General features: G+C 43.7%; 2 protein-coding genes and 1 pseudogene across 2 annotated transcripts; all 3 read right to left on the bottom strand.

Annotated features, from left to right (window-relative positions):
- Positions 1 to 3,025: 3,025 nt before the first annotated feature.
- LOC114428079 (interferon-inducible GTPase 5-like) lies at positions 3,026 to 5,854 on the bottom strand. The gene is made up of 3 exons (XM_028396407.1): positions 5,516 to 5,854; positions 4,702 to 5,260; positions 3,026 to 3,962 (listed from the first exon to the last, which is right to left on the bottom strand). Exons 1-3 carry the CDS (start codon positions 5,588 to 5,590, stop codon positions 3,337 to 3,339), a joined length of 1,260 nt encoding a protein of 419 aa, XP_028252208.1. The 5' UTR covers positions 5,591 to 5,854; the 3' UTR covers positions 3,026 to 3,336.
- A 14,067-nt stretch (positions 5,855 to 19,921) lies between these two features.
- LOC114427848 (interferon-inducible GTPase 5-like) lies at positions 19,922 to 23,906 on the bottom strand (annotated as a pseudogene).
- Positions 23,907 to 24,916: 1,010 nt separating this feature from the next.
- Positions 24,917 to 27,153, bottom strand: LOC114428081 (interferon-inducible GTPase 5-like). The gene is made up of 3 exons (XM_028396409.1): positions 27,104 to 27,153; positions 26,351 to 26,918; positions 24,917 to 26,013 (listed from the first exon to the last, which is right to left on the bottom strand). Exons 2-3 carry the CDS (start codon positions 26,910 to 26,912, stop codon positions 25,367 to 25,369), a joined length of 1,209 nt encoding a protein of 402 aa, XP_028252210.1. The 5' UTR covers positions 26,913 to 26,918; positions 27,104 to 27,153; the 3' UTR covers positions 24,917 to 25,366.
- Positions 27,154 to 54,423: the final 27,270 nt, after the last annotated feature.

The raw sequence follows: 54,423 nt of genomic DNA, 5'->3' as shown, positions 1-54,423 counted from the left end.
TTCCATGTCTTCTGCAAAATGCTACTCCTCCTACAAATTACAAGATGGAGAAACCATTCGAAGCTTAAAATACTTCCAACATCTTGGTCTTCAAAACTTGCATACAGAATTTGGAAATTCAGCTCCGTCTTCAAATGGCCGGGGACTTTTGAGGTCTCCTCTTCTGTTACCATGGTGACAGACTGATGCTACTTTCAGCTCCATCTTCAAATGGCAGGGGATTTTTGAGGTCTCCTCTGCTGTTACCATGGTGACAGCAGAGTTTGTTTTTTGGTAAAAACAAACTTGCTGTGGCAACCAAACTAATAATTCTTTATACATTTGACCAGGTTGGTTTACAGTCTGCAATCTCATTCTGTTTTTTTCTCCTACTCATCATTTCATTGAGCTCTAATTAACACAACAAGGGTTCAGTGTCCTCCAATGACATCACTCAGAGGGCATTTTCACACTCTCTAACTCTCAATAACTTTCAAGGCAAAAACAAAGCCGGCCCGTCCACAGTTTAGGGATATGCGTGAGCTGGTGTGTCTAGTTATATAATTATTATCTTAAACTTAAACTTGATGTATAGTTTAGAAGTCATCAGTGAATTATATAATGTTACAGCAATCAGATTTAGATCTTTAACTAGACTGTTGAATAAAGTAACCCAACTCCACCAGTGACTTAGTGACTAATTTTAGTGTCTGTTTAAAAACTGAAATGCATCAAAGTGGTGTATAATGTTGTGGAACTTTTTCTGTGTCTTTCAGAGCTCTCTTCACACGTTCGTCTGAAGCTGACAAGAAAGTCTTCAGTATTCCTGACCTCTCCTCAGACATGATGGAGCTCATCCTTGAGTTTGCATACACCGGCTCTGTTAACGTGACAGAGTCCAATGCACGGAGGCTTTTCATGGAAGCTGATTGCCTTAATATAGTGAAGCTGGTGCAAATATGCTGCAACTTTTTTGAAAAGACGCTCTGCCCACACAACTGCACCGGCATCTGGCAGTTCACAAAAAACTACCACGTCCCTGAACTGCACCTCAAGGCTTTCCACTATGTCCTCAGTCACTTTTCGGCGAAGAGTTCCTGCAGCTCTCTGCCCAAGATGTCATTGACATCATCAGCAGTGACGACCTCAATGTGAGACAGGAGGCAGCTGTGTTTGAGGCCATCATTCGGTGGATCACACATGAACCTCAGGAACGAGAAGGATACGCAGATCTTCTCTTGTCAGAGGTACTGTATATCATACATTATAATTTTCATATTATAGGTTAATCTATTTCAAGACAGTGACTGAAGCCAACCTCAGCCCAATTGAGGGTTATCAGTTATTAGATGTGCTCCATGTCATGATGATGGCCAGTACAACCATCCTTTACCCTTTTATAGGCCAGAAGGTGCAACATCATCTATTCTGATGAGTGATAAATAGAAAGCAACACAGACTACCTGAGTGACGCATTGTGCTCATGTGAATGCTGGTCTTCTGGGTGACTCTGAAAATTGAGAATTTATGCAAATCATCATCCTTTCCAAAACCTTACCAAGCATTTTTGGTGTGACAACCTACCTATGAAAGAGCAACAATGAAAATATGAGAAAATGAAACAAAAGTTACTAAACCTCCTGTTAAAGCTGGACGCTGGCACAAGCATTTATAATGATTTATTATTATTAGTACAAGTACATAAGCTAACAAGTTTGATTGCTGCAGCTGAAGCATTGCTTTGAATGCATACAATTAACAAATGCATGTACAGTCAGGGTTGTGTTTCAGTGTGGACACAGATGCAGAGAGCAGTGCAGGTAAAGCAAAACAGTCTTTTATTTTACTACACTTGCAGGGCAAAAACCAAAAATACCAACAAACTAAGGATCACACGAAGCGTGGAAAAAAGTTCTTAGCATAGATTCACAATAATACAAAACCAAAGCAAGGCTTAGTCACCAGGAGATCTCTGAAGTCAAGGCTGGCAAGGCACAAGCACAATCCCAAAGTGACTAGCACCGAGTGCAGGGAGGACAGACTAAATACCAAAGGGTACAAAGGGATCAGGGAGGACAATTGGACACAGGTGGGACACATGATGGAGGAGCAGGTAATCACCGGGAGGAGGAGGGAGAACACAAGGAGGGGGAAGTCAAGACACCTGAAACGAGGGGAGAGTCAGTGAACAACAAAACAGGAAATGCCAAAATACAGGAAACAGGAAATAACACAAGCAAAACCAAAACACAAAACAAAAAACCTGAAACCCTGACATGTACACTATGAAAAGTGTGCCTAAAAGAATGTCTGATAATTTAATTAGACTTTTTTTCTCCAGTCTCATCAAATGTTAATTATTTGTTTTCTCTGTTTCTTTCAGTTGCAGGCAAAGCCATGTAAGACTTTGGTCTTTTGCATTTTGCATCACCAGTTTGCTACAGTGCTGATACTGTTATGCACTTTTTCTTCGTGCTGAGGTTTTTTGTTGTTTTTGTGGACAATTAAACATTTCGATTAACTGATTAATCAATAAATTAGTCCATAGATTAATTGATATAGAAATAATTGTTAGTGACCTTAGTTCTGTTTTCTGACTTCTGCTCCGTCTTTCCAGTTAATCAGCTAGTATATGAGACCGTTTAAACTCTTAAATCTGAGCTTTAACCCATATTGTAGTGCAGGTTGTTTACTATGGAAAGCTGTATGTTCGCTGTATTCATGTATTTACTAATTTAGACATTTATTTCCAAATAGTTTTTATTTCTCACTGTTTTGTATTTATTTTCATTCCTAATATGCCAATGAGGGGCTGTCTTTAGACCAGAGCAGCTGTTGCGCCCCTCTCATTGTAGAAGTCCGACAATAGCATTAGCTAACCTGCTGTGCTGGTTTTGCCAACTACCAGGCTAATAAGGATAAGGGGTCGCAAATGTTTTGCTACAGGATGTAGTGATGAAGTTTACAGTTCCACTTCCAAGCTCTGTGGTGGTGAATGCTTCATTGGCTAGCAGAGCTGTAAGTAGTTGTTGTAATGCTCCCGTGCTTTTTTCATTTACAATTGATTGTTTATTGTTTTTTTCTTAACAATGCAAGGTACAGGAAGAGCAAGAAGAAAAGTATCATCATCAATATGGTGCATGTGAAAGCCAAATGAAGACATAGAAAAAGCATCACAACAATACTCAGTATGTTCCACATTTTACACATGAATCATAGCATGTAAATGTATGTGAAAAACAAGGTGACATTCTTCTGGTGTTTCTGCACTGTTAAGAATAAAGGAGCTGAAATCCTCTAATAGATCATCTATGAAAACCCTGTTGGTTAAAATGTGAACCTGAAAAATATGATGCTTCACTCTGAGGTGACTCTTTTAAAGACTCTCTCTGCATCTTCAGCAAGCTCATTGAGGAAAAACTGCAGAGCTCTGTAGGTTGTGAAGGAAGAGAGGCCCATTGCTATTGGGATTCCAACTAATGGAATGAATCGTGTTCCTTCCTCTATTGCCAGCAATGCAGCTGTGCCTGCTAATGAGGCCAACACCTTCAGGACAAGATCTTCGGTTATTTGTTTTGCTGACAGATGAGAATGAACAACTTTAACCAGATCATCATATGGCACACCTGACCTGACAGCGAGTTTTTTCATTGTTGAGACATCAAGACCAAACCCAAAGACATACTGTGTGATAGTAGCAACCAGTATGCCTACATCAACAGCAAGTGAAAGACCAGGAACAGGAACAGTTGCTCCAGCTGCAGATCCAAGGGCATAGTATTTAATTTGGGACATAAAAGCCTTTTTCTTTTTCTCAATGACCCTCAGATTGACAATGGGCATGGCAAACAGCAGAGCTTTCCTCTTGTGTTCAGGAAGTTCTCTCTCTAATGTCTCCTGTAGCAGAGAGAAGTCAAACTCATGGAGTTGAAAGCTGGACACCAGGAAGACCTGTGGAGACTCAAAACCTTCTTTCTGAAGACCTGTGAAAAAAGTGTAGTATGTTAACAAGGTTGCCACATGAAGAAACAGATGTAAATACAAATGATGAGGTTGAGAGATGTCCTCAGTGTTTCCGTTACTTCAGATTAACTGCCTGTGACATCGCACACTGCCACATTGGCAGCACTTTAAGAATAGCTCAGCAGCTGTGCTCTTATCTAAACTCCTGTGCAACTCACATCTCCCTTCAAGGACAACTGATGAACTGGCCTGTAAACAGCTTGGCAGTCTCAGTCATATAATCGCAATCACTCTTCATGAACTGACGCACATACATTCCCCTTCATACCTCCACCCTCCCTTCACATCTGCCTTCGTATCTTTGTTTTCCTCCCTCACCCTCTGTATTCATGAAAAAATTCCAGCACGTTACCACATGTACTGTGTTCAAGTGTCATGTCATTATGTGATTGTGTTAAATGTATGTATTGCAACTACAAACCATTTTTTGTGTGGCACGCCTTGCATGTCATTGTATGACATTGCATAGCAGCAGCCATAAAAGCAATTTCCCTCCAAGGATTAATAAAGTATTTCTGATTCTGATTCCCAAACTTTAAAGACCTGGCTGCATATTACCTAATGAGGAGTTGCAGGATTGTCTCATGCATAGAAGTGAAGAGCACTAAACAATGAAAACGATCATTTCATAATAATTAATTTGCTGCTTGTTTGTATCTAATGTTTGAACTGATTTTTAATGTATTGGTGCACTCTTACCTTGAATGCAGTTCTCTCTGATTTTTATCAGAGTCTTCTCTCTGTCAAACTCTCTCTGACTCCTTTCTTCATTTTGTAAATCACTGTCGATCTTTGAGCGGACAAAGTAGAACCTCTTCCCCATCTTCTGAATCTCCTGAGCAAGTTTGACGTCATTTTCTCTGAAGCGAGTGGCTGAGACAATGATGAAGAAGTCAAACTTCTCCAGTCCAACATGCTCCAGATACTTGTCAGCTGGAAACTTGGTGGTGCCGATACCAGGGAGATCCCATAAGGTCACATTAGGATAGTTTGGATGGGGGTATTCTGTAACTTCTCTGGTGGTTTCTACACAACCAGTGGGTGCAGCTCCCTCATCTCTGTTGTCTAGGCCCCTGAAGGCATTAACAAAACTGGATTTACCAGAGCCAGACTCTCCAGTGACAGCAATGTTGACAGGTGTGTTGTTCTGCTTGTCCAAAAGCTTCTTAATCATTTCAACAGCCAGGATTTGATCACTGTTCTGGAGTGCTTCTTTAATTTCAGGATCAAGGTCAGCATCCATGATGAATCTTGATATCTGCAGTAAAAGAGAGGTAAAAATAATAATTACCTTCCATGACATAGTGAAAAGTCTATGTCAGTTAATGTCTTGCAGATATTGTTTTCTTAAATTTGTTGATCAGTGATAATGGAAAAAGAACTTGTGTGAACTAGTGAATAATGAGTGGTATACTAAAATATAAAATGAATGATTAAAAAAATATAAAACCAAAATGAAAAAAACTTACAGCTGCCTCACAACATTAAAGGTTTGCATTTTTAAAATACTTGCCTTGATCTCAGCCTTTGAGCCCTTCCACACCGGTGGATTTGTCTGGTTTGAAACAGTAGTTTCACTTTGTGACATATAATGTGGGATACAGGGGCGGTGTCTTTTTTGTGGGTGGAGAGGAAGGAAATTAGTTATTTATTGTTTTGGGTGAGATAAAGACAGACTAATGATGGAAAATATGTTGCTAACAGGCAGTAAAAATGTGACCATTCAGCAGGGGTGTCCAACCTTTTTTGGGGAGGGTCACATTTGATAATGTGAAAGTCTCCGAGGGCCAACAGTCGCCAATGACATTATTTTATTATTTTAAAAATGTGTATGCTGTTATGTAATATATTTCATTTCACACAACAAACAAAATAACATCGTAGCATTCAGATCAACAGATCAGAACATGTTATCTGAATTTACAGCATAAATTTAAAACATTCAGAGACTGTGTGGTTGTGATAACAGAGCAACAGGCAAGTTATCGACTCTACTGTGCAGGTGAGATCTGATCATATGTGGCAGGTCTGGTTTAGGAGCAGCAGACATCAATAAAATGTCTGGTAGACTAGGTGGGAGTCATTTAGTGCTGATCTCAAAGGGTCTGGTAATTTAATGTTTACACAGGTTTGCAGTGCATGCCAACGAGACGTAAAAACGTGATGACATGCCTTACGACAGATGCGTACTGAATGACCGCATCTACACTCACTGTACATCTGACAGTATAACAACAGATATTGTTAACAAGCAAAGAAGGACTGCTCATTGCTGCACCAATAAAACATCACAGTTTATAACAGACAGTCTGCTCCCATGACACTAACTAATTAATTGTTTACAAATGTTCGCATTTCTGGAGAATTGCTTTTATCCAGCTGCAGGTACAAAGGCACTAACAGGCTCCCCGGCCAGGACGCAGCCTCCCGTGCAGCAGGGAGCGATGAGCGTCCCTCTTCCTCTCCATCGTGTTGCTTTGACTCCTCTTATGGCAGGGAGCTCCGCTCCACTCCCCTGCCTTCCTGGAGCTCCCCAGTGCTTCAGCACATTCCCCAGGGAGGGATGCTCATTGCCGCATGGGGAGGTTGCTCCCTGGCCGGGCAGCCCGCTCCCAGACCATGAATTATAATAGGGCTACTACTACTACAACTAAAAAAACAATATTTCGTGCGCATGTTATACATCATTTGTGGCCACAATTTATTTATTTTTCAACCATGTCACAGAGGGGCTCCGTAGTTTTGGAGAACTGCACTTGTACAGATGCAGAAGCATGTTTAGTCTCGGGGTGAATTGTGTCGAAGTGCTGAACTGGTGTTTTGCACCATCAGAGCCCTCTGCGTAGCTGTAACCAACAACCAAGCCCTACAGCACTGTGACGCTCTGTGACGATGCAGACAGAGAGAGAGTGATAATGTTCTGCTCAGAGAATCATGCAAATGTTACACAATGAGTTAGAATGAAAATAAGAATTGTTGATTTTGTATGATTTACTGTGTTTGGCTGGCGGGCCAAAAATAACACATTTTAAGATAGAAGCTGTCTAATCCTACCGTGGGCTGCAGTTGGCCCGCGGGCCGTAGTCTGGACACCCCTGCCATAGAGGGAAGGATTTAGTGAAGTTTTAATAATTGAAAACACTCAGGTAAGTCCAAAAACAGAGAATAATCCTAAGCAAAAATGTTGTGACGCAAAAACGGCGTGGCTGGCTGGAGGCTGGTTGGAGTGGTTTGCTACAGCATCTAGGGAAAAAGAACAAAAACACAGAGTCATTAGTTGAATCACAAAAAGTATTCACAGCAAATACGTCACAAAAGTGGTTTCTAGGTGGAGTGAAAGTTACCAGACAGACACACACTTATATTGAGAAAGAGCACAGATGGAGCGGAGGTGTGCCAGCCTCCAACCAACTGGAAACCATGCCCAGCCTTCCTGAAAAGAAAAGAACTGCCCATAGGGGGCAGAGCAAACCCAAAAAACAACCAACATACAGCCCAAAGTACATCATAACAACTAACCTGGTATATGCAAATTATCGATTCATTCATTAATCGTTTATTAAATGACCTTATCGTTAGATTAACAATTAATTGATAAGCTGTGATTTTCCTGAGAGCCTAAATTTCCCTCAGGGATGCCTGCCTTCCTGTATTAATCCATCCATCCATCTTCAACCGCTTATCCGGGGCCGGGTCGCAGGGGCAGCAGTCTAAGCAGGGACACCCAGACTTCCCTCTCACCGGACACACACAGATGCCTGGAACACCTCCCCAAAGAGGCATCCAGGAGGCATCCGAAACAGATGCCCGAGCCACCTCAGCTGACTCCTGATGTGGAGGAGCAGCGGTAATCCTACCATTTAGTGTAAATGTTGCACACTGTCCTCAAATTGTTCTACCATAGTCAGCATCCATCCATCCATCCTCTTCCCTGAATCCGCTTCCTCCTGCAGTGCAGGGTCATGGGGGGCTGGAACCTATCCCAGCCTATCAACCTATCTACAGGTCACCAGTCCATAATAGGGCAAACATGAACAAACAAACTTAATTCACACTTACGGGCAATTTAAATTAAACTAACAAGTCTTTGGTATGTAGGAGGAGGCCAGAGCAAACCAGAGAAAACCCACACAGGCACAGGGAGAATGTGCAAACTCCACAAAGTAAGGCTGCAGCTGGAATTGAACCAGGAACCTTTTTGCGACATGGCTAACCGCTGCACCACAGTGCTGATACTCAGCATTCATATTTCTGCAAATTTGCAAAAACCTCCACACTTCCTGTTCATTTATCCACCATGTCTGTTAGTAACAGGGAACTTCATAGTTTCATATTAAGTCACAGCAGAATCTTACTAGTAAACTTTTGAAGCATCACAACTGAAGTGATGAAGTGAAATGATGATCTATTCCACAAGTCCGGGGAATGCAACACAGCCCAGAATAGTGGAAGGAAGGAAAAGTCTGAATATTTGCTTTGACTCCTCACTATGTCAACAACATTATGTTATGAAGAGCATGCCCTTATTGCTTATTTCACTTTTCCACATTAACATATTAAAAACTGCTCTGAATTGCTAAAGAAGCTGAAATTTGTTGGCAGGAGACAGAAGAGAGGACATTGTCTCCATTGGCTTTACTGCTTTACTTGCCAATGCAAACATCCTTTCCAATTCTATGTTGACTTTCTATTTTAATTGATGGCTTGGACAGACAAAACTGTACACTGATGATTGATTGTTTTTTTCTGCACTAAAAGTGATGATTTCCCATTATCAGTGACCTTACTTAGTTTTTTAATAAATCGACTGATAGGTAAGAATAATTTGATTTAAGAAAATGTGAATGTTCCTGTTGCATGATTCAAAGCTATCTATTCCATTAATGGATGGATTCACAAGTTAAAACAGCCAGCAGGTGGCAGTGGAGACTCTCCAAGGCAACAAAAAAGGTTTCTGACGAGAGCATATACAGTAGTTGAATTTCACTTCATGTTTGTAAATCATTCCACATTGTTTTCTGGCTATATTTTATTAAAAAAATTGAACTGTCTAAAAAATATGTTTGTGATCTGAGGATCAAACAAATGAATTCATACGTTTTATTTGACCCCACCCAAACTTCACAGGATGAGCATCAGGACCAACAACCTATGCTGGAAATGTTAGTTTAGTTCAGTTCAGTTCAGTTTTATTTATATAGCGCATATTACAATCAGACATTGTCTCAAAGCGCTTCACAGGAACCCCCCTAAGAGCACTGTGGCAAGGAAAAACTCCCTTTAAGAGGAAGAAACCTTGAGCAGGACCCGTCAACTTAAGGGGGAACCAGTCCTGCTGCTAGTCAGAGAGGATGAGGGAGAGAGAGAGAGAGAGAGGCAAACATGATACAAACATGATACAGTACAGAGCAAACATGACAGCAAGATGAAACAGTGATTATATTATAATGGATATCTATATATATCGTCGATTTACTGTGTTTGGCTGGCGGGCCAAAAATAACACATTTTAAGATAGAAGCTGTCTAATCCTACCGTGGGCTGCAGTTGGCCCGCGGGCCGTAGTCTGGACACCCCTGCCATAGAGGGAAGGATTTAGTGAAGTTTTAATAATTGAAAACACTCAGGTAAGTCCAAAAACAGAGAATAATCCTAAGCAAAAATGTTGTGGCGCAAAAACGGCGTGGCTGGCTGGAGGCTGGTTGGAGTGGTTTGCTACAGCATCTAGGGAAAAAGAACAAAAACACAGAGTCATTAGTTGAATCACAAAAAGTATTCACAGCAAATACGTCACAAAAGTGGTTTCTAGGTGGAGTGAAAGTTACCAGACAGACACACACTTATATTGAGAAAGAGCACAGATGGAGCGGAGGTGTGCCAGCCTCCAACCAACTGGAAACCATGCCCAGCCTTCCTGAAAAGAAAAGAACTGCCCATAGGGGGCAGAGCAAACCCAAAAAACAACCAACATACAGCCCAAAGTACATCATAACAACTAACCTGGTATATGTAAATTATCGATTCATTCATTAATCGTTTATTAAATGACCTTATCGTTAGATTAACAATTCATTGATAAGCTGTGATTTTCCTGAGAGCCTAAATTTCCCTCAGGGATGCCTGCCTTCCTGTATTAATCCATCCATCCATCTTCAACCGCTTATCCGGGGCCGGGTCGCAGGGGCAGCAGTCTAAGCAGGGACACCCAGACTTCCCTCTCACCGGACACACACAGATGCCTGGAACACCTCCCCAAAGAGGCATCCAGGAGGCATCCGAAACAGATGCCCGAGCCACCTCAGCTGACTCCTGATGTGGAGGAGCAGCGGTAATCCTACCATTTAGTGTAAATGTTGCACACTGTCCTCAAATTGTTCTACCATAGTCAGCATCCATCCATCCATCCTCTTCCCTGAATCCGCTTCCTCCTGCAGTGCAGGGTCATGGGGGGCTGGAACCTATCCCAGCCTATCAACCTATCTACAGGTCACCAGTCTATAATAGGGCAAACATGAACAAACAAACTTAATTCACACTTACGGGCAATTTAAATTAAACTAACAAGTCTTTGGTATGTAGGAGGAGGCCAGAGCAAACCAGAGAAAACCCACACAGGCACAGGAAGAATGTGCAAACTCCACAAAGTAAGGCTGCAGCTGGAATTGAACCAGGAACCTTTTTGCGACATGGCTAACCGCTGCACCACAGTGCTGATACTCAGCATTCATATTTCTGCAAATTTGCAAAAACCTCCACACTTCCTGTTGATTTATCCACCATGTCTGTTAGTAACAGGGAACTTCATAGTTTCATATTAAGTCACAGCAGAATCTTACTAGTAAACTTTTGAAGCATCACAACTGAAGTGATGAAGTGAAATGATGATCTATTCCACAAGTCCGGGGAATGCAACACAGCCCAGAATAGTGGAAGGAAGGAAAAGTCTGAATATTTGCTTTGACTCCTCACTATGTCAACAACATTATGTTATGAAGAGCATGCCCTTATCGCTTATTTCACTTTTCCACATTAACATATTAAAAACTGCTCTGAATTGCTAAAGAAGCTGAAATTTGTTGGCAGGAGACAGAAGAGAGGACATTGTCTCCATTGGCTTTACTGCTTTACTTGCCAATGCAAACATCCTTTCCAATTCTATGTTGACTTTCCATTTTAATTGATGGCTTGGACAGACAAAACTGTACACTGATGATTGATTGTTTTTTTCTGCACTTAAAGTGATGATTTCCCATTATCAGTGACCTTACTTAGTTTTTTAATAAATGGACTGATAGGTAAGAATAATTTGATTTAAGAAAATGTGAATGTTCCTGTTGCATGATTCAAAGCTATCTATTCCATTAATGGATGGATTCACAAGTTAAAACAGCCAGCAGGTGGCAGTGGAGACTCTCCAAGGCAACAAAAAAGGTTCCTGACGAGAGCATATAGTTGAATTTCACTTCATGTTTGTAAATCATTCCACATTGTTTTCTGGTTATATTTTATTAAAAAAAATGAACTGTCTAAAAAATATGTTTGTGATCTGAGGATCAAACAAATGAATTCATACGTTTTATTTGACCCCACCCAAACTTCACAGGATGAGTAAAAGGCAGACTTCTGTGCGCTCACATAGCTGTCTGGAATTAGCGACATATCGACCAATCAGAAAATAGAATTCCTTGTTGCCAGGTGAGGTCTGAGGTTCAGGCAGAGGCTCAGCTGCAAGCACACGTTCCGTGAACATGCGTGTCATCTATGCTTGGAATGCAAAGTGTGGACAAGCTGGAGGTGGAAGAGAACCATCAGGAGAGGGACAGAACAGCTGCCATTATATTTGTAATGGGACGTCAGGACGCAAGGCTAACTAGTTGTATATTTTTTCATAGATAACTCGCACCTGTACCCCTAGTATAAGTCGCATACCCAGCCAAAGGATGAAAAAAAAGTGCGACTTATAGTCTGGATAATACGGTAAACAAATTCTGGGATTTTGAAACATTACTATTGCACAATGGGTGTGGTGAGTCGTAGCCCCCTGTACAATATGCCCCCTAGGTAGCTATGAGGGGCCGTACAAGACATAATGCAGTCTGACACTCTCACACACACATATTCTCCCTCTCACATACATATATTCTCCCTCTCACATACATATATTCTTATTTTACATTCATATATGTGTGTGAGAGTAAGAATATATGTGAGTGAGAGAGAAAGAATAGTGGAAACGGATGTAGGTAAGAATATATGTGTGTGAGAGAAGAATATATGTGCTGGGAATGGATGGAATCACTGCATTATAAGTGGTAGAAAGACGATGTCTGAGGCCACCACCTCTGTTAAGGGAAGGTTTTTCCAGCTTAATGTGGCGACACGCTGGCGAGATGACCAGCTTACTAACACGTGACAAATACGCCACCTCGGGAGAGTGCCCGAGGACTCCAGTACTCCAGTGAGGAAATCACAATTTTTAAAGAGAAACGTACTCAGGTTCAGTACCCAGGCAGGCAAGGCACAAGGTTCCAAATCCAAGAATACAATTTTATTACAAATGGACAATAAAAATCAGTGGTTTAAAAGGCTAAAAGTTTCTCCATTTAAAAGGATAAGAGCAGGTGGGGGCTTTCTGGCTGTGGGTAGGAGAAGGACCAAAGCATCAACCGCAAGCTCTACTTCCGACTGTATCCTGGGGAAGCCACTCCACGCCTGTATGGACTCCCCAAGATACACAAGTCCCCCTCAGACCCATCATCAGCAGCACAAACTCAGTCACATACAATGTGGCTAAGCACTTGGCTGAACTCCTGACACCACTGGTGTCACCTCCCTGTTCACCTGAATCTCTACATCAGAAGCCACAGAGGAGATGCCTCACACAAGACAACACACTCAAGGAAAGAACTTGGTCAGAAAACACATTACATAACTGAGGTAGAAAGTGAGTGTGATACAACATGAGTTGAAGGAGACAAACAGAGGTCTGTCAATATTGGAGTGTGCTGTGTAATATCAAAACAATGTGAGAGTCAATAAGGGAGAGGCAAGTTCAGTTTTATTCAAGGTTTCTATGAGAATGAGTAGAGGTCCAAAACCAGAAAGGCAAAAAGTGAATAAGTAATAATGCTGGAGGATGTTGCAGGCAGCAGAATGTTCTCGATGGTGTCTCCAGACTCACGTCTAACACATGCTCAGTGTGAACCTGCTCTCATCCGTGAAGAACACAGGGCGCCAACGGTGAATATGCCAGTCTTGGTGTTCTCTGGCAAATGCCAATCACCCTGCATGGTGTTGGGCTTAATCTGAATAGATTCTTATATTATTTTTTAAAGATCGATTTATATGTTAATATGATTAATTAATCATATTAATACATTTTCCCCAGTGAACTTTTTTTCTGTCTCAGAGTGTCCTGTAGTTTGTCTCTGAGCTCTGACACAGCTGCTGTCACATCCTCAAAGTACCTCAGAGGACGGATGTTGATGCTGGATGAGTGTGTTGACGCACTGAGTGCTGACAGTGAGCCGTAGTTGTGTAGAAAGTGGATGTGGTGAGGTGACTTGTCGCCACCTTGTGGACTCTTATCTGTTGTTGGTTTCTTTGTGTGTGTTTTAGGTGCACTGATGAGGCTGCTGTGGTTGCTGGGCAGAATGCTCTCTCTCACTCTCACTCTCACCGAGTATTAGAAGCAAGTTTAAGTCCAACCAGGTTAAACCTACCCTCATCTGTTACCTCCTGCACTTACAGCTGTCATGTTTTATTCAAAAATATTTTGAGCCATTTGTCCAGTTTGAACAAGTGAGTTGCTGAATAACTGAGAGAAATCACTGTGTGGAATCACATCAGTAATTGTTGCAGTTTCAGTCATGAAAACAGAATAAAAAGAGCAGGAAAGTTGAAGAAAAGACTTGAATTTGACATTGAATATATTAGCAATAGATTGATGTGACTGCTTCATACACATGATATATGCCTCTATCCTCACTCTTGTCCTGGCTGCAGTGTGACACCCTGATATGTTGACAGCAGCATTCTGCAGTTCATCCAGAAGAAAGGTGATGGAGGTATTCTCTAAGGGCAGCAGGTTGAGGTCAGCTTTGAAGCCATGATGCAGCATCCTGCAGCACCTCCACTGTTAGAGCTGAGTCAGATGTTGTAATTGTACCTACTGAATGTGAAAGTGTAGAACTTCACCTAGTGTTAGAATATGTTATAGGGTGCATTGATTGTTTGATTAAAAAATCAAATATGGTTATAAAAATAATTTTTTGACATCTATGATCAAAAAATGTCCATATGACATTTTTTGTATCTGTTGTAGTTTCTCACAGTCACCACTGGAGGCCAGTAAACTCACCACATTGTTACAGTCAACAATATCCAAACAGTTGAACATTTTGCTCACATCCACATGAATTCAAAGTTTATTTTTAATATTAAGATAAATGTTGCATATTGATTAAAATAATAACTAGAAAAATAATTTCCTGAAGAAAATGCAAGTTTGATTGCAGGAGCTGAAGCATTGCTTTAAAAGCTTATTTGAACGATTGCTTTGAATTCTTAAAATATGAAAAAACACATCAGAATGCATATGAATAGAAGCTGAATGGCAGAACAAGAGTTGAATTACTCTGAACAAAAGCTGAAATTATTATACAAGCTGAATCATTCCTAAAATCCTCATTTTACTCCTCTCAGGGCAGATCCCATGTATTTTAATGGGGGTTGCACCCTCCAAACAATCACTTTGTGTGTCCAAACACAAGTTTATGTAGTTTATATGTGTGTAGTTTATAAACTGAAAGCTGACCTGTCTGAAGTGAAGATTCAGACAGTGCTGCTGTGTAGTTGTCAGTTGCTTATTTGGGTCTTTAAGGAAATGATGTGTATATTTTAACTAATACTATGCCTCTTTGTCCCTTGAAATAATGCTGCAAATTAATTTTTATGGCATATTAACTCAACAGTATGAAGCCGATCCACACAGGACACACAGAAACTAAATATGACATGCTTTGTGGCATATATCTATATTAGAGCTGCTCAAAGGAGGAGCTAACCACCAGCAAACTGTTAAGATAGATCTAGCCTGTTATTATCTGAGTGGAGGTTATGGCAGCGCCAGTGAAGAGGAACATGTGTGGCAAACAAAGAACAGGAAGCTAGAAAGTGACCAAACTATAGTAAATATTGGACAATGTTACACTTGTTGTGATAGCTGAAAGAAGAAAACGGATGCAAGACTGATGGCAGTGTGGCTTTGTTGCTGTTGGATATGTACGTGATAAAGTGTTGGTGTTTTGTCATTGACTTTAATGTAGTGAAGTTCTCCACTTTAAGTTCACATGTTACGCCATTCCCTGGCAGTAATTGCAATAATGGCATTGTGCTTCCTTTTTTTTCCAAAAGGGGGAATGCCCTCACATTCTCTCAGTGTTGACCTCCAACTACTTGTGCATATAAAGACCATAGATATGGTGTACCCCTCCATGGACCGCCACCTTACTGTGGTGGAGGGGTTTGAGTGCCCAGATGATCCTAGGAGCTATGTTGTCGGGGGCTTAATGCCCCCAGCAGGGTCTCCCAAGGCAAACAGGTCCTGGGTGATGGGCCAGACTAAGAGCGGTCCAAAAACCCCCTTATGAGGCAAGCAAAATCAAGGACCGTGACGTCGCCCGGTATGGCGCAGCCGGGGCCCCACCCTGGAGCCAGGCCCGGGGTTGGGGCTCGAATGCGAGCGCCTGGTGGCCGGGCCTTTCCCCACCAGGCCCGGCCGGGCTTAGCCCGAAGGAGCGACGTGGGGCCGACCTCCCATGGGCCCACCACCGGTGGGAGGAACCGTAAGGGGCCGGTGCAGAGTGGATTGGGTGGCAGTCGAAGGCGGGGGCCTCGGCGACCTGATCACCGGACACAGAAACTGGCTCTGGGGACATGGAATGTCACCTCGCTGGGGGGGAAGGAGCCTGAGCTTGTGCGGGAGGCCGAGCGGTACCGACTAGATATAGTCGGGCTCGCCTCCACGCACAGCTTGGGTTCTGGAACTCAACTCCTTGAGAGGGGTTGGACTCTCTTCTATTCTGGAGTTGCCCATGGTGAGAGGCGGCGGGCTGGTGTGGGCTTGCTTATAGCCCCACAGCTTAGCTGCCATGTGTTGGAGTTTTCCCCAGTATGTGAGAGGGTCGCCTCCCTGCGCCTCCGGGTTGGGGAGAGGTCTCTCACTGTGGTTTCGGCGTATGCGCCGAACAGCAGTGTAGAGTACTTGACCTTCTTACAGTCTCTGGGAGGGGTGCTGGATGGCACCCCAACCGGGGACTCTGTCATCTTGCTGGGAGACTTCAACGCCCACGTGGGCAGTGACAGTAACACCTGGAGAGGCGTGATTGGGAGGAACGGCCTCCCCGATCTGAACCCGAGTGGTGTTTTGTTATTGGACTTCTGTGCTGGGCATTGTTTGTCCATAACGAACACCATGTTCGAGCACAAGGTTGTCCATCGGTGCACCTGGCACCAGGACACCCTAGGCCGGAGGTCGATGATCGATTTTGTAATCGTGTCAGCCGACCTTCGACCTTGTGTTTTGGACACTCGGGTGAAGAGAGGGGCTGAGCTGTCAACTGATCACTACCTGGTGGTGAGTTGGATCCGTTGGCGGGGGAAGAGGCTGGACGGGTCCGGCAGGCCCAAACGTACTGTGCGGGTCTGCTGGGAGCGTTTGGCCGAACCCTCCGCTAGGGAGATCTTCAACTCCCACCTCCGGGAGAGCTTCACCCAGATTCCGAGGGAGGCTGGAGACATTGAGTCGGAGTGGACTATGTTTTCCACCTCCATTGTCGATGCAGCAGTCCGAAGCTGCGGCCGCAAGGCCTCTGGTGCCTGTCGTGGCGGCAATCCCCGGACCCGGTGGTGGACACCGGAGGTCAGGGATGCCGTCAAGCTGAAGAAGGAGTCCTATCGGGCCTGGTTGGCTTGTGGGACTCCTGAAGCAGCTGATAGGTATCGGCAGGCCAAGCGTGCTGCAGCAAGGGCAGTTGTAGAGGCAAAAACTCGGGCCTGGGAGGAGTTCGGGGAGGCCATGGAGGAGGACTATCGGTCAGCCTCAAAGAGATTCTGGCAAACCGTCCGGCGCCTCAGGAGGGGGAAGCAGTACTCTGCCAACACTGTATTCAGTGGAGGTGGGGAGCTGTTGACCTCGACTGAGGGGGTGGTTGGACGGTGGAAAGAGTACTTTGAGGGCCTCCTCAATCCCACCAACACGCCTTCCATTATGGAAGCGGAGGCTGATGACTCAGTGGTGGACTCGTTCATCACCTGTGCTGAAGTTGCCGAGGTAGTCAAAAAGCTCCCCGGCGGCAAGGCACCGGGGGTGGATGAGATTCGCCCTGGGTACCTTAAGTCTCTGGATGTTGTGGGGCTGTCTTGGTTGACACGCCTCTGCAACATCGCGTGGCAATCGGGGGCAGTGCCGCTGGACTGGCAGACCGGGGTGGTGGTCCCTCTTTTTAAAAAGGGGGACCGGAGGGTGTGCTCCAACTACAGGGGGATCACACTCCTCAGCCTCCCTGGGAAAGTCTACGCCAGGGTACTGGAGAGGAGAATTAGGCCTATAGTCGAACCTCGGATTAAGGAGGAGCAATGTGGTTTTCGTCCTGGCCGCGGAACACTGGACCAGCTCTATACCCTCCGCAGGGTGCTGGAGGGTTCATGGGAGTTCGCCCAACCAGTCCACATGTGTTTTGTGGACTTGGAGAAGGCGTTCGACCGTGTCCCTCGCGGCATCTTGTGGGAGGTGCTCTGGGAGTATGGGGTCCGTGGCCCTCTGTTGAGGGCCGTTAGGTCCCTGTATGGCCGGAGCAGGAGTTTGGTTCGTATTGCCGGCAGTAAGTCAGACCTGTTCCCAGTGCATGTTGGACTCCGGCAGGGCTGCCCTTTGTCACCGGTTCTGTTCATAATTTTTATGGACAGAATTTCTAGGCGCAGCGAGGGACCGGAGGGGATCTGGTTCGGGAACCATAGGATTTCATCTCTGCTTTTTGCAGATGATGTTGTCCTGTTGGCTTCATCGAGCCGGGACCTCCAGTGTGCACTGGGACGGTTTGCAGCCGAGTGTGAAACGGCTGGGATGAGAATCAGCACCTCCAAGTCTGAGGCCATGGTTCTCGACCGGAAAAAGGTAGTCTGTCCTCTCTGGGTCGGAGGAGAGCTCCTGCCCCAAGTGGAGGAGTTTGTGTATCTCGGGGTCTCGTTCACGAGTGAGGGGAAAATGGAGCGGGAGATTGACAGACGGATCGGTGCAGCTTCCGCAGTAATGCGGTCGCTGTACCGGTCTGTTGTGGTGAAGAAGGAGCTGAGCCGGAAGGCGAGGCTCTCGATTTACCGGTCAATCTACGTTCCTACCCTCACCTATGGTCATGAGCTTTGGGTAGTGACCGAAAGAATGAGATCGCGAATACAGGCGGCCGAAATGAGTTTCCTTCGAAGGGTGGCTGGGCGCTCCCTTAGAGATAGGGTGAGAAGCTCAGTCACCCGAGAGGAGCTCGGAGTAGAGCCGCTGCTCCTCCACATCGAAAGGAGCCAGCTGAGGTGGCTCGGGCATCTGGTTCGGATGCCTCCTGGACGCCTCCCTGGGGAGGTGTTCCGGGCATGTCCCACTGGGAGGAGGCCCCGGGGAAGACCCAGGACGCGGTGGAGAGACTATGTCTCTCGGCTGGCCTGGGAACGCCTCGGGATTCCCCCAGAGGAGCTGGAGGAAGTGTCTGGTGAGAGGGAAGTTTGGGTGTCCCTGCTTAGACTGCTGCCCCCGCGACCCGGCCCCGGATAAGCGGTAGAAGATGGATGGATGGATGGATAGATATGGTGTATTTCGAACTCAAATTCAGATCAATGACACATTTTTTGTGTGAATGCTCCAACCGTACCCAGACCCCATTTAAAACGAACCTAGAAAGTTTGCTAAAAAAGTCTGCAGTATGGTTCACCTAATCAGCGCATTGTGAACATTGTGAACGTGCACTGGGTCCACTTTGACTTTTTCACTGTATTATAACCTTCTTTACTTGCCGTAGTGACTGTAGTCGGTGAAAACAAACAAAGCATGGCAGCAGCAGGTCGTGGTCGTGGCAATGGCAATAAACAATAATTATATAAAATATAATAATTATTATAATTATTACTATTATAAATGCATAATTCGAATTATATAAATGTAATTTACATTTTATAAACAAGTTATTTAGACACCCAATAAAAAATAACTATGGCAATAAATAATGTAAATCTTTCCACTGTGTTCTCCCTGTGCCTACATTCTAAAGATGCTAGGTCAATTGGTCACTCTAAATTGCGAGTGTGAGGGTTGTTTGTCTGCATGCCTCTCACCTATAGTTAGCTGGGATAGGCTCCACGTGACCCTGCACTGCAGGACGAAGCAAGTTAATGGATGATGGATGGATGGACATGTAATAATTTAACAAGCATTACAGTAGATATTTTGCTTCAAGTGAAAACTACCCAGAGTTCAGTGCACTTGCGGTGTGAGAGCTCTAGAGGATCTGGCATGAACAGAAAGAGGACTGAGGCCCCAACAAATCTGAAATAGTGAGGTGAAACTTGCAGTGTGCAACAAAATAAATGCAGTGATTCTAACATGCTATACACCTACGTAAATGATTACAATTACAATTGTAACTATACAATACAATCGCAATAATAAGCATTTTATAACATTTACACAATAATATCTTATTTTTCTCAAATTTCCTGTCCTGCACTAATAACATAAATGAGACTGATTGAGGCCATAATAAAGTGATTAATCTTTATTTCAAATCAAGTCAAATATAGTTTTTATTTTTTTAAAAAAAACTATATTTGACTAAATTCGCAGCTGGTATTCAGTTAGAAACCGTATGATGCATCACACTGACGTGTCCACACCCAGAGCCTTTATAAAGACTCTCTGTGCATCTTCAGCAAGCACATCCAGGAAATGATTCAGAGCTCTGTAGGTTGTGGTGAAAGAGAGGCCCATTGCTACTGGAATTCCAAATATTGGAATGAATCTGGACCCTTCCTCTGCTGCCATGAGCACAGCTGTGCCTGCTAATGCGGTCAACGCCTTCAGGATGAGCTCACAGGTTATTTTTTCTGCAGCCAGTGGTGATTTAATGACAGATCTCAAATCATCATATGGCACATCTGAGCTGGCAGCAAGTCTTTCCAGTGACGACTTATCAAGACCAAGCTCAAGTATATACTCTTTGAGAACTCTAAGCAGTAGAGTTAGATCAACAGCAAAAGACAGGTCAGGAACAGGAACAGCTGCTATTGCTGCAGATACCAGGGCATGGTATTTAATGCTGGACTGGAAAACTTCTTTCTTTTTCGTGATGATCTCCGAGTTGATGGTGGGCATGGCAAACAGCAGAGCGTCCCTCTTGTGTCCGGGAATTTGTCTTCTGTAACAGAGGGAAGTCGAACTTACCGAGTTTAAAGCTGGACACCAGGAAGACCTCTGGGGACGTAAGGCCTTCAGCTTTAAGATCTGTTTGTAGTATACAAAATGTTTCAGAGTTAATATAACTCTTAAGTCAACTCACCAGATTATCTGTAAACAATGTACAGTAATTAATGTGTGCTAAAATGAGGAAAGTGATTTAAATCGAGGCAACTGGACTTGAGGATTGTTTTTTTTTTATGATACATATCAGGATATAGATCAAATAACTCTTTCTGTCAAACTTATTTTTTTAATTTTATGAAAACACACAAATATTCTGATGAACACTACAACTGTATTTAAAATAGATGCAATATGTATAGATAATAAAGTAAAATCTGAATTCTGACAAAATGAATAACTATCGTTTGGTCAGCTCAACATTTCAAAACAGTTAAAATATGTAATACAAAAGAAAAGGACGAAATTATGAAAAGAAGTTTGTGCCACGAGGGGACATTAGGGGGCTGCAACCCCTGCATTTTATTCTGTGTGGCTCCTCATTTGCAGGAACATGATGTCTGAAATATAATATAATCACAGCTTTTTTTTAATGTTTTTTTTGTTTTTACATACATATAAACACGGGTCTTAAATTGTGTCTCTATTTTGAAGTATAGCCGCTGTAGCAGCAATACCAGAACACAACAGTCAGTTCTGGCACTACCAGTGTGCCATATCTGTCACACTGTGATGCTGCACCAGCCTACCCCTCCATGCTTAGGGATAATAAAAAAGTGTATGCATGCCTGCATTTATGTTCAGACACTGCCAGTGCACACTAATCTGCTTCTTGTTGGCCTCTAAGGCCACAATACTCCTATAGTATTAACCTGAACATTAGCAAACATGTTGGCCGCTGGCTGCTACTCATCTGTGATATGTGCGCCAGCCCAAACTCTTTGTAAATGACACCTATGCAACTGCATTTTAACACTGTAAGAGGATAACATTCAATATTAATTCAGAAACTTACTTTGAATGCAGTTTTGTCTGATTTCCATCAGAGTCTTCTCTCTGTCAAACTTGGTCTTGAAATCCTGCTCTTCATTATATAAATCACTGTCAATCTTGCAGCGGACAAAGTAGAACTTCTTCTTCATCTTCTGAATCTCCCGAGCGAGTTTCACATTGTTTTCTGTGAAACGAGTGGCTGAGATGATGATGAAGAAGTCAAACTTGTCCAGTCCAACATTGTCCAGGTACTTATCAGCTCGAAACCTGGGGGTGCCAACTCCAGGGAGATCCCATAGGATCACCTTAGGATAGTTTGGATGGGGATATGCTGTAATCTCTGTGGTGGTTTCATTACAACCAGTAGGTGCAGCTCCCTTATCTCCACGTTTTAGGCCTCTGAAGGCATTAACAAAGGTGGATTTACCAGTTACCTCAACACTGTTGATACATTATTAAAGAATAAATTGCAATATTAGCAGATACTTACTCATACAGACATTTCCCTTATGAAATAAGTTCCAATGAGGTTTATGCAGGTCAGATCAACTACCTGTTATAGGATTTTATCACAATGCAGTGACCAATGAAAACGCTTCAGGTGGCATAGTCTAAGCCAATCAGTTCTCAAGTAGGAGGTGATGTTTGTAAAACACCTGATTTACAAGAAGTAGGCTACAGAAGGGAGGGTTGTGTCAAAGGAAAACAAATTGTAAAAAACATTGTAATAGGGTAACATTGAATATTGGTGCACTCTTACCTTGAATGCAGTTCTCCTTGATTTTTATCAGAGTCTTCTCTCTGTCGAACTCTCTCTGATTCTTTTTTTCATTATATAAATCACTGTCGATCTTTGAGCGGACAAAGTAGAAGTTTGACATCGTTTTCTCTGAAGCGACTGTCTGAGATGATGATGAAGAAGTCAAACTTCTTCAGTCCAACATGCTTCTTGTACTTATTAGCTGGAAACTTGGTGGTGCCGATACCAGGGAGATCCCATAAGACCACATTAGGATAGTTTGGATGGTGGTATGCTGTAACCTCTGTGGTGGTTTCTACACAACCAGTGGGAGCAGCTCCCTCATCTCCATTTTTTATGCCTCTGAAGGCATTAACAAAGGTGGATTTACCAGAGCCACATTCTCTAGTGACAGTGATGTTGAGTGAAATGTTGTTCAGCTCCTCCAAAAATGCATTTATCTTTTCTACAGCTAGGTTTTACTCATTGTTCTGCAGGGCTTCTTTAATTTCTTCTGTTAATGGATGATGTTCTTACTGTCTTACTATCTTACCTGCCACAGACAAAATCCATGTCAGTAGTAATCTGAGTACATAATTTCAACTACATAAGATTAAACGGAAGTAGAATTTTGGCAGATACTTACACAGGAGTCCTGTTAAAACAGACTGAGCAGAGACGTTTGTGATTTTTAAAAGAGTTACAGTAAGCTGTATGAGTTCAACTACTGGACAACTTTATACAGTCATCAGAGGGCAAACAGCCTAAACTAAATACCTAATCACGTGATTTACAAGAATGTATGTAAAGTATTCACTGCATATTTGAGACTGAGGAAGAGTTTGAGTATTCTAAAAGAAGAAAGTTGACATAAATACCTCCAGGTAGTCATCAGCTGGGCATACATATATCACTTACAAACACAGGCAGCTTTTTCTTCCATGAATGGCAGCATGAATGTCAAACTGGTGTATCAGAATTCTGGCATGTGTGTAATAGTTGTGCAAGCAGGAAGGCTGAACTGGGCATGCAGATAAGGAGAAGTGGAGAGAGAGTGCAAGGCAAGGAGAAAGAACCTGAAACTGAAGGAAATATGTAATTTTGTGTGTAGATGACACTTTATTTGAGCAAAGGAAACATGTTTTTGTCTGCTCAAATTCAGTTATTGTGTGCTCGAAAATATTTTTTCCTTACAGTATCACATTTTCTCCTCAACATATAATTGACATGCTTGGAGTTTTTATTCGCCTGCGCTCACAATAAATTCACAAATATTATGCCATAGCTGTCTCTATCAACCTTTATTTAACCTGATAAAATATATATAAAATGATAGGTCAGCAGCACATGTCAATAAAACAATTACAAAATGTGACAATTAAAACATACAATTTGACAAGTGAAATTGTGTTTTTGACAAAAGTGCAGGAGCTCAACAAGCCACAATAAGTTTAACATTTAAATCACAGGCACTGTTCAATGGTGTTTCTCTGCCTGTCCCTGAAGATAGAACAGAACTGTCGTGCTGACTGGTTTCACTCTGCTGCTGCTGCTGCTGTTTGCAGTCTGTGTTAATGTGTATCTGAGAAAAGTCGTGATGCTGAATTATCTGTGTATTTACCAACTCAGCCGTCATCATAGTGTAAGATATTTGATATTTGATCATAGTGCTGGTTTGCTGTGGTTGTGTGCTCGCTGTTCACCCTCCATGGTTCTGAAGTGTGGCCGATGGCTTCTTAGCTGTGTTCATGCTGCTGTGTGTAGTACAGATGAAAAGTAGTTTAGTGTGGCAGCAGGAAGGAGGTGACTGTCAGGCTCTATGCACCCAGACTGTGACGTGTCAAATGACCAGCGTCATTATCAGTGGGTCTGTTGCAGGTGTGTGCGTTACACTCATGAACAGGTGTGCAGAGCCGTCAGAGCTTCTGTTTCTATTGAGGACGTAGTTCAGTGTAACTAATAGAGGATTTACTATTTGCTTCACTTTTAGTGTTCACTAAAAGCACCTGACTGGCCACATAAGTTATAATCAGACACTCAATATAATAATACAGTGGTGAGTGGTACCTACCTGAAATTCCTTCTGGTGAGCACAGACAGACAATTTTATACTGTGGTTAACATCATTCCATCCCAGACAGTCTGCAGGACAACACAAGCAGGGGGTGCCAATTGATTGGCACTCCCCTCTGTTAAGATAAGCCAGCTGAGTGGTACCTACCTGAAATTCCAAACATTGTTTTTGGTTAAAGAAGAAATGGCAGAGAAGAAGGATTAAAACAATGCTGTTCATTGTTTTAATAATTACAAATCGGCAATCATTTCATCTGTTCTTTTTCCTCACCACGACCACTAGAGGGCAGCAAACATTAATCACAATTAGTCTTACAGGCGTCAGACAGACTCAGTAACACAGTACATCAGTGAATTATGTCTTGTGAAAAAAAATCATGTGCACTAATGTGACTACTTTATACCTACACAGGAGAATCATATTTATTTATACAAGAGAGGGGGACATAAATCAAACGTACAAGAACAGAACAAAGAGATTATCTGGGTTATTATGGCTGTGGTTGGTGGATGTTACATATTACTAACATTGTAGTGACTATTTGTCGAAAATATTTGAAACTCTAACTAAACAAAACCGATCAACTAAAATCAAACAATCACTCATATGCACCGTGGGGATTTGGCAGAAAAAACTCAATGTCCATTCCAAAAAATCATTTTGATGGCAGGTTTATTTAGTCCGTGTTCAGGCAGACAACCAGACAAACTTGTCCCTGCTGTGTCTCTTGCGCTGGTAAAAAACCATTAGCCCACCCAGGGCATTCTGGTCTACCTGTGTCTACCTGCTTACCTAATAAATATAACCTTGGTGCCCCCTAGTGACACTAAATTGCAACAATAAATTAAACTAAATCAATAACTAATTTACATTAAATAAACATGCGAAATAATACCCACTAACTAACTAACCCAAAAATAAACAAATTATTCCAATAAACAAATTGGCAAAGTAGCTCCTACTAACATCATCTGCTGTAATGTACTGAAACTCCACACCTCCAGACCTTTTTACAGTGATTGTGTGACATAATGGAAAAAACCTGGACAGAAAGCAGGAAGCCTTAACACACTGAATATCTATATCAGCATATTGTTTACGAATATGATGCATCACTCTGAGGTGTCAAAGCCCTTTTAAAGACTCTCTCTGAATCTTCAGTGAGCATGTCGAGGATATGATTCAGACCTTTGTAGGTTGTGATAAAAGAGACGCCCATTGATACTGGGATTCCGAGAATTGGAATTAATCTGGAGCCTTCCTCTGTTGCCATCAGTGCAGCCGTGCCTGCTAGTGAAGACAGCACCCTCACGACAAGGTCTCGGGTTACTCTTTTTGCAGCCAGCGGTGAAACTGTGACAGACATCAGATCCTTAAAAGGAACATTTATCCTTGCAGCAAGTCTCTGCAGCGTTGAGACATCGAGACCAAACCCAACCACGTACTGCGTGATAGCAGCAATAAGTATGCCTACATCAACAGCAATAGAAAGACCAGGAACAGGAACAGCTGCTCCTACTGCAGAGGCAGCAGCATAGTATTTTATTTTGGACTTAAAAGCGTTTTTTTTTTTCTTGATGATCTCCAGGCTGGTGATGGGTGTGGTTCTCAGGAGAGCATCCTTTTTGTGTTCAGGAAGTTCTGTCTCTAATGTCTCCTGTAGCTGAGGGAAGTCAAAGTCATGGAGGTTAAAGCTGGACCCCAGGAAGACCTGTGGAGACTCAAAGCCTTCTTTCTGAAGACCTGTGTTAGAAAAGAAAAGAAAAATAAAATTAAATCAGTCTGTTTGTGGTCACTGTGCTCATTAAAAAGGACTTAAGGACCAAATCTTAGTAAAGACATCTGGCCTTAATACACCATCATAATGGTCAGAATGAAAAAAGGAAATTGTATTTAATATTATGTCATATGAGAAAGAGTGTTTGTGACTATAGAAACTCAACATTAAATTTGCTTCTAGTAAGATCTGTAAGATCACAACATTAGACTGTGTGAGTGTGTGCAGTCTGGAAGCTAGGGTTGTGTGAGCATGATGGCGAACACCATCACAGGTGGGAACATGTCCTCAGTGTGAACTAACCTTGAATGCAGTTGTCCCTGATTTTGGTTAAAGTCTTCTCTCTGTCAAAGTTACTCTTGCACGTAATTTCTTCACTTTGTAAATCCCTGTCGATCTTTGAGCGGACAAAGTAGAACTTCTTCTTCATCTTCCTGATCTTCTTAGCCAGTCTGACGTCATTTTCTCTGAAGCGAGTGTCTGAGATGATGATGAAGAAGTCATACTTCTCCAGTCCAACATGCTTCTTGTACTTATTAGCTGGAAACTTGGTGGTGCCGATACCAGGGAGATCCCATAAGACCACATTAGGATAGTTTGGATGAGGGTATGCTGTAACCTCTGTGGTGGTTTCTACACAACCAGTGGGTGCAGCTCCATCATCTCCATTGTTTATGCCTCTGAAGGCATTAACAAAGGTGGATTTACCAGAGCCAGACTCTCCAGTGACAGCAATGTTGAGTGGAATGTTGTTCTGCTTGTCTAAAAACTCATTGATCTTTTCTACAGCCAGGGTTTGATCACTGTTCTGGAGTACTTCTTTAATTACTTCTGCGAGTGGCTCAGAAGAAGGTAGACCAGCCATTGGCAACTGAAGGAAAGTATAGGAAGTTAGAATTTGAAAAAAGAATCAACAGATGATCATCATATTTAAAAATCTCCACCTATTCTACCTGATTTAGGAATAATCTAAGTAATAATCATAGTAAAGCGAGTTCTACTTAGTTACATACAGCACCATCAAAAGGATAAATCAGAATATTAGCAGGTACTTACACTGGAGTCCTGCTCAAACAACCACTGAGTGAGCAGCAACAACACCTTAATCTACACTGATATTTGTTAGACAAAGCACTAGGCTGTCATCAGCTGTCATTGACCTATCAAAACACTTTAGGTGACTCAGTATAAACCAATCAGTTGTCTTCATTTCAAGGTAAACCTGTAATACATGTCATTCCCAGGAAGTACACAGGGCGGAGCTGCAAGTATTCACTGTAGGTGTGTAGGCGGGGAGAGTTTGAGTCTGTAAAGGGCTTTATGCACGCTATGGGTAAAACATTTTTATGTTTTAATGTTTAAAATCATTCATGGTCTGTCTTGTCCTCCACTTGGACAATTTATAAGCTGCCCACGGCTTATAAATAATCAGACCTGCCAACATGAATCTCCTTTGTCCTGACTTCACCTTGCTCCTGCCATCTTGTTTAAATGTCTTTTTATGTATTTTATATGTATATAACCTGAACAGTTATATGAATGATTTATTCAAATGTTGATGCATTGGCATGTAGTTATTAGGGTGACTTTTTAACATCTGTTAGAAAATTCTAATCTGATAATGATTGTTACATAAAGTCAAAGGTGTGGTGATGTTTCCCTTGTTCCTGCTCATGGCTTCTTTGATTTGATGGTACAGGTTTGACCACTTTGTGAAACACAGACTCTTTGTATGACTGAACTGAACTTAGAGTGTTTACTTCAGTTTCCTGGTCTCTGTCTCTCTCTCACCTATGTGTGGTGGTGTTAGAAATGTTACAATTAATAAATTGATCCCCCTCAAACTCATTAACCTTGACTCACTATCCGTGAAGACTATACAAAAGAACTGTTTTTCATTACAGCACACTGCTCATCCACTACATAACTGTACTGGAGTTATGTTTTGATCTTGTGTTTATGGCCTTATGCCTATGCTGAACTGTCTCTGAACTCTCTCCCTGCTGTGCCCCACTTTCTCCCCCTTCCCTGACACCACCAAAGATAGGAACTCTTTGTACCAGCCACTTTTTACCCTGTCATGTCACACCAGTCTCATATAAGCTGCTATAACTTAAACTATTCCTGGACTGTTTACATTATGCCAACTGCACTGTCTTGCACTACACATCTTTTGCACTCTTACTGCATTGTGCCTTCATTATGTGCCTTGTATTTTGTGTGTGCCTCATTGTAGGTACATTTTTTTACACTTTATATTTATCTTTAGTTTTTAGTTACATGTTATATGTTGCGGAGTGAAGAGTAACGCAATTTCGATTCTCTGTATGTCCAGCACATATAGCAGAGTTGACAATAAAGCTGACTTGACTTGACTATGCCTGCTATCTATGCTCTTCCTCTCGGTGGGAGGTGTTTTTGTTTCAGAGTGGCTGGGCGTGGTTTCCTGGGTGCTGGCTGCTGGTACACCTGGACCTCATCTGGACTCCCTCTCCTGCCCACAACTGCCTCCTCTGCTGTCGTTTAGTTCATTAAAGAAACCCTCAACCTAAGCTGTCAGTCTGCTTCTGGGTCTTGCTGCTGTTAGTGTAAGTTTGTGCATGGCTAATAATAATGATATCAACAAATAATCAAATGATGCACATCTCTTTTTATTTGTATTTATTAATGTCATGACAGTCAAAAAGGGAACACATCTGTAATCTTTTTTCAATCTAACATGTAATCTTACCACAGATTATCAGACACACAGAAACTCAGTGCATTTGTGCAGACAGGCATGCAAAGATGACCTGAGAAAGTGGAGACCATGTCTAGTGAGCGGAGGTTCTGTGTTAACGGTCAAACTGGTTGGATGTGGTGGAAAGGCAACAGGAACAGTTCTTAAGGCATGACATGATTTACAAGAAGTATACAGTGGAGAGATGCTATATACAACATCCAGCTTTACTGAGCTTTGAAAGGACACCAAAGAATGAAGAATCTTTTTGTTTCTTCTCAATTAAGACTTGTTTTGTGGTCAACGTTTGATTTCATCTCACACGCACATGCAAGATTCTGGTCTAATAATCATGGGTGCAATGGTACTGTTTCTCTGGTACCTGCTGGAAAAATGTAACTCATCAATAATCATGTTCAGTTTACTGGTTTATGCTTTGTATATATATTGTTTTAGTGATATGCTGAGAGCCAAACAAATTAAACACATTAAAATGACAATCTGTGTATATGCGCACCGGGCCCATGTGTGCAGACAGCAGCAGTGAATTATAAAAACACCACCATGTAGAGACAGAAACCACATGTCATCGTGCAAATAAGGTAAATAAGGTAAATAAGGTAAGTTGGAGGGGTTGGCTGCTCCCTAATTTCAAGGATGGGGAAACACTGCTTTGTGTGTGTGTGTCATGTCGTGGTTGTGTTGCAATATGGTGAAAAAGGCAGAGCAGCAGTCTAGCAGTTAAAAATAACTGGCTATTGAAAATAAAAATAATAAATGTATTGATAGAGAGAGATGGCACAAGCAAACTTGGCAAGAGAAACTGCATGAGGATGGATACTTATATAGTGGCACTGACGTCAGGACAAAGGTTGTGGTTGATTTGTTTGTGTGTTATAAATAATTGTCCAAATGCTTGCATATGGGGCCAATCTGCTGCAGCTCCTTCAGACTTAATAGCCAGTGAATCTGCGATTTTCTGTGTTTTTTTTTTTTCACCTCCCGTCCTGAGCTGGAGCCCTCCAGCTTTCTGTAACTTAATGGGGTTTTATTTCTCGAAAGATACAGGCTGGGGTGTTAACCCAACCTTTCCCCCATGCACATGAAATGATGCATTAGTCTGGGTCAGTGAGCACAGCTCTGACAGATAAATTAAAAAGCCTGATCGTGGATTGAAGGTGAACACTACCTGCAAGCTCACACCATTGCTTTAATTGCCTTTAATATCACCCCAGGTATATAAGTTCTAGTATTTGTAAACTTAGGCAGAAAAATCTAAATACATACTAAACACATACTTTAAATTTAAACTGTAGGTGTACAAGAATATTTTAATAACTTAATAATAATTTTATTGTTTTACCCATGTTTCCTGCTGTGCCCTGTTGATGGCACATGTCAGTATTTACACAATGATTTAATGCCATGCTGTGCTGTACAAGCCAATTACATGTTATTTGTAATTTGAAGGACTCTTGTGTTTTGATGGTTGTCATGGTTTTAGGAGAAAATTCTAGAATATCATCGGTTGTCATGACATCCTTAAAGTTATGATGTCATGCGTAACAACCGTTGTGTGTTTAAAACACAGAAAATGTCAGGGTACTTACTCACAAACTTCATCGGAGAGGGGAGCTTTGGGACCGTGTTGAATGGTTACAGGCTTCCCAGTCTGACAAATGTGGCAGTAAAATGTATTAGGAAAGAATATCGATCGATGGCCATGAGGGAGATCAACGTTTTGAAGAAACTCAGATGTTTGGATCCGGACAAGTGCAATTTGGTAAAGTGTTATGGCTATTTCAAGCAAGGCAGCTACACTTATATTGCAATGGAAAAGTTAAATACAGATATACACAACTACATGGAAAACCACACATACCTACCTGTGGATGAGATTCGAGTAATCCTGCACCAGACCCTGGTGGCTTTGAATGCACTCAAGAGCATTGGTCTTGTACATTTGGATATCAAACCAGACAACATAATGCTTAGTCATGAAAAGCCGTTAAAGGTGAAACTGATTGATTTTGGTTTAGCCTCTGATGTGTCAGAAATAGAGCAAGGTTTCCACATACAACCTACTGGTTACACAGCGCCAGAGGTAACCTTGGGCCTCCCAGTGACCACGGCTGTGGATATGTGGTCTCTCGGATGTGTGGCGGCTTTCATGTATATAAACTCCCATCTGTTTCCTATCCAGGATCCATTTGAGGAATTAAGCATCATTATAAAGATGCAAGGTCAGCCAGCTAAACATGTGCTGGATAAAGGGATGTACACTAAAAGGTTTTTCTGGAAGAAAAAACATGGAAAGCAGCACACATGGCAACTGAAAACCAGGGATGAATACATGACCACAAACAGTATGCACAGCGAAGACTATGGTGGTATTTCTGAAGACTTTCATTGTGTGGATGATCTGCTCAAGATGCGCCAAGACCCAGAAACAGTCAAGAAGTGGAAAGACAATAGGGCATTTTTAAGCCTTCTTAAAAGGATGTTACACACAGATCCTGCAAAGAGAATCACGCCCATAGAAGCTCTGGGGCACCAGTTTTTGACCATGAGACACTTTCCTAACAAGAGTCCCACAGACCCAAGTGAACTTCCAGATGTTGAAGAACCCACACCTTCAACTTCCTGCAGCTTTGTTGGTCAAAACAACATTGGCACTAATACAAACAACACAAACAACAGTACACCCAAAGGGAAACTCGAGAAGTCCACTCTGAAGAGGATGACGTGGAATATACCTGACAAGTCTAGACCTGGAGATAAACCTGACAAGGCTAGACCTGGAGATAAACCCAACAAGCCTCTTTGTGGTGATAAAACTGACAAGTCCTGTCTAGAAGATAAACCGAACAAGTACAGTCAAGAAATCCACAGTCAACAACACAAGTCAGGCAGTGACAGAGAAAATACAGGTTTTAGCACAAATAAAACCCAGAAGACACTGCTGACGAGGATTAGAAATTTCTTTTTCAGGATATTGAGGCCTGAAGATGAACTCAACAAGTCTTGCACAGAAGATAAAACGAACAGGTCTAGTACTGGACATCAACCCAGAATGTCTCAGTGAGCGATTCGTTCTCTCGCACACATGGCAGGCAGCCGCATAAGCTCAGTTGGCAGGACAGGAAACAGATATGATTCGTTCACGAGTCGCCCCCGGATCTTCGTTCTTTTGTCACATGACGACCAAGCCACTCAGGCTGTGTGGCATCTGACCAGCAGCAAATGATCAGCAAACGAACGGATCGTTCGTGGATCGTTCACAGATCATTCATAGATTGCTCATTTGCTGAAGCTCAGCTCCGGGGCTGTGTACTGAGAAACAAACAAGGAAATGAATCTGATATCTGACCTCCTTCATTTGTGACAACCGGCATACGCTATCATAACTAATTAGTGGTCTTTGGTTCTTGTTGATGTGTAGAGTTATTGTGTATATAATGTAAAGTGTGTCTGTATATAAATGCTTTCGAAAATTATATGTTTTAGTGTTATTCGCCATTAAATAATAAAATATAATAATACATACTTTAATAGTTCCTGTACTTCATCCTCTCCGCTGCACATATGTGTTCATTTAATGATAAATATTTTTTAACTTTACCAGTGTGTAAGAAGCAGTTCTCCTTCTCGTCCGTCGTTCATTTGTCATGCGATAGGCTGCTCAGGCTGCACAGATCAGAGCTGTGGATTCCTTCTCGTTCTCGTTCTTCGTTCATCTGTCACGTGACGGGCTCCACACACGCTGTGTGGGAAGCAGCACACTCTCGTTCATGGCTGTTTTAGAAATGAGAGAAAAGAGGTTATTATTTCTCATCACATATAAATGTCATGTATGTATATTTGTCACCTGCCAATCTACGCTGCGGAGGTGTGGGATATCTGTGCGGAACATTTAGATGTCTCTACGGAGGACACACGGGGGGAACTCAGGAGACACACGGAAGGCACAGGTGGACGAGTGGACCTTTTCCCTGGCTGGATTCACCGCGATCTAAGTGGAATCTACGGACAATGTAGATTTACCAAAGACAGTGGATTACCCCAGGACTAAAAAGGATTTACCCGAACGACTGGAGTTTGGTGAGATCGCGTTTTATTCTTTTTTTTAATGGAGCGACGTCTCACCGAGGAACTGCTGATCTTGTCCTCACGGAGGGACACGGGTTCATTTGGACCGTTCTCTCGAACTCTGAACTATAAATATTCTGTATATATTATTTGGGAACTGATCGGGTTGCACTAAACTCTGGGGGTACAGGGGAGAAGCTTTGTGGAAAAAGACCGGTTGTGTCGCGCTGCTTGTGTGCGGAGCTGATCACCTGAGCTCTGCCTGCAACACAGCGTGAACTCTAAACAATCGATCTCTGGCTCCTCTGTGTTTTTGTAAATATTGTTGGGATTTTGGTGTGGTGTGTGTGGCCTAGCCTGGCGGTTTTTATTAACAGATAAACCAGCAGCAGCAAAATAAGACCCGCCCGTGAGAATAGTGCGTTGTGCCGTTTTCCTGATTTAAAAAAAAACAGGTGCTTTATTGTGGTGTGTATTTGCTCTCTTATGTGTTCACATGCTTTGAATTGCTTGTGGTAGTTGTGTATTATACTTTGTCAGCTGAAGCAAACCATGTTGTCTTCAGTATTTAGTGTTTGAGAACCGCGGCCAAGGCTTCTTCAGTTCTGTTTATTCACGCAAGACTTCCAGTTACCATAGCAACACACAACGCTTCACACCTAATGCACGTCGCCGCTTGACCTATATCAATGCGCGGCACTATACTACAGAGGAACATGCGCCATCGGCTATAAAAATGAACTAAATGACTCACAATAAGATTCGTTCACATTAGGGTTTGAGAGTAACTGAATCGAGTCAGTAACGAGTCGAACCTCCCAACACTACCATCCGCACTGTGTGAAGGAGCGCTCCTCCCTGCTGCTGTCAGACTTTACGATCAGGCCTGCTCACAGTAGACCATAACTTTTTCTGCTCTTCTGTGTGTAGGTTTAAAGGTGACTCAAGTACACAATTGATGCTTAGGTTCGACAGACTCTCTCCTCTGATCTCCTCCATACAGATAGGTCAGTCCTATGTACCCTTATGCTATGAACAGGTCTGCTCTACATCTGTTTTTAATTTGACGTTTTTTTGTTTACCTCATTTTATACAGGAGCCACACCTGTGAGAAATGTGAAAATATTTGAATAATATTGTAATATAGGAATTGATTGGACTGTTTGATTTTAGCATTACTACAAGCTAGAGACAAAGCGAGGTCTGTCAGTACCAGTATGGGAGGATGATGTATGACATAAAAACAAGATGAGGCAAAATAAGGGAGAGCAGTATTAGTATTATCTAAGTGAGCTGAAAAACAACAGTAATGACAGAACTATATCCAAATGATTGTGTGCAGTATTAGCTGCTAGTAGTAGTGCAGTGACTTGTCGCCACCTTGTGGACTCTTTTATCCTCAAATTCAAGGCCTGCGGGCCAAATCTGGCCCGCTGTAACGTTCTATCTGGCCCACACCAAGATGTCCAAAACATATATGATCCAGCCCAAATGTTTTTTATAAATATAAGATTTTATTTTTTATATATAAATTTAAACTACCCACAATATTCTGCTGAATAACACTACAGTAATATTAACAAAAAATTATTTATTTTGTGTCGTGCAGCTCAGAGATTTGTACGGCTGTGAACAAAGGTGTTAAAAAAACAAAAAGTGAATGGTGACCACAGGTTCAAAGATTGACACAGCAGGATATTTTGGGGAATTGAACCTGCCTGAAGTGCAAAGAAAACGGCGTCCAAAGGGAAAATAATGTCAAGCGTGATTACTTGACTAAACACGGAGTACTGAAGGATCAAAGAAAAAGAACGAGGCACACAGCTACAGGAGGCAGCTTTGTGCCTCAGTTTTGTGGTGAGTACCAACAGTAGTGAGTGAGTGCAACTTCATCACGTTACTATTTGCCATTTATTTAAGGGGAGGGAGAGTTGTGCGCCGTGGTGTCAACTAGTCCTGGTACTGAGAAGGTACTGAGACATTGACCAACGCCACAACATTCAAGAGAGTTTTTTTGAATTTTGAAAAAGTTGATCGCCCAGGCCTATGATGGGGCTTCAGTAATGAGGGGTGCCACTGGAGGAGTGCAGCGTAAGGTACAGGACATCTATTCAAACGCTCACTACGTTCACTCTTATGCCCACCAGTTAAACCTGGTAAGGCAACAAGCAACCTCACATCCCTTAGATCACTTAGGTCACTTTTTTCTGACATGGGAGGATTTGCTTCTTTTTTTCACAAGATCGACAAAAGTATGGATGAGCTTTTCAGCATCACTCTGAGAGAGGATGCTCCTGATTTTAGCAATATTATGCAGGTGAAAGAAAGCGGTCTTGGAGACCTGTTTAATATGAGACATGTCTTGGTCAAAGATAACTCTGTGGTTTCTCACAGTCATACTGGAGGCCAAAGTAATTCCATCCAGAGGTCCAGAGGTCCAAAAACAATGACCTCAGTCTTGTCCGAGTTTAATAGTAAAAAGTTGGAGGTCATCCAGTCCTTCATGTCCTTTAGACAAGCCTGTAGTCTGACTAGCGGCTTCGTTTTTTTCAGGCTTCATGGATAAATACAGCTGGGTATCATCAGCATAACAATGAAAGTTTATGCCGTGCTTCTGGGTGATGTTCCCTAGAGGGAGCATGTAGGGTGAACAAGATCGGTCCAAGCACAGAACCCTGTGGAACACCCTGATTAACCCTTGTACCTGAGGAGGAAACATCATTAACATGAACAAAGTGAAATCTGTCAGATAAATATGATTTAAACCAGCGCAGTGCTGTTCCTGTAATCCTGCCCTAATCTCATGTTCTAATCTGTGTAGCAGGATGCGATGATCTACTGTTTTGAAGGCAGCACTGAGATCCAGTAGAATGAGTACAGAGACGAGTCCATGGTCTGATGCCATGAGGAGGTCATTGGTGACTTTAAGCAGTGCTGTTTCTGTGCTGTGATGGGCTCTGAATCCAGACTGGAAAGCATCGAGCAGACTGTTCCTATGCAGGTGGTCATTTAGCTGACTTACAACAGCTCTTTTAAGTATTTTAGAAATAAAGGTGAGGTTGGAGATCGGTCTGTAGTTTCCTAAGACGTCCGGGTCCAGTGAAGGTTTTTTAAGTATCGGAATGATCACAGCAGTTTTAAAAGCCTGCATATCATGTTTCCAGAGACAGGTTGATTTGTCCTAATATAGAGTCTCCGATCAGAGGAATAGCATCCTTGAGGAGCCGTGATGGGATCGGATCCAAAAGACAGGTAGTAGGTTTAGACTTACTGATGCTGGTGGTCAGCTCAGGGAGGCCGATGGGCACGAAGCAGTCCAGAGTTAGATCAGGATCTGTGTCCAGAAGTAGCGGTGTATCCTCAGCGGTCACAGAGAGATTGTGGTTAATTACTCCTCTAATAGTGGTGATTTTATCAGTGAAGAAACTCATGAAGTCTTCACTACTAAGAGCTGCAGGAATGCGAGGCTCCACAGAGCTGTGGCTCTTCGTCAGCCTGGCTACAGCGTTAAAGAGAAAGCGCGGGGTAGGCTTAGGGTTTTCTTCTATTAGTGATGAATAGTAGGCTGTCCTAGCTTTATGAAGGACCTTCTTATACGTCAGCAAACTGTCTCTCCAGGCCCTCTGGGAGTCATCTGATTTAGAGGACTGCCACTTCCTCTCCATCCTTCATGTAATCCATTTCAGTGATCGGATATTTGAGTTGTACCACGGAGCTAGCCTCTTCTGATTTGTAGTTTTCTTCTCCAGTGGAGCAATGCTGTTTAAGATTGAGTGTAATGTGTCTGCAGTGTTGTTGACAAAGCAGTCTATTTCTGCAGGAGTAATATTTAAGTTGCTACCCCCATCAGTACTTATACATGGGACTGTGGGGAGTACTGGTAGGATTGCTGTCTTAAACTGCGGCGTCTTCAGACAGACATCTGCTGTAGTAGACCATTTCCCCAGATGCTGATAGGTCTGAAAGAGAGAAGTCAAGGGATTTTAAGAGTATTGATAATATTGATGCTGTCTACATCACAGGAGCCAGATGTGCTTTCTAGACAGTTTTCCCTGACTCAACCACCTCAGAACCTGTGAGTATCCTGCCCCCCTCTTGTTTTGTGGCTGCGGCCACTTTTGATATAGAAGGAGGCCTCCGCTCTCAGCCATCACCCTCCTGTTGCCGGACAACTGCCTGTTTGTTCCTCACCTCTGGCCTGTCACCCAGGAATCCATTGCACCTACTACCTTATACAACATCCTGTCGCTGAGGATGTGACAGGACGTCCAGGAATTTGTCAAAGCCTGCTCAGTCTGTGCCCGTGGCAAGGCCTCCCATCTTCCTCCCGCCGGGCTGCTGCGACCTCTACCTATCCCTCACTGTCCCTGGTCCCATATAGATGTAGATTTTGGGTCACAACACGGTAGGCAAACTAGGAAATTGCTTAGGGCCCGAGCATGAGGGGGGCCCTAAGACGGTCTGTTAGCCCCACCATTCAACTACAGCTGTTTTGGCGGTTCTACATTGAATTACTCCCCGGGCGGAGGTCATTAAATCAGGGGGGAAGGCTGCAATTCAATTCAATTCAGTTTTATTAATATAGCGCATTTTACAATCACAAATTGTCTCAAAGCGCTTCACAGAGACCCATAGCCTGAACCCCCTTAAGAGCCACGGTGTCAGGAAAAACTCCCTTTTAACAGGAAGAAACCTTAAGCAGGACCTGGCTCATAAGGAGAACCTTCCTGCTACCAGTTGGCCAGGGAGAGGAGGAGAAGAAGAGGGAGACAGGACAGAGAGGATGAAGAAGAGAGAGAGAGAGAGAGAGAGAGAGGAACAAACATGCACAAATATTATAGAAAACAAACATGACAGGTTGCAAAATATATAATATGATGATAAATGGTATAAAAAATAATTTCCCTAAACATGTCCTTATTCAGACAAAACATTTTTTAATAAGCAGCATACACATTGTAATGTGTAACACTTTGGGCAACTAGTAGTTTTGATACCTGTGTGATGGTCCAGGCTGTGTGGGCATCAAGTGAAGAGAGGCTGAATGGATGATAAATATGGAGGATGAATAATAATCACTCCCACTTTTTACTCCGTATTTAACTCATAAAAGCAGCTGACAGTGAGCAGTATTCTTACTTTAGTTTAACGTTAATCAGCCTGTCATTGATGGACGGACTTATGTTTGTTAGCTAACTGACGAGCCAGAGCAGCATCATGGATGGACATTATAAAAACACAGCGCACAGCATCAAACTCTCAGTCCAGCATCTGAATGAATGAATAAATCTTTAAGATTAAGATTATTAATCCCCCTAGGACAGGGGTTCTCACCCTTTTGCAAACTAGACCCCCCCCCCCAAAAAAAAAGTTCAGTGCAGTTTGCTTTCTGTAACTTAATGGGGTTTTATCTCTCGAAAGATACAGGCTGGGGTGTTAACCCAACCTTCCCCCCATGCACATGAAATGATGCATTAGTCAGAGAGCACAGCTCTGACAAGGACAGATAAATTAAAAAGCCTAATGGTGGATTGAAGGTACATATCAACAGGTATATAAGTTCTAGTATTTGTAAAATTATCCCAATAATGTATCCCTGAAAATTTAAACTGTAGGCTTACAAGAATATTTTAATAACTTATGATTTTATTTTATTTTATTGTTTTACCCATTGTTCCTATGCTGTGCCCCTGTCAGTATTTACATAATGATTTAAAGTAATGCCATGCTGTGCTGAACAAACAATTAAATGTTCTTTGTAATTTGAAGGAATCTTGTGTTTTGATGGTGTGGTGAGATGCATCAGCACCCTCTTTTGGCCTCCTGGTTGTTGTGCTTTTGGTTTTCCCTTTGCTTTTCTTTCAGGCACTCTGTTCTGGCTGCAGCTTACTCTGGGCGGAATACTGGGCTGATTGGTCTCACCTGTTCTTCCGTTCACGTTGCGGTAATCAGACCGACCTCCTTTTGAGCCTGTTGTCCCTTTTTCTGCAAATACTTATCCATTGTTTCTGCCTCCTAGGAGCCTCAGCCCTGGTCCCGTCCAGCTCTCCGCTGCAGTTGTGGAAATATATGGTCAAACTTGGTCAAAATATATGTTTGTCTGCACATATGGTAAAAGTGTATGGTTGCTCATAGATCGTGACCTCTGACTGAGGTCATAAAGCATTCTGATGTTTAATGGTTAGTTTAGAAATTCGAACTGCAAACCCCTAAGTTGACGCAGAGATGTAAACACAAGCTTGCCAGAAAGACAAGACTCAAGGCCGTAACAGGAGGATCTGTGAAATACACACACACCCTCACATCAGAAATATGAGTGGGAGAACTTCAATGTCTTTTAGTTTCGTATACGCCTTCCACCTTGTGATTATTGAATATGCATGTTTCACTGAAAAACATTACCTTTTATGCCTTTCTATGTAAATGTAACCACACCTTGTTGTAAGATTAATAAAACGAGCCTAACGCATGGGACGGACAGAATGCAAATGGTCAGCTGCAGGAGCAGATCGAGGGGTCTGTATTGAGCTGTGCATTCTCCCTTTATAAAGGCGAAACTGAAACTGATCAGTATTGGTTTTCATTCAATGTTCTGTGCTTCGGGGACGGAGTCTGGGAATCCGGGGTGACCAGATTAGGTCACAACAATTGGGGGCTCGTCCAGGGGATCAAAGGGCAATTGAACACAAGGGCCGATTACGAACAGACAGAGGACACGTGGCGCCAACAATAAGGTAAGCAGACCTTTTATATCTGCATTGACTACTCTAAAATGTAACGTGTCCCGAGTCTTAGTAGTAATCTGTCTGTAAAAGCAAAAAGAACATTGACTGAATGAATTTAACTGTATGTGAATGAATATGACTACAGTGAAATAACCGTAAGTGAATGTATATGACTACGGTAAATGAGTAATGATTACAGCTGTTTAAGAGATAAGTAAATGATGCCTGCAGAGGAATAATGCCTGCAGAGGAATAATGCCTGCAGAGGGATAATGCCTGCAGAGGAATAATGCCTGCAGAGGGATAATGCCTGCAGAGGAATAAGAGAAAAAGGGGTAGCAGAAAATCCTGAGTGTGGCGACTCCACCGGTGCTCTGACGAGGGGCCGGAAAAGCTGGGTTTGAGGCCCGGGGCTTGAGGAACCCTAAATCACTACAGAAAAGAGAGAGAGAACAAGACCAGGCAAAAACACATGGTATGCATGTTGGACAGACTGGAAACTGAAACAATGACCGCACTAGTTAGGCGGGAGTTGAAGTAAGTCAACAGGCTTCCAAATTACAGATATATAAGATTCTGGTGTCACGGACAGAGGCTAGTCTCGAATCCATTGGACTGAGTACCAGGGACACAGCGTGCCATATTTCTCAGTCGGCCAGAATCTAGAAAAGAAAGGCACTCTTGAGACTCATAAACTGTGAGTCGTCTGAGATAAAGACGACAAGATCAGAGAGTAGAGAGTAATTAATGAAATAACTGTGAGCTGTTCTTACACTGAACGGCAAGACCAGAGAATAAGTCCTGTGAGTTCATGAAGCACCCCTAAAGAGAAACAAAGAGAAGTGAAGATACAGTACTGACACACACACACCGAGCTCGCAGTATAAATGGGTAAAGCATGAGTGTGGAATGTGTATGAATGCCAGAGACGAGGTGAACTGAAGCAGCAGCACTGCTGGAAACCTTAATCGGTGTAAACGTAAAGCAGTGGCCTGTTGAAGTAGGTTCACTCACGAACTGGATTAGTGTTTTGTTGTGCACATACTTTTGTATATATTTCTGATGTGAACATAGTTTCTGAACTTTTCTAACATCATAGTTTTGTTAACTCTTCTGAGCACAGTTTTGCAAATAACACATTATTATTAAGCTTTAGTTTTAATTTTCACGTAATCATATGACTGAGACTTTGATGACTGATGACATGGACGGAGAATTTAACAGAGACACTGTTGATGATGGGTGGGGTCCGAACAGCCCACTAAAAACAGTAGAAGCTCAACTGATTATTTTAGAGAAGGCGCTGCATCAGGCTTTTGACTCTAAAACCGCATCTGAAGAGATGACTCAGATGAGGGAGGCAGTCATTAATTTGCTGGGAGAAATAGGCCGTGGCATGAAAGATAGAGGTTGTTTACAGAAGGAGTTTTGGAGAAAGGAGGGTGAAGCGAAGGCAGAGAGGGAGAAGGCCAGGAAGAGTGCAGAGCAGTGTGGCTGGTCTAAGAAAGGGAGATTTAAGAGGGAGCAGGAAAAAGCAGAGGAGAAGAGAGCTCAGTGGGCGCGATGGGCTTTGATAGGTCAGGGTGTAACTCACCTCATGACTGAGAAGCCCAAAACACAGGATGCCAAAGCAGAAAAACCTAAGGATCCCCCACCGTATACACCACCCCCTCCTACTGCACCACCATCCTCTCATTCATCTGCTGGATTATATCCAGTTTTACAAATAACTCAAGGCACACTGGCCATAACAGACATGCCTGATTCCCCTGAGGCGTGGTCTGATGACAGCTCTCACACGTCCCAAGTGAGTAGTGTGTCTGCTTTACCCTCGGAGTTAGCACCCGTGAAGGGCCTCCAGAGGCCCCTGCCCTTTCACCTTTCCAGCTGCGAAAGGACAGAGAACTGAGCTGCGACGGAGCACTATGTGTTGCAGCTGAAGCCCCGCTGTCACACAGAATACAGACACCAGACATTGTGAACACAAAGCAGGGAGAAATAGACAAGGTGCAACAGTTGCAGGAGGAATTAAAGGAGTTGCGGGCTGCTATAGCTCAGGACTTAACACCACACACATATGCACACGCTAACCCCCAATTTGGAGACGCTACACTTCACGTGGGAGGCGTGCGGAAAGATGGATCACAGGAAGGGAGGACAGCTGGAATTCAGATGCAGGTCGAGGGTGTTTGGTCCGCGGAGCAGGGAGAGATGTTTGAACTATTACAGAGACAGGCCAAGGCTACTGAGGAGTGGTTGAAAACACATGAAGCTGAACACTTAGCACACAGACGCAAAACACACCACATGACAACTAGATCTCAAGGACATGATAATACACAGACACTCAACCATCAGTTACCACTGATTCAAACTGAACACCAGATCAAATATCGTCCATTCCCACTAGGTGATGTACAGGCACTAGTGGATAAATTACCTCCAGTGGCCGAAGGTGGAGCAATGTGGCTGAGTCAACTTGACAGTCTGACAGCAGGTCACAGACTCGCTCTAGGTGATTTTCGGGCCGTTATTTCTAGGTGTCTTACAGCTTCAGAAGTGAGGGACATAGAGGAGGACGCCGCCACTACTAGACAGAGAGATGACACACCTTTCACTCAGGTCAGCACTGAAATAGGCAGAGCACTAAGACATAAATATCCCCTGCCTGCTGGAGCCGCCGTTCCCACTTTGAAATGGGACCCCAAACAGAGTCCAAGAGAATATCTTAATCAAAGCAAAGACACATGGATCAAACACACCGGGTGCCACCCTGGTAACCCAGGCATTCAGAGGGTGTGGTACAGGACCGCCGTCCTAAACGGGGTTCCTGAGACTGTAAAAACTGCCATGGATAATAACCCAGACATGGCAGGGTGTGATTCCAGTGTGTGGGAGAGACATCTAGTACATCACTTGGCACGCGCCCAAGAGGCAGCACAAGCTGACAGTAAAGATGTCCAGGATTTGCAAGCACAATTATTGAAACTGCAATTGACTGAGGCCAGACAGAAGGCCAATGACAAAAAAGAAAGATAAAAATAATAAAGTCATGGTTGTCACTGAAAGCTCTGACGCACCTCCTGTCACACCTTGGGTGCCTCCATCACCTTATTCTCCTGATTATCAGCAGCCTACGGGGTCCTACAGGGGGTACGGATCAGGGAGGGGCAGATGGAGAGACAGGCGCGGAAGGGGTGGAACACTTAGGGGACAGCCGAGGGGAGACCCAAGTCGTGACCGCTGCTATTACTGTGAGGAGTTGGGACACTGGGCCAAAGACTGTCCACACAGACAGGGACAGTATGCCCGAGGACGTGCAGCGTCTGGTCCACGGAGGGCTTCCTCCCGCCCCCCAGGACCTCCATTCACTGGACAGTTTCCTGTTTCCGGCTGGGAACAGTGGGATTGTGACTTCTCACAACAATGACACACCCCACAGAGCAGCTCAGATTACATCGGCACGGCAGATCCGATGTTATCTATGCAAGTAGAGGATGAGACACTGCCTTTTCTGGTGGATACTGGCGCCACCTGTTCTACACTGTTTCAATCATCTTCTATGGAATTGTCCAACAACTCTATCACTGTGATGGGCTTCTCTGGGGATAAACAGACTCTGCCTATAACCACTCCCATGACTGCTCAGTTTGGACATCAGACTGTTTCACACTGTTTTGTACACTCACCTCTTCTGCCTCTGAATATACTGGGGAGAGACTTGCTGATTAAGTTTGGAGCATCTATTTTGTGCGGCCCAGACGGGCTGACAGTGACACTGCCGGACGGCACCATGTTCCACTGTAATGTTGCAGACACAGGCGGACAATATCTGATGAGACCTGTGACTGACCCATGTGCTGACATCTACTGGGGCATGTTACATCCTGAAACTCCCCAGAACCCAGGAATCCTTTCTGCCTACCTGCGGTGGAAGCCCTGGATAGCGCAGGTCGAACCATATGTTTCTCCCCCTGACCCCCCTCATGTGACTCTATTTTATGACAGGCAGCAAACTGATTGGTACCATGAGAAGTTTGCGCACTCCCTAGAGGGACAGGACTGGTCTATTACAGTCCGAGACATTTTTGTGGCACCTGAGGGCGTGGCAGCCGGTGTGGACCTCACTCCAGAACAAATGTCTTGGTACATGATGAGTGACGAAGGGCATCCCCACGTCTCATTAGCTGTACATCCAAACCACCAGGCCAAAGAACTAGGTGGCATGGTTAAACGTGCCATGGGGCAATCAGACTGGCAACCCACACCTTTACCTCAAATCATGTATTCTCCATCTGCTAAAGCATACAAAATAACTGTTTCAACTATGAACACTGTCACTCTGGCACATGAACTGCTTGCTAGACATCATGGTAGAGAGAAAACTGATCATCCTCTGGCACAGGCTGTGATTGACAGCTTGCCACCACATTATGGGCAGACGGCCCCACTGATGTGGGTCTGGTGGACTGTGAACCTGTGACGTTTCAGATTAACACACCAGGCCCTTTGTGGATACCACAGTATCCACACAAGCCAGCAGCCGGAGCTGGCATTGCAGATACTATTCATGGACTTTTTGAAAATGGCGTGCTGGAACTCTCTCACTCAGATTAGAACACTCCCATCCTACCTGTAGAAAAGAAAGGGACAGGTAAATATCGCATGGCACATGATCTGAGGGACATTAACGCTGTACTGTCAACCCCCACGGTACCAGTTCCGAATCCATACGTGGCATTGGCCCAACTGGATCCTTCACAGAGCTGGTTCACCTGCATAGATTTAGCTAATGCTTTCTTTTGTCTCCCTCTGGCACCTGAATGCAGAGACATTTTCTCATTCACATATCAGGGAACACAGTATCGCTACACCAGGCTACCTCAAGGGTTTTGCGCTCTCCCCCGGTATTTTTAATCAGGTTTTGAACAGATACTCAGTCACTGCACCCCTCCCAGAAAACACTACACTCATTCAGTACGTTGATGACCTTCTTATCGCAGCTCCAACGGCAGCAATCTGCCTGGATGCCCACGCAGGCTGTTTTGCAACATCTGGCCACAGCTGGTTTTAAGGTCAGCAAATCTAAACTCCAATTAGTCAGGAAACAAGTTGCTTTCTTAGGACGCATTGTTTCACAAAAGGGGGTCAGCATATCGCCTTCGCACAAATCTACCATTTTGCATCATCCGCGTCCTGATAAGTGAAGGACATGCTCTCATTTCTCGGTTGACTGGCTACAGTAGAAACTTTGTTGCCAACTACACTGGCCTCACACAACCTCTCAGAGACCTTGTCAAAGAACATGGCATGCGTAATGTGTCAGCTCGCCTAAATTGGACGCAGGCCGGCGGAACAAGCATTCATTGCTCTTAAACAATCTTTGGCCACTGCAGCAGAACTAGCCTCACCTGACCACCCTTTACCTTTCTATTTGGATGTCTCTGGAACGGATGCCTGCATCAATGGCATCCTGTTCCAGAGAAAAGGGGGATGAGAGAGTAATACTGATGTACATCGTTGCCTCTCCCCTGGGACACATGGAGAAAAGACACCCTCAGTGCACACAACACGCAGGCTAGGAATAGCTAAGCTAATTCAAAAACCGCAACACATGGTCATGGGACACCAGCTGTAGTACTGACAACACATAGTGTAGTGGCATACGTGAACTCAGAGACATTCACACTCACCTCATTGAGACAGAGGAGGTTGAGCAAGATTTTAGAAAGCACCAAACATCACCTTCACACATGATGGTATCAACATGGCAGAGCAGATAGAGGAGCTGGAGAGCCACACACATGTGTAGAGAGGGTAACCAGAGAAAACCAGAAAAAGTCAGAATGGATTTACAGGCCACACCACTAACAGAGGCCAGAAATCTGTTCACAGATGGGTGCTGTTTTAGACCATGACACAGAAGGACTCAGAGCAGCATACGCGGTTGTTGAAGACACAGGGGAAGAAATGAGAACACTGAAAGCAGCAAAGATTAGAGGGACAGCAGTCAGCGCAGAGAGCCGAGGTGAGGGCAGTGATTGAGGCACTAAAGATAGGTCGAGGACAGGACATCAATGTTTTTACTGACTCAGCATATGCGGCAGGAGCAGTGCATGTGGAATTAGGACAATGGCTGAGAGCAGGTTTTCTCACTGCAACTAACAAACCTATACGGCATGAGGCTGAAATGAGAGAGCTTGCTGAAGCTCTGTTGTTGCCTAGCAAAGTGGCTGTGATCAAGTGCAAAGGTCATGGAGCAGGAACTGACAGGGTCACAAGAGGAAACAATGCAGCAGATCAGGCAGCAAAACAGGCAGCAGGCTATGTGGAGAGCGAATGGTTTTTATGTGTTCAGAAACAGACTTGCCTCCCCCTGTTGATTGGGACTGATTTGATGGAATTGCAAACAAAGCCTCTCCACAGGAAAAAACACTGTGGAAAGCTAGAGGGGCGACTGACACAGGAGGAGTATGGAGAGGGCCTGACGGACGCCCCATACTGCCACCTGGACTGAGACAGACTGCCATGGAGGAAGCGCATGGGGTAGGCCATGTGGGGTGTCGTGACAAACTGTCATTAAATTTCTGATTAACACTTACATTCCTAGACATGGTTAACCGAAAGAAAAAAAAAAGAAGCATGCTTTGGTACTGTTATCATTCACAGTCTCAAGGCAAGTTGAGAGAATGAATCAAACCTAAAACAAAAATTGGCTAAATCTGTGCACAGACCAAATTTATATGGGTTCAAGTATTATCTATTGTATTGATGGTTCTGTTAATAACGCCATATAATCTACACCCTATGAGCTTCTTACAGGTCGACAGTTTCCTGGACCAGCTGGCCGGCTGAGACTGAAGAAGCATGCAGTAGGTATTAATATAAACCATAATATAATGAATTTGAAGCTTTGGTGTTAGAAATTTGTATTACAGGAGAAAGGAGAGATGGTGAGTCCAGAAGGAGCCACACACAGCCGAGTGGGTCCTCCTGAAGGTGATAAAGGAAGTGGTCGAACCAAGGTGGACCGGTCCCTACCAAGTGACGGACGCACCCTCTCACGCGGTTCGGCTGAGAGGAAAGGGGGACACCTGGTATCACTGGAGCCAGTGCGCAGGCGCAGAGGAGCCTCAACCGCTCTCTACAGGACGTCCAAACTGATCTGAGGGCACAGAAGTCTGAATCGGCTGATTCAGACACAGATCCTGTCACAAAAGGGGCAGAATAATCCCCTGACAGAGATCAAGGATCCCGGGTAGTCTAACCCCAGGGATCCGAAGAAAGAAGACACATCCTGAGGACGAGAGGACGAGAGGACCAGAGAACCGACGGGGCTGGATGGACGAGGCAGACGGACAGGAACACACACATGCACTGATAAAACACAATTTTGTACATTCTAACTGACAATTGTCATTATATTTGAGCTGTTAGGAGTATCTGGGGGCGGGAACGGTGAAAGACCGACCGATTAAAATACCCCCACATACTATGATGTATAACATGTATTTGTTTTCTTGTTAGGATAACCATATTAGGGTTGTTCATAATTTTTTTTGATCTATTGGTTACACTGCGAGTTCCCTGGACAGAGGTGTAATACTACATATATTTTTATATTAATCTTTATACTGTTCTACTTGTTACTTATTATTCTTATATTATCCCATTGTTGGCAGAGAACTTGGAGGACGATCTGATTTTCGATGCAGGGATTTAAACTTTGCCATCACGTTTCGTTTTATACACTCACATGATATGTTTTTAATACACTACATTCTCACAGAGTTTTTCTTTTTGCACCTTCATTTATGGTTTTGACACGCATACACACACAGGGTGTTTGGACATTTACTCACAGTGTTGTTATATATAGATGTCACTTTTACCCATAGTTTTGTTTGATTACACACAGTGTTTTCTATTTGCTGATGTGACCGTTTGTTGTTTCTTTTGCTTATTTTGTGTTGGACTCTTAGTAGAGTCCAAAAGGGGGAATTGTGGAAATATATGGTCAAACTTGGTCAAAATATATGTTTGTCTGCACATATGGTAAAAGTGTATGGTTGCTCATAGATCGTGACCTCTGACTGAGGTCATAAAGCATCCTGATGTTTAATGGTTAGTTTAGAAATTCGAACTGCAAACCCCTAAGTTGACGCAGAGATGAACACAAGCTTGCCAGAGACAAGATATACTCAAGGCCGTAACAGGAGGATCTGTGAAAACACACACACCCTCACATCAAATATGAGTGGGAGAACTTCAATGTCTTTTAGTTTCGTATACGCCTTCCACCTTGTGATTATTGAATATGCATGTTTCACTGAAAAACATTACCTTTTATGCCTTTCTATGTAAATGTAACCACACCTTGTTGTAAGATTAATAAACGAGCCTAACGCATGGGACGGACAGAATGCAAATGGTCAGCTGCAGGAGCAGATCGAGGGGTCTGTATTGAGCTGTGCATTCTCCCTTTATAAAGGCGAAACTGAAACTGATCAGTACTGGTTTTCATTCAATGTTCTGTGCTTCGGGGACGGAGTCTGGGAATCCGGGGTGACCAGATTAGGTCACAACACAGTCTTCAGAGCGCCGGTGTAGGGACCAAGAAGGAATTTTTGGTGTTTTTCACCAAACATTTTCACATTTTCTGCACTAAACGGCACACGTAGATCAACATTCCAACTGAGCACACTGAAGACCATTCATTAGTAGAAAAACTGCCCTCGTTGATGCTACGGACCGTATGGAAACAAGGCCCTTGATCTGCGTGCAGTGCACTGCGCTGCATTGACCGTGAGACCGCGCGCGCATGGTGGCATCGCTTCATGGACTAAATCCCAGCGCTGAGGACTTTATAGCCGGAGCTTTCGAGACGCGGGGGGAGCACCTATGGTCCGCGTGGTGGAGCACGAGAAATCATGCAGCGTTGGCAAGAGGAGGAGGCACACAGAGGGAAACAAGGTGGCAAGCGACCAGTTACAAGTGGTCTTGTGGACGCTAAAGGCAAGCCATGTGATGGTACTGGGGCCAGAGGTGCAGACATTATTCTTCCCATTGTTCCAGTTAAAGTGAAGGCTATCAAAGGAAATAAAGTTGTTGAAGCATACACCGTCCTTGATCTAGGCAGTACAGCTACCTTCTGTACTGAAAGACTAATGAATATGCTTAAACTGCAAGGCAGAAAGATAAACATTCTTCTTACAACGATGGGGAGCAAAAGAGCTGTTCCAGCTAATGTGGTGACCGGGCTGGAGGTGGGCAGTTTGACCAGCTGCAACTTCATCCAGCTGCCAGAAGTCTTCACCCAAAAGAATATACCAGCACACCAAAGCAACATTCCCAGACAAGCTGACATAGACAGGTGGTCACATCTGAAGGGGTTGACTATTCCACATTTAAATGCTGGCATAGAGCTGCTGATTGGAACAAACGTCCCAAAGTCTATGGAGCCACAAGAGGTCATCAAGAGTGTAAATGATGGACCGTACGCAGTGAGAACTCTTCTGGGTTGGACGATTAATGGGCCACTGCGGGAGGGCTACATTACAGACAGCAGGGCTACAGTGGCTGTTATGTCCAACAGACTATCTGTTGCCAAGCTGGACGACCTGTGGCAGCAGTTCAAGTGCGACTTCCCTGAAAGCCATGTTCCATCAAGTAAAGGTCCCACCTGAAGATGCTGACCTCCTCCACTTCCTGTGGTGGACCAACGGTGATCTCAACAAAGAGCTGTCCATGTACAGGAAGGTTGTCTACATATTTGGTGCCACGCCATCACCAGCTTGCGCGAGGTATGCCCTTAGGCGCTCTGCAGAGGACAACAGAGACCAGTTCGATTCCACTGCAGTTGACACAGTGTTGCAGAACGTTTACGTAGATGACTGCCTGATGTCAGTGGGAATGGACACTGAAGCTATAAGGCTGTATCAAGACCTCAAAACTATCTGTCTGAAGGGAGGCTTCAAGCTGATGAAGTGGATCAGCAATAGTCGTACAGTGTTGGCAGCTATACCAGAGGTGGAAAGGGCAAAGGAAGTGTCAGAGCTGGACCTGGATCGAGATCATCTTCCTGTTGAGAGAGCACTGGGAGTCCAGTGGTGTGTCCAATCAGACCAGATCAAGTTCAAAATCACCATTCAAGACAGACCACCAACCAGACGAAACATTCTCTCTATAGTGAGTTCCATATACGACCCACTGGGAAGTCTCCCCAGTGGTGCTACAGGCCAAGAAACTCCTTCAAGAGCTCTGCAGGTTAAAGACTCGGTGGGATGACATTATCCACGGCAGCCTGGCACATCAGTGGTGTGAGTGGGTTGACAGCTTGCACCTGCTAAGCAACTACAACAAAGTGTGGCAGTGCTAAAGTACATCAACAACTAAACCACAAGATTCAGGACCTTTGTGGCCAACAGAGTGACAGAAATCCTCAAATTAACTACAGTATCTCAGTGGCGACACATCGGTACACATCTGAATCCTGCTGATTATGCATCAAGAGGACAGAAGGTAATGCAGTTTGTCCAATTGTCCAAAGAGTTGGACCAATGGACCTCCATTCCTCACAAAGTCCACAGAGACTTGGCCACAAAGCCCGGGCGATCTCAAATACTTCCAGCTACAGATCCTGAAATGAAAAGGAATGCAACAGTCAACATACTTACCATGAGCAGGACTGAGCCGATGGAGCAGCTGGTGCAGCACTTCTCCTCCTGGGACCGGCTGAAGAGGGCAGTGGCGTGGATCTTGAAGGTAAAGAACTTCTTGCTGCAGTCAGTCAAAGACTCCAAGGTCCTGCAGACTAAAAGGGCCACCAGGAACCAAACAAAGATTCGGAGCAAACAGTCTCTCACCGTGGCCGATCTTCAGGAAGCAGAGCTGGAGATGAACTGAAGAAGGCAATAAAGGAGTGGAACACATCAAAAATTGAACACACCTTACTGCAGCGAGGAATACAGTGGCAGTTCAATCCTCCATCTGCATCCCATCAAGGTGGAGTATGGGAGCAACTCATCAGAGGGGGCCGGAAATGTAGGGACCAAGAAGGAATTTTTGGTGTTTTTCACAGTTTGGTTCACATGGTTTGTGGCCTGTGTTTTTGTTGATTTGGCCAGTAGAGGGCACCTTTGTTTTACCTTTAAAGCCACACCCTTTCCGGTCTTCCTGGTCTTAGTTGGTAGGAAGGCACACAGTTTTTCAACCATAGCCATGACCGTAGCCACAGAAGTTTTAGTTTCATTAACAGTTTAGTTACTGTGGAAATATATGGTCAAACCTGGTCAAAATATATGTTTGTTTGCACATATGGTAAAAGTGTATGGTTGCTCATAGATCGAGACCTCTGACTGAGGCCATAAAGCATTCTGATGTTTAATGGTTAGTCTAGAAATTCGAACTGCAAACCCCTTAGTTGACCCCAAAGATGAAAACACAAGCTTGCCAAAGAGATAAGATATACTCAAGGTCGTGTAGCAGGAGGACCTGTGAGAATACACACACACACTCACATCAAAGATGTGAGTGGAGAACTTCAATGTCTTTTAAGTTTCGTATACGCCCTCCACCTTGTGATTATTGAATATGCATGTTTCTTTCTATGTAAATGTAACCACACCTTGTTGTAAGATTAATAAAACGAGCCTAATGCATGGGACGGACAGAATGCAAATGGTCAGCTGCTGGATCGAGGGGTCTGTATTGAGCTGTGCATTCTCCCTTTATAAAGGCGAAACTGAAACTGATCAGTACTGGTTTTCATTCAATGTTCTGTGCATCGGGGACGGAGTCTGGGAATCCGGGGTGACCAGATCAGGTCACAACAATTTGGGGGCTCAGTCCGGGATCAAAGGCTTTTGCCTTTCATCATCCTCAGATCCGTCAATTGAACACAGGGGCCGATTACGAACAGACAGAGGACACGTGCCATGGCAACAATAAGGTAAGCAGACCTTTTATATCTGCATTGACTACTCTAAAATGTAACGTGTCCCGAGTCTTAGTAGTAATCTGTCTGTAAAAGTAAAAAGAACATTGACTGAATGAATTTAAGAGAATGAACAATAACTGTAAGTGAATGAATTATGACTACAGTGAATTAACAATAACCGTAAGTGAATGAATTATGACTACGGTGAATGAGTAATGACTACAGCTGTTTAAGAGATAAGTAAATGATGCCTGCAGAGGATTAAGAGAATTTAAGAGAAAAAGGGGTAGCAGAAAATCCTGAGTGTGGCGACTCCACCGGTGCTCTGACGAGAGGCCGGGAAAAACTGGGTTTGAGGCCCGGGGCTTGAGGAACCCTAAATCACTACAGAAAAGAGAGAGAGAAAAAGAACAAGACCAGGCAAAAACACATGGTATGAATGTTGGACTGACTGGAAACTGAAACAATGACCGCACTAGTTAAGCAGGATTTGTAGTAAGTCTACAGGCTTCCAAATTACAGATATATAAGATTCTGGTGTCACGGACAGAGGCTAGTCTCGAATCCATTGGACTGAGTACCAGGGACACAGCGTGCCATATTTCTCAGTCGGCCAGAATCTAGAAAAGAAAGGAACACTGAGACTCATAACTGTGAGTCGTCTGAGATAAAGACGACAAGACCAGAGAGTAGAGAATAAATAATGAAATAACTGTGAGCCGTTCTTACACTGGACGGCAAGACCAGAGAATAAGTCCTGTGAGTTCATGAAGCACCCCTAAAGAGAAACAAAGAGAAGTGAAGATACAGTACTGACACACACACAGAGCGCGCAGTATAAATGGGTAAAGCATGAGTGTGGAATGTGTATGAATGCCAGAGACGAGGTGAACTGAAGCAGCAGCACTGCTGGAAACCTTAATTGGTGTAAACGTAAAGCAGTGGCCTGTTGAAGTAGGTTCACTCACGAACTGGATTAGTGTTTTTGTTGTGCACATACTTTTGTATATATTTCTGATGTGAACATAGTTTTGTGAACTTTTCTAACAACATAGTTTTGTTAATTCTTCAGAGCACAGTTTTGCAAATAACACAAACTTATTAAGCTTTAGTTTTTTATTTTCACGTAATCACATGACTGAGACTTTGATGACTGACGACATGGACGGAGATTTTAACAGAGACACTGTTGATGATGGGTGGGGTCCGAACAGCCCACTAAAAACAGTAGAAGCTCAACTGATAATTTTAGAGAAAGCGCTGCATCAGGCTTTTGACTCTAAAACCGCATCAGAAGAGATGACTCAGATGAGGGAGGCAGTCATTAATTTGTTGGGAGAAATAGGCCGTGGCATGAAAGATAGAGGTTGTTTACAGAAGGAGTTTTGGAGAAAGGAGGGTGAAGCGAAGGCAGAGAGGGAGAAGGCCAGGAAGAGTGCAGAGCAGTGTGGTTGGTCTAAGAAAGGGAGATTTAAGAGGGAGCAGGAAAAAGCAGAGGAAAAGAGAGCTCAGTGGGCGCGATGGGCTTTGATAGGTCAGGGTGTAACTCACCTCATGACTGAGAAGCCCAAAACACAGGATGCAAAGCAGAAAAAAAAGGATCCCCACCGTATACACCACCCCCTCCTACTGCACCACCATCCTCTCATTCATCTGCTGGATTATATCCAGTTTTACAAATAACTCAAGGCACACTGGCCATAACAGACATGCCTGATTCCCCTGAGGCGTGGTCTGATAACAGCTCTCACACGTCCCAAGTGAGTAGTGTGTCTGCTTTACCCTCGGGAGTTAGCACCCGTGAAGGGCCTCCAGAGGTCCCTGACCTCTCACCTTTCCAGCTGCGAAAGGAGAGAGAACCGAGCTGCGACAGAGCACTATGTGTTGCAGCTGAAGCCCCGCTGTCACACAACACAGACACCAGACATTGTGAACACAAAGCAGGGAGAAATAGACAAGGTGCAACAGTTGCAGGAAGAATTAAAGGAGTTGCGGGCTGCTATAGCTCAGGACTTAACAACACACATATGCACACGCTAACCCCCAATTTGGAGACGCTACACTTCAGGTGGGAGGCGTGTGGAAAGACGGATCACAGGAAGGGAGGACAGCTGGAGTTCAGATGCAGGTCGAGGGTGTTTGGTCCGCGGAGCAGGGAGACATGTTGATTTATTACAGAGACAGGTCAAGGCTACTGAGGAGTGGTTGAAAACACATGAAGCTGAACACTTAGCACACAGAAGCAGAACACAGCATGACAACTAGATCTCAAGGACATGATAATACACAGACACTCAACCATCAGTTACCACTGATTCAAACTGAACACCAGATCAAATATCGTCCATTCCCACTAGGTGATGTACAGGCACTAGTGGATAAATTACCTCCAGTGGCCGAAGGTGGAGCAATGTGGCTAAGTCAACTTGACAGTCTGACAGCAGGCCACAGACTCGCTCTAGGTGATTTTCGGGCCGTTATTTCTAGGTGTCTTACAGCTTCAGAAGTGAGGGACATAGAGGAGGACGCCGCCACTACTAGACAGAGAGATGACACACCTTTCACTCAGGTCAGCACTGAAATAGGCAGAGCACTAAGAAATAAATATCCTCTGCCTGCTGGAGCCGCCGTTCCCACTTTGAAATGGGACCCCAAACAGAGTCCAAGAGAATATCTTAATCAAAGCAAAGACACATGGATCAAACACACCGGGTGCCACCCTGGTAACCCAGGCATTCAGAGGGTGTGATACAGGACCGCCGTCCTAAACGGGGTTCCTGAGACCGTAAAAACTGCCATGGATAATAACCCAGACATGGCAGGGTGTGATTCCAGTGTGTGGGAGAGACATCTAGTGCATCATTTGGCTCGTGCCCAAGGGCAGCACAAGCTGACAGTAAGGATG

The sequence above is a fragment of the Parambassis ranga genome, chromosome 22 (genome assembly GCF_900634625.1).
Source record: "Parambassis ranga chromosome 22, fParRan2.1, whole genome shotgun sequence".
Taxonomy (NCBI): Eukaryota; Metazoa; Chordata; class Actinopteri; family Ambassidae; genus Parambassis; species Parambassis ranga.
Note: the sequence above shows the minus strand (reverse complement) of the source record. Positions and strands in the feature narration are given on the sequence as shown.

Coding starts and splice junctions, on each gene's coding strand:
- LOC114428079 (XM_028396407.1), bottom strand. CDS start 5,590: ATGTCACAAAGTGAAACTACTGTTTCAAACCAGACAAATCCACCGGTG. Junction 5,261..5,515: donor GCTCAAAGGCTGAGATCAAG/GCAAGTATTTTA, acceptor CTTTTACTGCAG/ATATCAAGATTCATCATGGA. Junction 3,963..4,701: donor CAGAGAGAACTGCATTCAAG/GTAAGAGTGCAC, acceptor CTTTTTTCACAG/GTCTTCAGAAAGAAGGTTTT.
- LOC114428081 (XM_028396409.1), bottom strand. CDS start 26,912: ATGGCTGGTCTACCTTCTTCTGAGCCACTCGCAGAAGTAATTAAAGAA. Junction 26,014..26,350: donor CAGGGACAACTGCATTCAAG/GTTAGTTCACAC, acceptor TTTCTAACACAG/GTCTTCAGAAAGAAGGCTTT.